Here is a 60948-nt window from a genome sequence, read left to right as displayed (position 1 = left end):
AGTTTGAGCATCGGCCTCATTTTTGCTTTATTATCTTCTCTATGTGCCATTTGTTTTTAAGCCGATATGATGGACGGATTAGATATTACATACATACCGTTAGTGGGACCCACTATATCTTAAAAAATAAAAATAATAATAAAATAATGAAAGTTATATCTTTCCGCACTACTAAACCACTTTCTCCACTTTCCTTCCATTTTGTACGGTAATGGCCGCCGAACCCTCCCACGAAATGAAACTGCCCACATCTCCCACTCTTCCGCCTCTTTCCTCATATCCATTAAAAATAAAGAAAGATATAAACAAAAAGATATAAACAAAGTTTCAATCGTATCATAAAGGGAGAGTAAACCGGGTAGATCAAGAGAGAGGGGAAAAGAGAAAGTTCTGTAGATCAAGAGAGAGGGAGATTAGAGCGGAGGCGGATCGTCAAACTTTATGGTAGGTGATCTTCTCTTGAGATTTAATATTTTCAGTTAATTATTATGTTTATTTTTTGGAATATTATTATCAGTTGATTTTTATGTAGGAAATCCTACTTATTCATGAATTTATATTTTATTTATATTTTTATTATATATATATTCTTGATATTTAATGTTGAAATAATAATTATATATATATTTATATATATATATAATAAAATAAATTTACCGAATAAAATAAACCAATTATCTAAGTTTATATTTTGATTTATATTTGTGTTATCATATGCCTCATTTGTAATTTCAGAGTGTGTGCATGTCAATCGTCGTACTCCACCAGAGTATCAAATAACTCCTCATGAAAAGTCAGGAGATGTACCATGAGAAACTACTTTAATGGAGAATGTTTCAAGTCCATCAAGCTGGACCACAAGTTCGGTCCACCTAGCAATAGATTTATGACATATTAAGTTCATTCAAAATCCAACCCTTTCAATTCGTTTAAAACAACATGAAGAACATTTATATGAAAAATCAATCCTATATACTAGTCAGGATATCCACCAAAAATAGAAAATAACTTATAACTGTTGATAAATAGTATTATCCATTTAATGAGTGAATGTAAGTGTTTTCTTGTAAGTGATCCTAATAGTATAATAAACCTATTGAATGGGTTAGATTTTACTTGTAAATTAAAGGTTAGAAGTTATTTACTTGATGGACCGTAATGTTTCCAACCAGTTGAACTGGAGATCTTCTTATTATAATGGGACTTTGCTAGTGCGGGATAGGCGAGTATGACTACAATCTTACTCGCCTCCATATGCAGAACATAGCACACAACTGTAAGTCTGAGAAATTTACCATGCAATCCACATCTTCAACGTGCCCAGATAAATATAATAAATAAATAAATAAATAAAAGAGCACGGTCTATCCATTTTCTTAGGCACCATGAATGAATGAAAGCTAACAATGTTCCTTATTCAACTTGCAAGTATGGTCCACCTATTTAGTTTAACTGCTAAATTTTTAAGTAATGGGAACATAGAAAACATGACCTCTCAGATGAATGGAATAGATATCACACACGTGTCTTGTGTGGCACATGACCCACGAGTAGGATTCAAATCCTACTCGCGTGAGTAACTTTCCCATTTTCCATGAAAAATTGAATGGTGGGGCATTGGAGTTGCTGCATGTATTCTAAAAATCAACCAACGGCTTTGGATTTGTGCAAGTGGTCATGACTCCTCCGGCTCTGTAGTGTATACATTCATCATATACCTGCATTTTTAATTATTACTTTGGGATACACCATTTACTCGGTTTGTTGTATGGATTTATTTCCACAATCTGCCTCTTTATTAAATAACAATATCATGATAGTTTACTACCATTTTTAATATGGTGGTGACTCCTCAACCGTCCACCATGAAATGTTGGTATGGTAATCAGACCGTCCAAATTGCCGAACCAACTTTTGATGGTGGGCCACAAAAATAAAATAAATAAATAAAAATATTTGAGCTGAGAATGCGAAAGTAACCATGAATTTTAGTAGGCCTAGCCACTCAATGTGAGATTTATTACTCAAGGGTGGAGCTCGTATAGAACTTGATATTTTAACAAATTTATGTACCTCATATAGAACTTGCATTATAGTGTAGAAATTGAATTTATTAAATTATTAATCATTTATTTTTGTTGATATGATATTAGAATTGTTCATGTTATTCATGCTTATACTATTGATTAGTCTAAATTGTAAAAGAAGATGTATATGGATGGTGGTTTATGGCAAGTAGGGCATGATCGCTTGTCCCTTGGGTGAGATGGACCCTGAAAGCCGAGCTAGAGTAGGGCAATCGATGTCCTTTTGAGGATGTTCTCTCTCGGGTAGAAGTATTGTTTGAAATGGAGAGAGGTGAATGCTATTTATAACCTTTTGTGATGACATTTTAGTAATAGTTGTGTATGTAAAGGGTAAAAGTTGACATAACAGCTTGTGATTGGTTGAGGAGAGAGAAATGCCATGTGGCATGCTCCTATAAGCTCTTGGGGTTTTGTAAAAGGGTAAACAAGATGAACTACAGGGGTAATTTCATATGAAAGTTGACTTTTGGACCTAAGTACGGTGTTGTAAGATGTGATGATTATTTAATTTTATTATTGAATTCATGATAGTGTAGCATTTAGTACGTCTTTATGATTTCAGTATCGCATTCATGTCATATTTAATATTCAATATTTTGATTCATGTTTTAAATTTCAAGAAAGTAACTTTATTATTTGTTTAATATAAATCTAGAAATTTCAGATTTGGTTGGATAAGATCCCACGAGCGGTTGTGCTCATACCCAAAATAACAGTGTTTCAGGGCATCAGAGTTTAGTCAAGGACAAAGTGGAGTGAAGATCCAATCATCAATTTACTTATCTTTTATTTGTACCGATGGAAAAAAAAATGTATAATAAGAATTTAGAAGTCAGTTTAGGCTGTAATAGTTAAAGGTTGTATTTGATGAACGTTGTTATTGTAATGAGATTGATTAAGTGTAGTTGTGAATGTTTAATATTAAATCATGACCTGGGATTCGGACCTGGGTCTGGCCAACTCGGGTACCGAATTTCAGGGCGTGACAGATTGGTATCAAAGATCATGTAGGTCCCACCTTTGATGTGGACCGTCCATCATTCAGGGCCCAGCCTTTAATATGAGTCATTAATTATGTAGGCCCACCTTTAATGTCAACCTTCCATCATGTGGTGCCACATTCAATGTCCACCATCCATCGTGTGCGTCCCACCTTTGATGTGGACCGTCCATCATGCAGAGTCATACTTGATGCGGGCTGATGCGGGCTATCCATTATGTGAGGCTCACCCTTGATGTGATCGTGCATTATGCGAGCCCACATTTGATATGGACAATTCATCATGTAGGACCCCACCTTCAATATGATCCGCTCATTATGTGAGCTTACCTTGGAGAGATGGTAAAGAGAATGGAAGAAGGCAAGATGGAATTACTTATAAAGATTAATGATAAATTTATTCAAAATTTAACAAAAAATGTCTATCAATTTAGTCAAATAAATTCTTTTTCGAAAAATAACCTCTCGACTATTTATAAAATCGGAGCTTATTTGTTACTTTATAAACAAATAAGCCCCTTAATTAGACTTTTACCGAATAATTTAAAACTTTGTTTATTAAAAAGAAGTCAATAAACTCTTATTAGTAGAGAAGTCAAATGCGCCCTAATTAATGAGTCTTTCTTATAAGAAGCATATTGCCTATTGACCCAGTATGTTATAGCGTACGGAGTAAACTCATTGGAGCCTACCATAAATTATGTCTTATCCACCTAGTCCATCCGCTTTGCCAACTTATTTTATAGTATGAGTCGTTAACTAAACACCTAACACTGAAATCTTCTTCGAAGGCCACAAATTGAATTACAATTTCGCATTTTATTGCGGATTGTCAGAGACTTGTCCGGGAGTGGTGTATACAACCAAATTCAGCCAAAGCGTTTGGAATGAACGGATGTTGCACGACACATCCTTCCAAATACCGGATCGTGTGTTTGGATTGCATTGTACATGAAGTATCTTATGAGATTTAGGCAACCCACGTTTGGGATCGCGTGATGTACTGAATGAGACGTAGATTTCAGATAATAAAAATGTACGACAAAACGTGTACGGACCAGTTTAGTCCCCTTGCTACAAGCCTGGTGGTGGTGGTTAATGCTCTGTGGACCCCACCACGATGTATTTGTTTCATCCATGCCCTTTTTACATTTTAATTGATCAAAAACCACGTATGAGACCAACAAATGAGATGTATATAACTATCAGGTGGACTACATTACAGAAAAAAAAAAAGAAAGAAAAGATTGGAGATCCACCATTAAAATCATCCAAAGGCCCACTGTCCTGTTTATTTGACATCCAAACCGTTGATTAGGCTTATTGTTCCTGACGAAGGGAAAAAACAAAGAATTTGCGGTATCATGGCCGATTGCAAGAACCACATCATCGAAATATATGTGACTGTCTTAAATACATTCATACAAAATTTTCATTATATTTTTAAGGAAATTGATAATAAATAGGTAGAGAGATTATGAAAGGATAAGGACGAGATGAACAACCATGAACAATCGTTGCTCTTCGGTCTGTACACACACAGAGTACATGTGGCAATAAGATGTAATATATTTGTAGGAGATGATTGTTTGTGTTTGACGGACATGGAGAGTTGGTTTTTCCATTTTCAACGACCATCTAGGCTATAAATGGAGAGTCTATAAATAAATTCCAAACTTTTTACCTGTAAATAAGATAGGGATAAATGCTCTAAATCACTTACATCTTGTAAATGATTTATAGGTAAAAAATGAGATCGATTTCCATTCTAGATTTCCATTCTATTAGTTGTGTTTAGCAGTGTGGATCTTTTATCCTGTGGAATCTAAAAACTGTGTTTGACAACGTGAAATTTTGGAAAAAGGCTATTTCATCAAGAGGATATTTAAATTCTAAAAGTTCACAATCCACCGTTCTCTTCGATTTTAAAAGGAACTCTTTTGAAGGATTTTCAATCCTAATTGGTTTTGAAATCCAGGGTTATCCAGGGTGCCATACATAATTTGGATTTATTCATAATCCTAACTCAAAATACCAAAATGCAAACTTCAAATTTCAGAACAATGCACAGTAGTGTACAGGAATAAAAAAGGATATCAAATTGAAACTGACGAAAATGCCACTAAATCTAGAAATTGTGACGATCGTAAAGGGTTAGAAGAGCTAAATATGCAGAAAAGTTCTAAATAGTCTACTTTACCATACATATATTTTATGAGAGTGAAGTCGTAGTGCATAATAATATATAAAAGTTTTCTCTTTCATTTTTTCCCCCTTCTTAATAAGATTTATTTATTTATTTTTTATTTTTAATTTATCCATCTGTGTCTTTTCTCTACACTACTTTTAATTGTTTTTTTCTTTCTTATTTAATATGGGTGCCACAACTATTCTCTTCATAAGCTTGCTTGTGTAATTTTTGATATGGTATTAGAACTTCATTGATAAGTAGGTTATTTATGTTTTAGGTTTTTAAACTTTTACTGTGTGTCAATTCTCCTCATTTGCATTTTTTTTTTTTACTGATGTTGATGTGCTTGATGATCGTAGTGTTAAGTACTATTGTTTTCCGAAGTTATTGCAACAAAGAGCTATGAAATTTGAAAAGTATTGTTATGAAACTATTTGATGAACTAGGGCATTCGAAATATGGTTACCAGTAATGATCCCAAACCATTAACAAATCAAGCAGGACTTGCAAATTGGAAGAATAGTAACAAGAAGACTTACATGTAATACAAATCTCTTGTGAATCAAATATGATTTATTATATTGAATTCGGCGAAAGAAATATAGGGTTACCATCCATGTGCATGAGAAATACTCACATATTATTATGCATTCATATTAAGTATGCTTTCTTGTTAAAAAATACCATATTATTATGTTATGAATATGCGTTACGCTATATGATATAGATCATAAATTCATACAAGCCAAGTAACTTTAAAGAAGTGCTTGATGATCCTTAATAGTAGCAACCCATTAAGGAAGATGTGTGCATTGAAAAAGAATGGTACGCGGTACCTAGTTGAATTTTAAAATGAAAAGAAAGTTATTGATTACAAGTGGATTATAGTTATCTTAAAACAAATAAATAGATAGGACTAGGTCCAAGGGCTTGTGATCTCAACACTACCTTATGGTAAATTGATGCTACTCCATAACATGATGGTGTTGAATCCCATTAAGTGTCAAACATTTCTAGCTATTGACATGTTTAGAACACACCTAAAAAGGAGTTGCAATTATATGAACGATTTGAATGCCAACAGAGATTGTCTACGAAGAATATGCACAATTACAAAATTAACAATATTAAAAAGAAAGAATTGGAAATCAAGATCCGAAGGACTTGTTACCTGCATAACCTGTTTATTCGTAACAACATGCACCCATATTCCCTACTAATGTAGAAAATGATAGTCGGAGCAAACATCAGTTTTTCAGCTGCTGGATATAACTGTATATGAAATAGATAGCGTAGAAAGCAATAGTACCATACATCCATAGGGCTAACAGTTGGTCAATAATACAAAGAATCGTTAAAAAATAGAAAAAAAATATACATATATACATTTCAAGTAGACTCATTTATGAATAGAGCATGACACAGAAACTACACTCATAATAAAATTTCAACTATCTGATTTGCTTCCACAGTTTATCCAAACCATTAACTTCTTCAACTTTTAACAACCCATTTGGTAGCCATCAACAGGGTGGTTAGGAAATCTTTATTGGCTGTGAGTTCCGAATATCCGTACATTAAAACTATTTTCCCACAAATCTCATCACATGAAATGATGTAGATCGATAGCCTCTGAACATTGGTTAAATCACCACAAAATGCAACAATATTCAAAAATTCTTTTCCTAAGATAAATTCGCATTTGCCAGCAATTAAAAAATTCAATAATATAAATTACATGCTTATTAAGTAATGGTACACCTCTGTTGGAAATGACCCTACTATGCATTGATTATGATTCCAAGGAATATCATTTTGTCATCCGGTGATAACCATCGAATGTATAGCTTCCTGAGGTATGTGGGCTTCAAAACCACCGTCAAGAGAGATGACACTTTAATCATCCGATGCCATCCCACAAAATCTATAGCTTCTTGAAATGTTTCCCGATCAAATTCCAAAATAGTATGGAAGATTGACATTCCTCAGAATAAATGAGATTTTTTGGAGATCCCAACATGACAAATTAGATGCCAAGCTCTACATGTAGAGACGATCAACCTGACAGTTATCATCATCGATGAATCTTCTTAAATAGGGCTATGAAGACGATAACTCCTATTTTGATATCGCAAATAACCTACCCTAATGCTCAAATACGCATGCCGACAAAGTCCCATGAGAACGAAAGGGACTTGGCACGGGGGTATCGTTCACCGTCAAAACTAGATCTACAACTAAACCCTAAATCTCAAAATTTGAAAAAAAAATCACTGAATTAACAGAGAAAATTATATGCGCATACCTTTCCTTGCCAACATCGGAGGAATTTGCAACGACCTTACATTCTCCACTACAAATACACAGCTACAAGAAAGAGATGATGCCGACTCTATATAGGTGATCGTCGCCATTTTTCAGTCCCCATGCACTGATGGAGGGCCTGTAGAAGACGGGACCGGACGTTGGTCGTCTTCATCGGGTACGGATCGTGCCGACAGAGAGATGGGATTTAACGACATTTGCAAATTGCCTCAAATCCCTCGTTGGATGGCAGGGATGAGCTCGAGGAAGAGGGACGGGACGCCGTTCTTATCCTATCCTCTGAAGACGAATCCCTCTTTAACCCATGAGATATGGCGGTTCGTCATAAAATGCCATCCCAAATGCGCGCATGAGATATCTCGGTGGGATCGCGTGATCCCATCCCTCCAAAAACCATCCAATTCGTCCGTCCAAACAGGCCCTTATGGTCGATATATGAGAAGCATAATTTAGCTGTTTAAAATATAAAAAGTGATCGAGGGCAACCAAAATAAAACCTTAGTAGACAAAAGTAAAGCAAGGACTGAGAGGCGTTTGGAAGAGGAACAATTATTAAAGAAAAATGTAACAAGAAAATAATTTAGAAATGAACTTTTCGACTACTGTAATCGTTACAGTAATTGGTGAAGGATGTGGAAGAACAATCTCTCTCTCTCTCTCTCTCTCTCTGTAACTTGAGAAAGAGTATCTAGTTTGAATCATCAATCTCTCTCTCTCTCTCTCTCTCTCTCTCTCTCTCTATATATATATATATATATATATATATATATATATATATATATATATATATAATAGGTGAATTCAACATAACACAATACCAACATACACAATATAATACAACAAACAAACAAACTAGTCTTATTAATTTACTTTATCTCAACTTATCTTAAAGAGGAGCGATGATAATTCTCAGATATAATCTTTTGTTGTAATCTAAGTCTACACTCATACAATATATTTGTTCTTTATCTAATATCTAGCAGTTCTTTCAATGGATGTATTTTTATAGTTGCTTCTAGTGAAAATTTGTGAGTTTTTTTTTTTCTTTCTTTTAATTGATTTGTACTGATATTTTGAAAGTCTCTCTCTCTCTCTCTCTCTCTCTCTCTCTCTCTCTCTTTTAAAAAGGAACAAAATAATGTATCGGAGGAAGAACTCCACCCTCTGATTATTGCCTAGTCATTATCAAATTCTATAACTGACTGAGTAAGCGGCCGATCTCCTCAAGATCTAGTTATATACATTTATATTGGATGTATCTGTTTACTTTGACACTTCGGGTCAAAGTTGATCGGTTTGGATTGAACTGTTGTATCGATTCTGGCACATGTATGTAATTAAAAACAAACTAAGCCATCCAAATCACATATCTAGTGGCATTCGCCATTCGACCATAGTCATGGAATTTAGACCACTCGCTTTTTTCCCCTTATATAGATCCATCCAAGAGCCATCAATTGGATGGCTAAGATTGCTTTATGGGTGTCATATTTAGAAATGGGGCCCATAGTGCACACAATAGTCTAGTGGCGGAGAACAACATCGGACATGAGTTCCACATATGTAGGCCTGAAAGTAAGTCTTGGGTCGGGTTGATGCTCAGCCCTAACCCAACCCAAGGTTCCTATACCTTAACCTTAACCCAATCCAACCCAACCTCAAGTTGAAAATTTTGAACCCAAGATCAACCCAAGCTAGCTTGGTTAGGTTGGTCGGGTCGATATATACTAATATTTTCATTATTACATTAGTCTATTAATTTCAATATACGCCTTTTTTTTTTACTTATAATTTTATCAATTATATATGTAGTTAATTTTTATAAAGAACTTCATATATATATATGTGTGTGTGTGTGTGTGTATGTGTGACAATTACTATTTAGGAGAGAGAAATCCAACATATCTTGTTAGCTTAAGTTATTGAAAATGGTGTGGCCCAATGAGACTCGACGGCACTGGATTTCATCGTGCCTTCAACAAAGATGATCCGCACTCAATTATAATTTAGAAGTTACTTATATACTAATTGGGTTTGGGTTGGGTTAGGCAACCCAAGACCTTAACCCGAGCCCCGACCCAAATTTTATTTGGTTGGTGCTCTTATAGCCCATTGAGACCAAACCCAACACATCCTGCCCAAGCCCAACCCAATGCGGGGTTGGTCATGGGTCAGTCGGGCTCAACCCAACTCTCAGCCCTACACATTTGGTGAAGAGCGTGACTTAGCTGCGACACGGAACTGGGGATATGGTGGGGACCCTACCGTGGGGAACGCGCCTATGTATGCATGACGGTCCATCTACTTTGCAACCTTATTTTATGAAGCGTATTGCCTGTGACCCGGGCACAAAAATATCTCCCTGTCCAGGGCTGTGTGGGGCCCATAGAGATGTCCTTGACAAATCCACACCACCCATCTGTTTTGAAAGACCACAATAAGATATGATTTTTTTAAAAAGGCGGATCCAAAACTAACGTGGGCTATACCACACGAAACAGTGAGGATTGAACGCTTGCCGTTGATAGAAGTATTGTATCAGGATGATGTTTGATCCTACTGTTTATCTGAGTGATAATAATTCTATGAACGGTTTGGATGACATATAAACATCATGGTCAGCTCCATTAAGGTTTCAACGGTGGACATTGCTGTTACCACAGTTCTGACAGCGAGTCGATAAAATCCGAGCCATCCATTGATAAGAATGCAACATTGAAAAGCTAATTTGGTTGGCAAATTTGCCCGTTTGCTACCCCATTATGCACAACAGGGAAGTGAGAAGTGGCAAAATGTACAATAAATCACGACCACCCATTTGTTGTCTCCCTTGGACCGTAGATTGAGAATCTTGATCCACCGATTCAACTGCCACGTGGAAGATACTGTTGATCAAAACACAGTGCTCAGCCAGCTGGCCGAAGTCTAGAGCACGTGAACTGGGAGGCAGCATTGAAAGTAAAAGACCCACCTATTCAAATCATGCCACATCGACGCGCCAAAATAGCCGCGCGGGAAACTCTCCACAACCACAAGTGAAGAGAAAAAAATAAATACTCTGGAAGACGGTGATGGATGATACTCAGGCACCTGGAAACTACATACATGGAATAAAATATATTCAAATTTAACTGCTCAAATTAAGGATCCCAGTTTAGATATATCATGGACCAAAATCTTATTTTGTAAATTTTATATATTGGGCGGTTAAAAATGAGAGGCGTCCAATGTTTCTTCGCTAACCACACAAGTGCGCAGGATTTGGAGGCCCGGATTATTCAAACAAATGTAATTTCTGGAATGTAATCTAACGACAGTGGTTTCTATAATTTAGTGAGATTAATTTAAGTTAATATATGCCACGTGTACAATTTCTAAGTGCTGCGTATCATGCGTCATAGGCAGCCAGAGTATCCAAACTTCCCGCAAAATGTCCCGCATGGCTTTAATTTCATCATGTGGCGGTATATCATAGCGTCCGTTATTTAAGGAGAATAATGCTCTTGCAGACCATGGCTGATGATACGCATGCACTTAAAGATTATTTAAAAAGCTGATATTTGGCTAACAAGGAATTCAAATTAAACGCTCAAAATTATGGTCCCAGTTTAGTCGTACCATTAACCAATAAAAGCTCTAATTTGATTATCTGATTTTCGGATTGATGGACATGTATTGGACGGTTAAAAATATTATTCCATTTCAACAAACTGGAGTCCAAAAATCAGAGGCTAGGATTGCTCGACCAGATTGATTTTGGGAATGTGAGTTAGCTACAGTGGGCTGCGCAATTTAGTACGTGTAATTTGAGTTGATGTATGCGACTTTACAATTTCTAAGTGCCTGCGTATCAAGCGACTGCTAAAGAGTACCAAATTGCTTCCCTATTTAGAAAGCAGATTTACACTCATGGCCTCAAGCGATTGCTCATTTTACAGTGCTGCCACTCAGAAAACCGACGCCTGCCTTGCCGCGCAAGGTAACTACTGGACGCCGATTGTGTGGTGACCCTGTTACCCCGTCCTCCGTAGTGGCTGGACTCTGTGGGGCCCAGATGATGTATGTGTTTTATCCACTCCGTCCATACGTTTTTACAGATTATTTTAGACGTGAATCCAAAATTGGAATATATCCAAATCTCAAGTAGAGTGTGGTGAAACAGTGGCGATTGAACGTCTATCATTGATAACTTCTTCGGTGCCACAGAATTTTTGGATCATGCTGATATTTATGGTTTCCATTCATCCATGTCTTTATGACCTTATGAACAGGTTGGATGACAAATAAACATCACTATGTGCCCTAGTAAGGTTTCAACGGTGGATGACATAATTCATATTTTTTCCCGTGGTGTGGTCCACTTATTTTTTATATATTCTTCAATTTTTGGAAAATAGCCTAAAATAATATGTAAAAACAGATGAACGGAATGGATAAAACAGATAAATCACGGTGGGCCCACGGAGTACTGCTACCACGGAGGTCGGTACGTGGTTGCTTTCTCTAACACGGGTGAAACGACTCAACGTGCATGAAATCCGCGCCGAGCATCACGTACACGACCCTTTGTTTTTCCACTATCCCAAAAATCACGCTGATTCAACATTCTGGTGGGCCACCTAAAAAATTTATACCAAAAACTCTAACTTCACGCGATAGGTCCACCTGATTTTTGGGATGATGCCAATTTCTGGGTTGTTGGATGGCATATAAACACCCTGTAGACCCTGTACAAAACTAACGGCGAGCTTTCCATCCCATCTATTTTCTATATTGTGGCCTAGCTGTAGTTTGAATTATTATGATTCTTTGATTCAATACTTTATGAGGCAGGGTAGCCGATGGACGGGGTGGATCTCGTGAATCTTCCACTCACGTGACTCTCGGTTTTGCCGGAAGTAACCAACCCGGCGGATACCTAGCGTGACGCACGCTAGCTCGGTTCCTCTCAGAAACCACGTACTCGAGAAGGCTACTCGCATCGTCGGTGGCATCAAGATACCTGTGTGAGTGGTCGGATCCGCTTCTCATTAGTTCCCCACCGTTTAGATTACGGGCGCACATCCAATCGGTAGAACCGTGAAACTCGAAAGGAACCTACCAAACGGTGTGGTTTGGTGTTCCGGTTCCAGAGTACACTGGTTTGATTCAAAAAATTAAAAATCCATTTAGTTCGGTCCAGATCCAGTTGGGGGCACGTAGAACTGGACCAAACTGTGATTCGAACTTTGAATCGGAGCCATGGAATCAAACTTGAAACCGACCCGTGGAACCGAACTTGAAATCATGAGTTTATGATATATATTAGTTGTATATTTAACTCATGAATTATGGTTTATATTACACCTTTGCTTGTTTTTATAAATATATTTTTTCACACCATATATAATATTTAAATCTTTCATTAAGTGGATTATACCATAAATGAATATGAGCTAAATTATAAAATAGAACATGCAATTGGATCGGATTATAAAACAATCAGAATTGTAGAGACGAATTGGAACTGAACTGGTTTTCACCGTCGAATTCCGGTTTGGCTCCAGGATGCTAAGGGTCCAGCTCTGGTTCCAAAAATCTTACAACCGTAAGGGATGGTTCAGTTATGGTTTCAACCCAGAACCGGACCGGACTGGAACCATGTGCACCCTAATGGTTTGTCTTCTCATCTTTACGTGCGTGATCATCAGCTGGGACGCGTGTACAAAACAAATTTACCGCTGAGAGAAATTGACCGACCGAGGTTCAACATTCCATGCATGTGTGGCCCACCTGGTGATGAGAGCGTCCTGTTTTCGGAGGAGGCTTCTACAGATGGCCTGAAGAGAAGATCCCATCTTGCACGCTTGTCTCGTTGCACGTGCAAGGCGAGTTATCTTGCAATGTGACTCTGATCACGAGAAAGGTACTAATAACATACAGGCTACGGTACTAGCACTCGTGGCATTGTGCCATCTTGGCCGTCAATATGCCAATTCTGCATCCCCACCGTGAAAATGGTAGGGCCCACCACGGCGATAACCCTTCTCGAAAATCAGGCTGGTCCTCTAGCGAGGTGGCCACGTCTGTATGCTGAATCAGACCATTGGTTGTCCATTGATTTCAATGGTGCGGTCGCCTATTGTGTGATAAGCAGAAAGGACTAGTTTTCTTGTCAGGTGATATTCATGACGGTGCCTACCCTTTTCACGGTGCTGATGTCCTGCCCTGCACAAGTCGTATGTTTGGAGGAGGATGGCATGGTACGATGAATTGTGGTACGTTGCCTGTATTTGATTTCTTCACAAATCTGCCTGTACGAGATGTGGTACAATCCATCCCCGGACGCGGTTTGGCCAGAGACCCAATTCCAGCCAGCTGGCTGGTGTCAAAGCTATGTGGCCCCCAGGATTATGTATCTGTTTTATCCACGCTGTCCATCCATTTTCCATCTCATTTTAGGGCATGATCCCAAAAATGAGGGAGATCTAAACCTCAGGTGGACTACACCAGTGGAAACAATGGGGATTCAATGCTCACCATTGAAAGATTTTTGATAGCCACAGAAGTTCTGGATCAAGCTTATATGTGTGTTTTCCCTTCATCCAGGTTTGTATGACCTTTTCAACAGGTTGGATCACAAATAAACAATACATTGGGCTCTAGAAAGTTTTTAATGGCGGAATTCAATCAACACTATTTTTCTTGTAGTGTGGTCTACATTAGATTTGAACCTGTCTCATTTTTGTACTCATGCCCTTGAATGATCTGGGAAAAGGAATGGACGGCGTGGATAAAATAGAAAAGTCATGGTGGTGCCCAAAGAGCTTTTACACCAACCAGCTGGATGGCGTTGGGTCACTGGCCAAACAGCGTCCCACATCCCTGATGGATATTGTTGCAATGCGTAAGGATGTAATCTAGCAAACCTTCATGGTATAAGGGGCCATCTCAACCCTTGAAAATCGACGTTAAAAAAGAGGAACATTGCAATCCCTACTCTCGCAGCCATAGCTGTCCTGCTATTACAGCACATGCTAGTACGTGAGATCCGAGTTGTTCATCAGGTTGGACCTGCGGAATATCTTTCACGGCCGAGATATTCCCCTCACATGCTGACGTGTTAACTAGACATCCTCCTCTATGCCTCACACGTGCGTTGCATATCGACCACTTGGCGAAGATAACACACATACATCACGCGATCCGAGTCCAGTGGCAGCAGTATAAATAATCAGAGTACTAACTAGAGACGAGAATTGGGTACTACTCTCCCCAGGACGGACGGGATTGCTTGATACCCCACCCAGGACCCAGCTAGAGACTGACGGTCCTGTCAGGGGCTTTGTGGGGCCCACCGAGATGTATGTGTTTTATCCTTGCCGTTTATCCATGCTGTCCATCCATTTTGACAGATCATTTAAAATGGATGGACGGCATGGATAAAACCCGAACATCATGGTGGGCCAGAGCCACTCCAAGGACCGTCTGTCGATCAGTGGGATTCTCTACACGGTTTGTCTACTACTAGACGGTGCTATGCGGGCCCAATACAATGTATGGGTTTTATCCACACCTTGCAATCATTTTTTGAAATCATTTCAGGGCGTGAGCCCAAGAATGAGTCAAATCAAAATCTTAGGTGAACCACATTAAAGGAAACAATGGTGATTCAACGACCACCATTAAAAACTTCCTAAGGCCCTAAAAGTTTTGGATCAAGCTTACATTTGTTTTTTCTCCTTCTTCCATGTATTTGTTACCTAATCAACAAGTTGGATGGTAAATACATATTACAATGGGCCTTAGTAAGTTTTGAATAATGAGGGTACAATCACCATGTTTTCTCGAATTTCGGTCCATCTGATATCTGGATTTGCCTCGGCAAATCGTGTTCGTACCCCTGACCTAAAATGATAACCCAAAATAGATGAATGTCGTGGATAAAACACACATATAATTATAACCGTCCAGTTGTCAGGTCGCCACTGACAGTGTCTGTACGCGATCGGCGTCCAAACCATGTGTGGTAGGAAGAACGCACAACACCCGAGCTCTGTGGCCCACCGTGACATGCATTTGACATCCACGGCTCGGATTGTGTAGGTTGACGTGGCAAAGTAATGCATGTGTTATATCTATACCGTCCATTCATTTTTCCTGATCATTTTAGGGCATAGTCCAAAAACTAGACAGATCTAAAGCTTAAATGGACCACACAATATAAAAAGTGGGGACTAACGACTAACGTTGATACCTTCCTAAGGCCGACGTGATATTTATTTGCCTCCAACCTGTTCATAAGGTCACATTGGCTTCGGAATTCTATTATACTATTCACATGAGGTTTGGATCTGCCTCATTGATCTGGAAAAATGAATGAACGGTGTGGATATAACACATACATCATCATGAGGGCCCCACATAACTTTTCTGCTTCCACAGAGTCCCGACCTTGTTCTACCCGAGGCGTCCACTCCATCAGTTGCAATGCATCATGGTAACAACGTGGATGATGATGCCTACCGTAGAACCTTACTGGGCCACCATGTTGTTTACATTCAGGAAGATATTTGCCCGAAATTCATCTGATCCAAAAATCAATTAGGCCGTGCCACTATGGATTTTCATCGTGACTTTTTGTTCCCCAGAAGTGGCCAACCTGACTTTTGGATCGAGTTAAATTTTTTCCTGTACGGTCAAAATAAAGTTTTTAAACAGATGGACGAAATGGATTTTACACAAATATCAATATAGGCCCCACAGAACTCGAGCGTTGCACGCACCATCTACAACAGGTGTTGTGTAGAGAAATACATTGATACTCCAGCAGATTATGATGGTTGATACACATGCACTTAGAAATTGTGCACATAGTATACAATTAGTCAAATCAAACCGTCAAAACTATAGTAAGAAGACTGATGTGGTCTGTGTTCTAGACTGTGTCAACCTGTCGCTCCAGAAGAGATGAAAAGCTAAAGAACTGAACCACCGTAGATCTATTGTGAAAAAAAGGAAAAAAAAAAGCTTTTTTATCACCTAGATATCGGATTATTGGACATTATTTGGACGGTTAGAAAAAAAATAAAATTCAACGGTCCTATTTCCACAAACAAGTGTCCGTAAGGATTATCCAACCAATTCCAATCTTAAAACATTTGAGTGCCTGCGTATCAAGCGTCATGCACAGCCTGAGTATCGTATAACCCCTCAACGCGTCCGTGGTCCCCTCTCGGCCCACCTTCCCGACGCCCACCGCACCAACCGCGCCCTTCTCATCCTTTTCTTATGGCGGGAACTTTCAAAACCCGCAGCGAGAGAGAGAGAGAGGGAAACGCAAAATCAAAAGCATTTTGAAAGCCACCCGCCTTCTATTTAAAAAACTCCCCAAACACCCCTCTATCGTACTCAACAAGCTTCTTTCTCTCTCTCTATCATATACCTATCTCTTTATAATTCTCCTTCCATTCACCACCTGTTCGACGAAATTCCTCATCATCAAACCCTAGATATTTTCCCAGAGATCTGAAGATGTATGTGGTGAAGCGAGACGGCCGTCAGGAAACCGTCCACTTTGATAAGATCACCGCTCGTCTGAAGAAGCTGAGCTATGGCCTCAGCCTCGATCACTGCGATCCTGTACTTGTGGCTCAGAAGGTATGTGCTGGAGTGTACAAGGGCGTCACCACCAGTCAGCTTGACGAACTTGCTGCTGAGACTGCGGCTGCTATGACTGCAAACCACCCCGATTATGCCTCGGTAGGTTTTCCCTTTTCTTCTTCTTATTGTTTTGTGGATTTGGAAATTCGAGAAAAGCGCTTGGTTTTGTTTGCCTGATTCTTTTTTGAATTTTCATTCAGCTTGCGGCGAGAATTGTTGTTTCAAATCTGCATAAGAGCACGAAGAAATCGTTTTCTGAGACGTGAGTGTTTGTTGATTTAACTTTTCTTTTGTTGTTTTTGCTTGAATTTTTTTTTAAAATTTAATTTAATTTAATTTAATTTATTTATTTTTTTAAAACCGGAATTGGATGATCTGTGCAGAATCAAAGAGATGTATTATCATTTCAATGAAAGATCAGGGCAGAAGGCTCCGTTAGTTGCAGATGATGTTTATGAGATAATCATGAAGGTAATCTCCTCTGTTCTGCATAAAAATGTTGGGATTCTGAATTTTTTCATTGGTGAATATTTACTATGATTCCTTCTACTGGTAGATAGCAATTTTGAACACTTTGATAATAAATTGGGATGACTTGCATGTGCAAGACTGCATGTTGTTAGAATTGGAAATTTAGAGGTTTCACTTTTTAATGATTGTAGCTCCTCATTGTATCAAACTTAGAAGAAGTGCATAGTGCATCATTTGGCAATGGATAGTGGGCCCCACCTCGGAATGTTGTACACTGCTGGGTAGGAGGGACCCACTTTATGTTGAATTAGCCCATTTTTTAGCCTGATTGGTTGATCCTGATCCTATGAGCAAGATCCTGCAAAATGGGCTAGATTGGGTTTGGTCTGGCCATCTGTTTCCATGCTCTTGATTATCTGATGTGGATCATTTGATTGTGGTGAATTTTAGGCTTAATACAATCTAGGTCGCATTTGCCATTGAACAGTCACTGTTCTTCAAGGATGGGCCTGCTTATGTTCTTCAAAGCATTTGAGTTGTGATATAAATTGAGACTATATACATGAAATACTTCACGTTGGGCCATTCCCCCTTTGCACATAATGGTTTAGAGAATCAACAAATAGGTTATGGTGCTCTTTTGAATTCCCCTTTTGAGAGTATATACATGAAAGATTTTATGTTAGGCCATTCCCCTTTTGCACATAATGGTTTAGAGAATCAACAGATAAGTTATACTGCTCTTTTGAATTCTTCCAATGTTGGGGTTTTAACATTCTTTTCTGATTCTATTGGTTCCAGAATGCTGGCCTTCTGGATAGTGAAATAATTTATGACAGAGACTTTGACTATGACTACTTTGGTTTCAAAACTCTTGAGAGATCCTACCTATTGAAGGTTTTGGGTAGGGTTGTAGAAAGGCCACAGCATATGCTGATGAGGGTTGCTGTTGGAATTCATAAGGATGATATTGACTCTGCCCTCAAAACATACCATTTGATGTCACAACGTTGGTTCACACATGCTTCCCCTACTCTTTTTAATGCTGGGACTCCGAGGCCTCAGGTACCATTTGCTGAGTTTTGTTTTTGTTCTAATATATTGGTTTTTGATTTGTTTCTTAATGAGCTGTTTTCTTTTTCTGTTTTTTTTTTTTCCCCAGATGAGTAGCTGTTTCCTTATTTGCATGAAAGATGATAGCATTGAAGGAATATATGATACTTTGAAGGAATGTGCTGTCATTAGCAAATCGGCTGGAGGCATTGGTGTTTCCATTCATAATATTCGTGGGACAAGCAGTTACATTCGTGGTACAAATGGGACCTCCAATGGCATTGTCCCAATGCTACGGGTGTTCAATGATACTGCCCGTTACGTTGATCAAGGGGGTGGCAAGAGGAAGGGTAATTTGCCATGCCCCATTTTAAAAATTATTATTGTTTTTTTTTTCCCTTTTCTATGCATCTAGTTTATGTCATTTCTTGTTTCTTTTGGAGTTAATTAGGTGATTTACTGTGGTTTATGCTCCTTGTAGGTGCATTTGCTGTGTATTTGGAGCCATGGCATGCAGATGTCTTTGAGTTCCTAGATCTTAGAAAGAACCATGGAAAGGTATTGCTGATAGCCTATTAAGATCTTGTGTGATTGGAATAGTTCTGTAGTGCATTATATATATATATATATATATATATATATATATATATATATATATATATAGATATATATATATATATATATATATATATATACTGGTTATGTAATCCATTTACTTTGATGGAAATTTTTTGAGCTGAATGTTTGTATGATTTAGTTAGTCAAATATAATGAATTTATTGTATGTTTGTTGTGAAAACTCAATTTGTAGGTGTCAGGCCCTTGATACTTCAGCACTTAAAATTGCATGTGGACTGGGTTGTTTTTTTTTGACTTTGGATGACACCTGTAATGTGTATGGCACAAGCATGGATATATCACTTCGAAGTGCTTCATTAGAATGCCTGATTTTGTGTTTCAACAAGTAGTACATTTATTCATTTTGAAATACTTATTCTGCATTTTTGTCTGCGTAATTTATGTTGATCTGTATGGCTGCATAGTTGGATAGTCTGTGCTGTGGTAGAGCCCTCTCTTTTACACATGCTGCTCTATGCTTTGATGAATGTTTTTTGGAGTTTTCTTTTTTTAACTGTTGGGAGGGTTATTGTGGTGGTCTGAGCTGCCTTATCAATGTTTGTTTTGCTGCATTCTTGCAGGAAGAACACAGAGCTAGGGATCTATTTTATGCCCTTTGGGTTCCTGACCTTTTCATGAAAAGGGTGAACAGCAATGGGGAGTGGTCATTGTTTTGCCCAAATGAGGCTCCAGGTTTATCTGATTGTTGGGGTGAGGAATTTGAAGAACTGTACACTAGATATGAAAGAGAGGTAAGCTTGATTGGAGCTTGAAGTTTGAAAATTTTGGTACTTTCATTCAATGAAAATGTTACAAATTGTCTTTGTATTTGTTGGACTCAGGGCAAGGCAAAAAAAGTTGTTCAGGCACAGACCCTATGGTTTGAAATTCTGAAATCACAGATAGAAACTGGAACACCGTATATGCTTTTCAAGGTATTTTACTAAGTGAACAAAAGATCCTCCATAATCATTTAAATCCCATGGTTGTGTGGTTTTGATGTTGATTTGTTTATTCAGGACACTTGCAATAGGAAAAGCAATCAACAGAATCTGGGGACCATCAAATCTTCAAATTTGTGTACAGAGATTATTGAGTACACAAGTCCTACAGAAACTGCAGTTTGCAATTTGGCATCAATTGCTTTACCACGATTTGTCAGGGAGAAGGTATTTTGTGTTCATGTTCTGAATTTGTTGCTTTAAAAGGTCCTGCATATGTTTTTTAAAGTCTTAATGAACTGTGGCATGCTTGTTTATTGCATTGCAGGGTGTTCCTATAGAGTCACACCCATCTAAACTGGTTGGAAGCAGAGGAGCGAGAAGCCGATATTTTGATTTTGACAAGCTTGGAGAGGTTTCTTTAATCTCTTGGATTTTTCATCTGAGGATTGGCTTTTCATGTTGAAAAATGAAATTGGGTTTCTAATATGGCTTTTTTATGTGTTGCTCTGACAGGTTGCTGCAATAGTTACCTCAAATCTCAACAAAATAATTGATGTTAATTACTACCCTGTTGAAACTGCAAAGAGGTCAAATATGCGGCACAGACCAATTGGTATAGGAGTACAGGGTCTTGCAGACACTTTCATCTTGCTTGGCATGCCATTTGATTCACCAGAGGTAACTACCAGCTTTCCAAGAAATCCCATTTGATATCTTCTATCAATTTAATGACTGATCTGTGATTGTGTTTGCTGGTTTATTGTGTAGGCTCAGCAGCTGAACAAAGACATATTTGAGACCATATATTACCATGCTCTGAAAGCTTCCTCTGAGATTGCTGCAAAAGAAGGGCCTTATGAGACTTATCATGGGAGTCCTGTGAGCAAGGTTTGTGTAAAGAAGCTTAATTACAAGATACAAATAATTTCTTTTCATGTGTGTGCATTTGTAGAAATGATGTACTTCAAAATAACATGGTATCCAAATTGACATTGACATCCTATTATTATTATTATTTTACATGGAAAACATCTTGCCTAGATGCTTTCCTTTTCTAGAAGGATTTTGTGACCTACCTTGGTTTTGTTTTCTGACTTCTATCTAGCAGAAAAGGATTTATGTAGTTGATCCCAATTAGTTGGGATAAGGCTTTAAGATACATGCATGGAGCCTTAAGATTACATCCATGGGGCTTGAAGGTTACTAAATGAAATGAATGGTCTTTTTTCTATTGTCTTGTTATGTTCCCGGTCCAACATGTATTCTTATGCAAGCCAATATGACAAAGACTGGTTCACTTGCTTGCATACTTTCTTAGGCAGTCATTGCAATGTGCAGGGAATTCTTCAACCTGACATGTGGGATGTGATTCCATCCGATCGTTGGAACTGGGACACCCTAAGAGAAATGATCTCTAAGAATGGAGTGAGGAACTCACTTCTTGTAGCTCCTATGCCCACTGCCTCAACCAGCCAGATTCTTGGCAACAATGAGTGCTTTGAGCCATATACCTCAAATATCTACAGTCGCAGGGTTCTAAGGTTTGTTTCCTTTTCCATCAACAATATCACCTTTGCCTTTCAAAGAGCATTCATGCAAGGTTAGCCATCTAATGTTTCTTCATCTTACAGTGGTGAGTTTGTTGTCGTGAATAAGCACCTACTTCATGACTTGACTGAGATGGGTCTTTGGTCTCCTGCTCTCAAGAACAAGATAATATATGAGAATGGTTCAGTTGTCAGTATCCCTGAAATTCCAGATGACCTGAAAGCTATTTATAAGTAAGGATATAGTACTTCTCTACAGTCTGTGTTGGAAAATGTTGCATTTATTTCATTTGCATGAAAAAATAATATTTCAATATGATAATATCAGGACTGTGTGGGAGATCAAGCAAAAGACATTGGTTGACATGGCTGCTGATCGTGGGTGTTATATTGATCAAAGTCAGAGCCTGAATATCCACATGGACCAGCCCAATTTTGGAAAACTCACTTCCTTGCACTTCCATGCTTGGTCCAAGGTACAACTTACAAGACCTTTCTACCTATAGTATAATTTTTTTTGCAAATTTTGAAATAGGATATTCACCTTCTGGCTTTACTAGCAAATTCTGTAGATGGGATGTGATTTTTCAGATTCTTTCTTGGATATGTAGGGCCTGAAAACTGGGATGTATTATCTGCGAACCCGTGCAGCGGCAGATGCAATCAAATTCACTGTGGATACCTCCATGCTCAAGGTTGAAGCTGTTCACCTTTTATTCTTTTAGGGTGTTTGGGTGTCCAGAGAATGTGTGCTGGCTGTACTGATTTCAAATGTGAAACTAATAGTCTGCTTGTTCCGGATAAAACCTGAAGCAAGCAGATTATTGATTTTGGGCTGAATAGGTTGAAAAGTGGAAGCACCCTTAATGCAATTTTTTGCTTTCTGTGCTGCACCTAGTCTATCTGGAGTATACTTCCACATGCACATTACTGTTTCAGTTACTCTTGTTTTTTTCTTGCTAATATTGATGGGTTTTTGGATACCAAAACAGGAAAAGACTAAGCCAGTAGATGATGACGTTGAAGCCAAAATGGCACAGGTGGTTTGTTCCTTGGAGAACCGAGATGAGTGTATGGCGTGTGGAAGCTAAATATTTCTTCAATATAGGAATTTATGAAGCATTGTTGCTTGTTTGAGGGTGCAATCTGTGTGTTGAGGCTGAAAACAGGAAGTATGCAAAGTCCATCCTCAAGGTGAAAAGTTCACAGGGCCTCTGGATAGGATAGGCATGCCAAACAAAGGATTGTGAGAGGATTGTTGGGAATCTGTGCAAAGAGTTCCCAATTTGTAATGCTAGCTCTTGGATTTTCAATCTAATGTGATGACCAGAGATGGAAGTTATCTCAATTTACCTTCTCTTTCTTGTATATCTTATCCTAATATCATAACATTGGTGTGGGTATTTTGTTCCCCTTTTCTTTTTCTCCACTGAATGCTGGTTGTGCTGTATTCAATCTTCCATATGCATTGTCTTGATACATGTCTTGTGTTTGCTTTCTTCTGTGTACAATTTTGAACTGTGAAAATATGATATATTTTTTTGCTCACCTCACTGTGCTTCTGCCTAGTGTCTAGTGAGCCCCGAGATATGATAATGATCTTGGATCTGATACAACTCACTGTGGTCAAGCTTAGCAAGTTCTGAAATAAGAATAATAAGCTTGCTTCTTGTACAAAGCTTTGTATGTTGAGCTCAATTTTGTATTGGGTCAGGGCTTGACAATAATTGTATGGTGTATCCCATATCTTGGGTAGTATAAATGGGTTTTCAATTCTGGCAAATAGGGTCCATTGCTTGGCTGGACCATTGGTCTATTGCATCCCGCTCTAGATGGATCATGTCCCAAAAATCTTCCAAGATGTGAGAATCCACTGAACAATCTATTTGTAGCTATCTTCAAGTAGATTGAAATGTGGGCTTTTTCCTTTTCTTCTGGATAATACTCAAATGTTAGTGCAAAAAAGTACCAATAAGCTTGACCACTGAACACGCCCAAAATTATGATTGGACTGTCCAAATTGCAGTCTTCTCCCTAGTGATCATAACCATCCATTAGGTGGCCATCAAAATGGATGCTTAAAATGAAAATGGTAAGCACTTCAATTTCAATGTATGAAATCAGATGGTTTGATAAGTGTGATATTTCAAGTAAAAACGTCAACTGGATCTCAAGTGTCCATGCTCTTTATTGACAAAGCGGCTGAACCAACAAAAAAAGAAAAAGAAAAAGAAAAAAAAACATGGTTAATATCATTTGATCAATGTGCATCTCTATCAAGGTGTTATGTACATTGGTTTTTGGAGTTTCCATTTTAGTAAAAACATGTGCCACTGAGGGTGGTTTTGGTGGGCCCATTGTGGCATATGCACAGGTTCAAACTAAAGTAACCAACCATTGCTTCATAATGGCCCCATCACGTCAACGATTATTATCACCAAGAGTTTGCCCCGTTTTCACGACCTTGGGCCACATTTTTCAATCGGTTCACGTGATTGGTTCTGGTTCCAACCTCTTCAAATCCGACCACGATTGTGTCCTGACACTGCCAGTAGCAACGTCGCTACTAGACGGTGCTCTGTGGGGCCTGCAATCATGTATATGTTTTATCCACGACATCAATCCATTTTGGATCATTATTTTAGGGCATGATCTCAAAATAGGCAGGATCCAAACCTTAGGACCACCCCACACAAACAGTGGTGATTGAATGGTCACCATAAAAAAAAAAAAAAAACCTTCCTAGGGCCCATTGTAATATTGATTTGCCATCGAACTTGTTGGTTTGGTCGCAAAGACCTGGATGAAGGGAAAACACAAATATCAGCTTGATTTGCCATCCAACTTCTTGGTTTGGTCACAAAGACCTGGTTGAAGGGAAAACACAAATAACAGCTTGATCCAAAACTTTTGTGGTCCCCAATAAGTTTTTAATGGGTGGGCGTTCAATCACCACTTCTTCCTGTGGTGTCCACCTGAGATTTTGATCTACCTCATTTTTAGGCTCATGCCCTAAAATGAGCTGGCAAAATGGATGGATGGCATGGATAAACACATACATCACGGTGGGGAACACAGCACCGTCCAGAAGCAAGTTGCTAGGCAATCCCTGTCCGTTCAAATCACCATTCCCTGTGGCCTAAACCTTAAGGGCCTGTTTGGCCAGGCGAATCCCATAGGATTAGGAGGGATAGGATGGATTTTAAGGTAATGATGGTGGTGTCAGTGGATTGGTTTAAGATCCATGGGATTGCTATATCCCGGACAAGTTCACTGGGTCTGTTTGGCACGCCCGGCATATCCTGGGAACTTCCAATCCGTCCAACCAAGGGATGGGATCAATTTTAAGGTAATGATGGTGATGTCAGTGGATTGTTTTAAGATCTATGGGATTGTTTATATCCCGGGACAAGTTCACCGGGTCTGTTTGGCTCGTCATGCAGATCTCGGGGTCTGATTCCAATCCCATGGGTATTAAGACAATCCACTGACAACATCATTACCTTAAAATCCCATCCAATCCACCCTAATCCGTTCAAATTTGCTTGGGACTCGTTTGGTTCGAGGGATTGGAAGGGATGGGAAGGTTTAATCCCGGGATTGGCTGGCGTGCCAAACAGACTGGATATAGCAATCCCATGGATCTCAAGACAATCCACTGACAACATCATCATTACCTAGAAATCCATGCCATCCACCCTAATACCATTCAATCCCTTCCAATCCACCTGGCCAAATGGGCCCTTAAGATCCATGGGATTACTTATATACCGGGACAAGTTCACCGGGTCTGTTTGGCTCGTCATGCATATCCCAGGATATCTCGTTCCCATCCCTCCTAATACCGTGGGATCGGTCTGGCCAAACAGGCCCTAAGGCTCTTGTGCAAAGGCAGAGGTTATGCTATAGTAATTGGTTCAGGATACCATCGCTGCATGAAACGGTAGAAGATGAATTTAGGTGGTAGAGGAAAGAATTCAGAGACTCCCTATAATTATCCTCACAGGATGAAAATGGAATGGGTTAGCCAGTGAGATTAAGCCTAACACATTAAAAACAGTGGCCTGGGTCCCACTGAAATCAGTGCTCAAAATTCAGGCGGCTTTTGAGTGACGAACCTATAGTTCAGCCCCTGAATCATGATGGGCCAGCACAAGCACCCAATTGCTCTTCCTTCAACCTTGACTGTAATGTAATATCCTAGGCCTTTCACATGCAGGTGTAGATGGTTCTTTTCTTAACTTGGTAGCCGACAACAGGAAAAAAAAAAATTTTAAATAAAAAATGACATGGACAGTTCAGCAAGTTTGCTGCAATCCGGGATTCAAGCTTCCGCCTCCCCTTTTTTCATGACAAACCAACAAATTACCCCCCACATTTTTCATATTGGAAATATTACAATCAATGGACGCTGCTTTCAACTGTACCTCCACATAAATGATCTGTGTAAAATGGCAGCACAGCCAGTGAAGAGTAGTAGTTATCTACAGACTTCTCTGGCCCCACAAATCCTTGCAATGGAAAACGGATGCATCACTCTCCCCCAAAGAATGCAGCTTTTGGATTGAACCAAGCTCCGACTCTGGTCTTTTGACTCGAAGCAGGAAACAAGAAGAGATCTGCAAATGGGCAAATGGGTAGATGTGGTTCTGCCTGATTTGGCCTTGGATTAGAATGTCAGAATGGGTTCACAATGCTCAAACCGGCCATTTGTGAACAGGGACGATGAGATGAGCCTTGAATTTCCCATAGTGCTCAGCTCTGAAACTTAAGTTAGTGCCAAGATACATGTGAGATCATGATGACGCCACTGATGGAAAAGGCTACTCACTTCCACTACTGTGTCTCGATGCAGCATCTGGATTTAGAATGAGAAGTAAAAGTGAAATCTACAGGTCTGCACATCCCAAGATTGGATAAGATAAGTATACATTATTCTGTTGAGCATTTGCTACACCGCTTTGATGATCCAAATCATGCAAATGGTGGCACCATTGCGGATAGAAACCCTGTTAAAGGTGGACCATTAGTCGTAATTGCCCATTTTAATCTGATGGCTGCAATCATTTGTTAAGGGAGATTGCAGCAGGGACCATTCTATGATGGGGCCCGACAGATGAATATTTTATTAGATTACCAAAGGCTATAAAAAGGTGCCACTGCTTTCAATGGAGCATCATAATGCCCATTTAAATAGGAGAAATAATCAGGCACTGACTCCAATACCGTAAACCTAACGTACCACACATCCCTTCTTGCCAACATGCCACATGCACAGGGCATCCATGCTATGCAAAAGGTTGGCCACATCATGAGTATCACTGACATGAAAATCAGGTCAATCCAATCACAAGGCGGGCCATACCATCAAAATGAATGGACAACTGATGATCTGACCCAACATACAGGGGTTGCCCAACATCATTAATAATCAGCTTTATTTTCATGTTAGATGATCTTCATGATGGAGCTGATCTTTTGCAATGATTGGACGTTCTAAAATATATATTTTTTGAAATGGATTGGATGTTCTAAAATATGGTGTGGCAGGGAAAAAATGTAGTGTGTGGTAAGCTTATGGTTCAGAGCAGTACCCGATCATTTATCTTAAGTAGTCTTGTGTAAGAATGTGATACCTTGTGGCCTTTTCCCTTCCATGGCTTCTTTCTTTGCTTGGCAGCTTAAGCAGAGGAAAGGACCGTCCCAGGGACGCAATCTTCCAGGACGTGATGAACCAGCGTGCACTGAAATGCCTTCTCCGGATTTCATCTCTGCCTGACAAACCGCACATATGAACAGCTTGAACATGTTGGACAATGGATACTCTATTTCTAACCTGCAATACACGACAATAATTCATGTTTATGACAAATAGCCACAAAAGCATTTAGATAAATGGTTCATGATCCAGTGCATGTCCAATACCATTATGTACCAACTCAGCAAGCTGGTGGATGGTGGGCATGGCATGCCAGTGGATCTGGAGTGTTCAAGTAGTGGAACAACTCTTGGACGAGTGACGGCACAGTTGGAAGTTCATATCTCATGACTCACCCAATTTTTTGGAGGGACAAATGAGTTTAGTGCAATGGTCCATCGGAACTCCATAGATCAAATGGTTAGAAGCAGAAAACCACTGATTTTTTTATTTTTTTATTTACCAATGAAACCATCCATGGTAACAGTTCAGATTCGTCGACCCATTTACCAATCTTCTCAGTTGTCAGGTCCATACTGGTACTGAATGGTGTTGGACAACACTGGATCCAGCTAAAAAATGGCCCATAACAGCCACGTAACAGTTTGTTATGGGCCGACACAGGTTCTTTTTCAAAAGAGAAAAGAAAAAGAACAGAAAGAGAGTCTGTAATGGCATGCATTATAATGCCAATGGCAGTGGATGTTAGGACCACTGTTACTGTTATGGAATACCTTGTTGATAACATGAAACCTAGATGCGCTATATCACCTCTAGAACAGATAAGAACCATAAAACAAACAAGCAAACTAAAAAATAGATGATTCTATTGTCAGATTCTCCAAAATCTAAAGGCAAAAGCTTCAATGCAGTTACACAACATGACGTGGAAAGAATCAGATTTGAATGTTTTCCACTAGAAATTACAAACCTTTTGGCAAGCACAGCAGATCCTTCTTCAAATATTTCTTCCACCATGTCTGGGTCACAAAATTCTCTATCTGAACTAGATGAAGATTCGGAACACTTTTTCCGAAACATTGATTTGAACACACCCTTTCCCTGCTTCTTTGGTGCTGGAACGGGAGGGGTTATCTTCTCTGGTGGCAATATATCTACCACAATGCAGGTGGTATCATCTCGAAGTCCCTTGTGCTGCAAAGCTTCCTGAAAATGGATTACAAGGGATGAGACCCAACAGTTATCAGTAACTGCAATGTCGTCAGTACATTTAGGAACTCAGCTCAGATTATATTACTTTGACAATTTGAGCAGCTGCGACATCTGCCGGCAACCCACGGCAACAGTTTACTGCCATTTCAGGAGTCACTGCATCCCAAACCCCATCACTTGAGATGATAAGTCGACCTCCAGCAGTAGACAGCTGTGAAAATAACAGGATTAGCATTTACATGAGAAAAGAAGTGAAAACTATAAAAATCTTCCAAACAACCCACATCAAGAAACAATTTCATGCAACTCCCAAGATTTAAAAAAAACTGACATAATTAGAAAGGAACTGATGACTTGGCACTTGGTGATTTTATTTTATGAACATCATCATCAACTTAGCCTCCTCAAAAAAAATTGGCAATGGCTTTTACATGGGAGATCAGAAAAAGTCAGCACAATAGGCCTGCTACCCACTAAGGGGAATTTATGAATGGTCGATGTCTAGAGCATGCATTGCTAGATGACGCCGCTGAGCATAAATAATCTGCATCACAGTGAAATTTTCAGAGATTACCTGAGCCAATCGACTCAAGCTACATGCTAGATTTTTGTTAGCATGTTTCCTTTTTTTTTTTGGTTGGGCGGTTGCTTTTAACAATAGATCAGTGATAGAATTTGATTCGTTGCCAACATATGTAACAAAATATCTAGCCTGGAGCAATGCCCCAGACTTCATGGAACACAAACGTTATATTCCATGTGATGGAATTTTGTGAGTTAGTACAGGTGATAACATTCGATGAGTCTCCTTCCACCGCCAACTCTCCTCTAAAGTTCCTAACAAAGATTATAAGAGCTTTAAGGGCCTTTACTTCATCTTCAAATGCTTCAGCTCAACCACATGGACCAGAAAAGTATAAATGAATGACAACCTGATCATTTCTCAACACCCCACACATGCCACAACCTTTTGGATTACCTATAGAAGACCCATCAAACTTGAGCTTACACAGATCTATAGCATGGAGCATTTACTCATGATCTTCACTTTGCTTGGGCCACTTTTGGATAAAACATTGAACCCCTTAACCAAGTCTGAAGCTAACGCACTCCAAAATTCTTTTTAACTAGAGATCATTGGATCATATTTCATTCATCATAATTTCATAATAGACCCACTTATTGTTAAACTATCACCTCAATTTTCTAGTTCGAATGATGAGTCAAAAAGTGTTACCAGGGGGTTTGAGAGTCAGTAAAGCAATCAAGATAAGTTCTTTCATTTGTCATTGCATCTTAAAAAAGTGAAGTATGGAAGGAGTAAGTAAATATTTGAACTTTAACGAACTTTATCCATTCATTTGGTTTCCTAAATGAACGAATGGTTATCGACTATGAGTTGTGTTAGCTTTTGGGTATAACTGGTCAACACCGAGAGGGAGGGAGGGAGGGAGGGAGGGAGCGAGAGTTAATCAGGAAAGATATGATGAATGGTGAATAGAATCATGTTAAATGCCTTCAGGAAGAGTCTTCAATAAGGACCTTGTGGTGATGTCAAGAATAAAGCCTTCCTTTATACTGGTAATTTTAGGGGTTTTATACTGATATTTACAATTTTTCTTTGGCCATTGAGAAATTACTTGGATCAAATATTTTTTAAAAATAATCATAGACATAACAATGAGATGGCCGATTCTAAAGCTTCAGTTAGAAATCTAGTAATAATGGCAATACAAAGCATTTTTGATGATTAGGTTTTATGAGTGTGCTTGGAGGGCTAGCGAGAGTATATTGAGCAGCACATTCAACTCAAGTCCCATTTAAGCCTTAATGCTGAAACGAACAATAATATATGCACAAGTTGCACAACATAGAGCATTCATATCCCACCCATGATGAGGCAGCGCACAAATGGAAAGACTAATATGTGTACCGCCAATTTTTCATTTGACATATGACAAAGACTGAATATTAGCACACCTTCACTTGCTTTACATGGGGGATAGGAACAATGAATTCGCCAACATCCATATCTCCGATAGATCTTGAAAGGCACAAGCCTCCTGGCCAACATCTCAGAGGGCCAATCTGAAAAACAAAAGCCAACAATTGATACCAATTCTTAGATCTAGTATTGCCAAATTAAGGACAAATATCATTATAATCCTGATTTAAAAAAAGTACATCTACCCATCATAGGAAACTTCAAAGGAGGAGAATATCAGAAAGTTACTCCTAAAGTAGTTTTTAACAGTAAATGGTCCTAAACCAAAAAATGGCACACACAAGAAAAAAATGTTGCACAAGTACCGTCTTGAAATCCATTTAAGTATATTCTGCGTGACTTTTTTTGGAATTGGAAGAAGGAAATGCACAGAAAATATCTTGCAGAATGGAAGGTGTGCAAACCAGTAAAGTGGGGAGGACTTGAACTTAAAGCTTTAAGAGCCATGAACCTTGTGCTATTGAGCAAGTGGTTGTGAAGATCTGGGAAAACAATGGAGTGCTATTGAAAACAATGATTCTGGTAAAGCATGGGTCTCGGACAATATCAGGGGCACTTCCTCGTTAGTGTCTTATAGAAGTTCTGGGGTTTGGAAATCCATCCTTTCTATGAAACAAGGTTGGTTGGGTTTGGGTCTTCCTGGCTCCAGTCTCATTTTTGAGGACCCGGACCCAAGTCTGATCAGGTTTAAGTAATGGTCGGGTAGCCATTAGGTATTTGCACCTTGGTTTTGAGTAAGGTTTGGAGGTCCAAGTGAAATAAGGGCATTTTACATGGTTGGGTCCAATGGGTGGATGGATGGACCGCGCTTTGACACATGCGTGGTGTAAATAGGCTTGTTTACATGTGCGTGGCATAACAATCCTCATTTTTTTAAATGATGAAATTAATAGCAATCCTCATTCCAATTGCTAGAATATTTAATATATAATAATATTAATATTAAAACTAGGTAGGCCCAACCCAAACCTGATTTTATTAGGGTCCAAGACATTGGACCCAATAGAACTTAACCAGACCCAATTTTTCACCGCGCCCAAAATAGTGGACTTAGACCCAGTTTGTAAATTGACATGAAGAATTGAGACTATACTCATTAAAATCGGGTTGGGTCCATCAAGTACCTACAGTCCAAGATATCTGTTAACAACCCTCTATAATTGTGAATATGATGCGGGCTGAACTGGGCCCACAATCCATGGGCCAGGCCCAGGCACATTAAGCACAAGCCCACAACTGGCTCATCAATAAGGAGCCCAAGGCTCCTATTTACGTAGCTAGCTAGCAAAACCAATAAGCTAGTTATGCAATAATCAATTAGTCGAATCTTCTTAATTGCATTCTTATCCCTTAGGCATCTTTTTATTACTTTTCCATTTTTGTAATAAGTCATTGGTTATCAATGTACACCTGAAAGCTTATTTAAGGGTCTAGCATGGGTAGTATTAAGGCACCTTGAAAATGAATGAAATTTATTACTTATCGTTTTGCTTTACTTGTGATTCTTGTGCTTAGTTGAAGGTACCTACGTTTGGATCCTTCTCATTAGCTGGTTGCGCTAGTTTGTATTAGAGTGGGTTACAAGGGCTGGAATGTTGAAGTCCTGGATAAATAACACTCGATATTGGTGTTTCAGGTTCTTTAATCATAAAATCTGCATCTTTTCCTTTATTATCTTTATTGCATCTATCCCTCCTACCCCAATTCACTTTTTTCTTTTCTTTTACAAAGCCCAAAAGTCCAATTGACAAGGGGGAGACTGCTGAAATTTTGGTAGCCAATCTACCTTCTAAAATCCAGCCCAATAACAACCCAAAAATCAGCATATTCCATCCCCATTAAAACTCCTAAAATTTAGTGCTATTCCAACCCATTAAAATCCAAAAAAAAAAATCAGCCATATTCCAGCCAATTAAAACGCCCAAAATCAGCCCCCCATTCTAACTCATTATAAGCCCCCAAAAAAAGAAGCCCCTTTCCAGCCCATTATAAGTCCAAAAAATCAGCCATATTCCAGTCCGTTAAAAGCCCAAAAAATCAGCCCTATCCCAACCTATTAAACCCCCCCACCCCATTAAAAATCAGCCCTATTCCAGTTGACCTATCCTGAGTTGAAGCGTCAAGTTTATAAGTTACTAAAAAAGAGACACCTCCAAGAGACTCTTAGCCCATGTGTTGTGCCAGCCCTTTTTACCTCCAAGAAGGTTGAGAGTTGGCGTATGTGTGTAGACAGTCGGGCTATTAATAACATCACAATGAAGTATAGCTTCTCATTGCTTGGTTTAATAATTTGCTGGGCTTGATGCCAGGTGTAGCGTCTTCTCCAAGATTGATCTTTGCAATGGATACCACCAGATCAACATCCGACCTGGTAACGAGTGGAAGATGGCATTCAAAACGAAGGACAATCTCTACGAGTGGCTGAATATGCAATTCAATATCATAAACATGCATGAACTTTCATGCACACATAACCCAGTTGTTACACTCTTTTATTGATAAGTTTGTCGTTGTCTACTTTATCAACATTCTTTAATACAGTTAAGTCCATGAAGGAGCACCTCAACCAACAACGTCTTATCTTTGTAATCTTTCGCCGTGAGCGCTTCTACATCAACCTTAAAAAGTACACCTGTATGAGTACTTAAGTGGTTTTCTTAAGGCACGCTATCTTGTCATAAGGATAGAAGTGGACTCTGCCAAGGTAAAAGCCATTGCTGATTGGCTGATACCTACCACTATCTCTGAAGTTTGTAGTTTCTATGACCTCGCCACATTTTACAGTCATTTTGTGCAAAACTTCAGCAGCATCATGGCCTAAATTACCGATTGCATGAAACAGAGACAGTTTCAATGGACAAGTGTAGCAACAAGAGCATTTGATAGGATCTAATGCAAGACGATCAGAGCTTCAGTTTTGCACATTTCAAACTTTGAGAAGATATTTGAGGTGAGTTATGATGCTTCCAATATCGGTATTGGTGGAGTTTTCAGCCAGGAGCGCCATCCAATAGCTTTCTTCAACGAAAAGCTCTCCAATGTGAAGCAGCAATACTCTACTTATAACTTGGAGTTTTATCTTGTTGTTCAGATTCTATAACATTGGCGTCACTACTTGGTGGCAAGGAATTCGTCCTATACTTTGATCATGAAGTACTCAAGTATCTGAACTCTCAACAAAAGATGAGTACTCGCTGTGTCAAGTGGAGCGGTTACCTTCAGAAATTCTCCTTTGTCATCCATCACAAGGTTGGCAAGGACAATCAGGTTGTTAATGCATTGATCCCACACGTGCATTTATTGTCATTGATGCCTATCATTGTTTCGGAATTCGAAGAGATACGATGTGAGTGTGCTGACGAAAAGATTTCAGATGTATTTATACAAGCATTCTTAGTGGAGACCATGCGAGACACCCACATTTCAGCATGCATGATGGTTACTTATTCCGAGGGACGCAACTTTGCTCACCCAATATGTCCATCTGCGAGTATGTTGTGAGGGAGTTATACGCCAGTGGGTGTAATGGTCGCTTAGGCCGTGATAAGACCCAAGTCCTCATTGGAGATAAATACTTTTGGCCTCGCCTAAAATCATATTTCGTGAATTATATTAACCATCGTTGATACCACATGCTCAGTGGTAATATCTCAACATGGACTTCGTCCTGGGTTTGCCAAAGACCGTCTAGAAAGTTGATTCAGTATTTGTGGTGGCAGACTGATTTTCAAAGATGGCTCATTTCATACCATGCTCGAATATAGCAGATGCTCTCAAGATTGCTCAATTATTTTTTCAACAGGTTCGTCTTCATGGGCTTTCGAAGACAATTATTTCAGATTGTGATACCAAGTTCATAAGTTATTTCTGGAAAACTCTTTGGACAACAACAAAAACCAAGCTTTTGTTCTCTAGTGCCTACCACACTCAGACTGATGGTCAAACAAAAGTGGTCAACCGTAGCTTGGGCAAGTTATTACGGTGCCTTGTTCGCAATCATATAGCTACATGGGATCTGGTAATATCCATGGTTGAATCTGCCTATAATAACTCAGTCAACAAGTCCACATGGATGTCACTTTTTAAAGCAATAATTGGTATATGACCGCGTCTTTCAATCGATTCGGTTTCTCTATCCATAGAGTCGAAACTAAGCACCAAAGCTGATGACTTCATCTGCCATATGGAGCAAGTGCATGACGGAGTTCAATGCATTATCACCACAAGTAATGAAAGCTATAAAGAACATGCAAATACAAGACGTCGTTTTATTGAATTTGAGGAATGTGAAATGGTTATGGCTCGTATTCGTCTTGAATGGTTGCCCCCCGGTACCTCGAAGAAACTCCATCCTCACAATACAAAACTATTCAAAATCTTAAAGAAGAATGGTGTTAATGCTTATATTTTAGATCTCCCACTAGATTTAACTATTAGTCCTACTTTCAATGTAGAAGATCTTTTCATCTATCGTGGGCGCTATACTAACAATGGTATTGAAGAACAAGCCATTATGCTTCCGACAATTTTGCTACCTACAGATACAATTGTTGATGTTCTCGAAGACCGGATTGTCTGCATGCACGAAGGTGGTTATCAGAAGCTTATCGTCGATTGACAAGGACCACCTCTCTCCGATGCTATATGGATCATAGCTACAGACTTATAGTGCCTAAATCCTAACCTCTATGAGCAATACTGGGCCATCAACTCACTGGAGTCAAGTTCTTTCAAGCCGAAGAGGACTTATGCAGGTTGAGTTGGGTCCACAATCAATGGGCTAAGCCCCGAATCAAGCCCCACAGCCGGCCCATCAATAAGTAGGCCCAAACTTCCTATTTAGGTAGGTGGTTGTCTAACAAAATGAATCAGCTAGCTATTCAATAATCAATCAGTCAAATCTTCTTAATTGCATTCTTATCCCTTATGCATCTCTTTAATACTTTTTCATTTTTTAACAAGTAATTAGTTGTCAATGACATCATAAATCTTCCTTATTTGTAAGTCTCAAAACTTATTTCAGGGCCCATCATGAGTAGTATTAAGGTACCTTGGAAATGAATGAAATTTTCTAGTTATTGTTTTGCTTTGCTCGTGATTCTTGTGCTTAGGTGAAGGTGTCTACATTTGGGTGGATCCTTCTGATCAGCCGGTTGTGCCATAATGGTTGTAGTATTTGCGCAAGGGATGTAGAAAGCATGGCCACTTACTTCTTCATTGCTTGTCTACTTCAACTATGTGGGGGTGGTCTAGTGCAATCAATTTGGAGTAGCATGGTCAATGTCTAATGCAAGCCAAGATGAAAGGTTTGACTGGCTGGGATAAAGGTGGCAAGGGCTCAGTGGTTTGGAACTCGTCTTTCTTAGCAATTCCTTGGTAGTGGGAGGAAAGAAATAAGTCTTTTTAACATTAGAAGCGAATTAGTCCCTTAAGTTATTAAGAGAGTGAGGAGCTGTGTTCGTGCTTGGATGAGGGCCTCAAAGGACTTCTCAAGTTGCAAGAGAGAAGATTTATAGGTAGCGGCTAGATATCTTAATGAAAACTGCTTAAGCTTGTGGCTCCCCTTAAGGGTTGTAACCATGGCCTATGGGATTTTCTTTTAACAAATTGCTATTGCTGGTCAAAAAAGGATTATTCCATGTGACATCTAATTAAAAAATCTATAGGGCTATCAACGGGTAGGGTCCCTAGAGTTCCTAGGCCTAGGTTGATCAATGTCAGGTTCCTCTCTCTCTCTCTCTCTCTCTCTCTCTCCTTGAACCGGACTTGGATCCAATTGGATTTGGGTACCGTCTTTGGAACTTGGTTTCATGTCGTCAGGTCTACTTGGTCGAGGTCCACGCCAAATACAAGCATTTACATGATTAACCACTTGAATGGAAGGACTCGATACCACATACGTGTGCCACTTAAATGAGAGCTATTACATGCGGGTGACTTAGCAAAACTTATTTTGTTACATGTAGGTGCCACTTAAAGGACGGGTCTAGTTGGGTCCAAGTCCACCATCTTGGGCCTAGTGAAAAGTAGATTGGGTCAGGTATGCTTCAGTTAATTGGATCGAGACCCCAATTAAAGTCAGGTTGGGTCTATTAGGTACCCATTGCTGGCCACGATGTTTTAAATATCGACGATATCAGCCGATATATCCCACAATGTCATGTATCCCACCTGCGTGATATGAAACACATAGGTAGTGCCGATACATCCCACGTGTTCAATCCAGTGAGCATTTTCAATTTCTGATCTTTTTTTTTTTTTAAATTATTATGTTAAATCAGTGTTGAATGGTTACAAATCCATTGGTTCTTTATGTTTTGCATAAAAAATCATGGAGTTGGAGCTTTGATTTCGATATCCATTGGTTCTTCATGTTTTTTTCAAAATTTTCCTTTAACCAACAGTCAAATTGAGGCTAATTTCGAAGTATTTAGGAGTAGTTGTTGAAATTATCATCACATACACTCTAATTTCAAAATTTGAGTGTAGGTGATCCAATTTGGGAAAAATTCAAAAATTCTCAATTTCTCCCAAATTGCTTAAAATGTTGCACTCCAAACATGAAATCAAGCATGTATGAGGGTTGATCTACTGATTAGTTAAGTCCTTGTCAATTTTCAAATAATAAAATAATTATTAATTATTAATTAATAAAATATTATTAATATTTTTTTCTTCAAAATCTCCCTTCCATCCAAATATCAATTAAGACCAATTTCAAAGTATTTAGTAGTGTTTGATGAAATAATCATCACATACACTCTAAATGTTATGCATTCAATTTGAATATAGTTGCATTAGTTTAGTCAGACAGTGCATAACTTAGACCTATACAAAAGAAACCTATTATGTCCACTTCTTTTTGAGAAGTTATGATTTAAAAGTGTGTATTAAGGTGTTTTTTAATAATCCTTGAAGTTTCATTGAAAAATTCAACCATTTTCCCAATGTTTTCCAAAAAGTGCGATTAATTACTCGATGCAAACGATATATCCCGTGTGATAACCGATACGTATCTGTATCTCAAGGGTGTAACACGTAACATAATACCGATATTTCAAACACCGACAATGTCTTAAATATCAACGATATTGGCTGATATATCCCACGATATATCTTGTATCCCACCTATGCGATACGAAACATATAGGTAGTGTTGATATATCCCATATGCTCGATCCGTTGAGCATCTTCAATTTTTGATCCTTTTTTTTTTTTGTTGAAATTATGTTAAATCAGTGTTAAATGGTTATAAATCTATTGGTTCTTCATGTTTTGCATGAAAAATCATAGAGTTGGAGTTTTGATTTCGATATTCATTGGATCTTCATGTTCTACATGTTTTTTTCGTTTTTTTTTTCTTCAACCAGCTATCAATTGAAACTAATTTCGAAGTATGTAGGAGCATTTGATGAAATGAACATTACATACACTCTAATTTCAAAATTTGAGCGTAGGTAGTCCGATTTGGGGAAATTTCAAAAATTTCGCAATTTATCCCAAATTGCTTGCAATGTTGCACTCCAAACATGAAATCAAGCATGTATGATGGCTGATCTACTGATTTGTTAAGTCCTTGTCAATTTTTGAACAATAAAAATCATTTTTTAATTAAAACATAATAAAAATATATATATATTTTTAAAATTTCCCTTCAACCAATTGTCGATTGAGACTAATTTTGAAGTATTTAGCAGTGTTTGGTAAAATGATTATCACATACACTCTAAATGTTATGAATACAATTGCATTAGTTCAGTTAGACAACACATAGCTTAGGACCCTATACAAAGGAAACCTATTATGTGCACTTCTTTCTTGAGATGTTATGATTTAAAAGTATGTATTAAGGTCTTTTTTAACAATACTTGAAGTTTCATTGAAAAATTCAACCATTTTCCCAATGTTCCCCCATGTTTCCCAAGGAGTGTGATAAATTACCCAATAGAAACGATATTATCCCGTACGATAACCAATATGTAACACGACACCAATATTTCAAACACTAGTGTCGGGTATTGGCCAATGCTCTTTTTTTTTTTTTCCTTTTTTTGAGACAGTTTCACTCCGTACCGCATGTTACGAGTGACTAATAGGGATACGATACAACCACAATGACCAGACTGTAGCCATTTTTTAAGACCTTGAACAACATACGAAAGTGTGGGCTCACCCGTATCTCTATAGTTTCCTTACATGTAAAACTCCAAAATGAGGACTCAAATAGTCCACCTCATGCTCATCCCTTTACGTGTTTTATTCACACTGTAAGGACAATGTCGTAGCTATCAGCAATATTTTTAATATATGGGAGCGTTAGCTCCCTCGTGTTCAGATTCAAAATAGATTTCTTGATAACATAAGAACGACTGCATATTCAAAATTAGGGTGGGAATATGCCAATGTTTGAGTGGTATCTACATGTCCCTTTGCCATGGATGGTTCCAACTACCAAGAGGAGCCTGGGTAAAAAAGAAAGGTTCACTCTGGTGGGCAGTCGTTCGTGTAGCATTTTTCCTATAAAGCCGACTCCCAATTGCTGGAGAAAGATTATTATTATGATGATCATGATGGTGACGACAATGACGGTGATGAAAGACAACATAGTAACTAGAGTCGGTTAAATAGTCAAAATCTATAAAAACTCAACTACCCACAGGAAGTTTTCAGGAACATATTAAATGCAACTGCTTAGACGATCCCAATTAAGGCTTTACATGATGACGGTAATGATGATGACATTCAACTGCTTCAATGTCAACAAATACAGCCAACCAAACACGCAGAAGAACATACCTCTGCACCACCGACAATATTTAGTCTACCGACCTCACCCCCACTTGCAGTTATCCGGTCCCTCCTGTGGGGTTACATGGAATAAACACCTCAGAGAGTAAAAAATATTAGGAGTGAAGTACCAGAGTAATAAGAACCAAAACTTACTCTTCTTCATTGGCTTCCAACCTATGATCAGCTGATAAAGAATAAACTGCGCCTTCAGCAGATTCGAGTACGCATAGTGAATCACCAACTGATGCTACGGTTACAACCCATCCATCTATTATCACAAAGGTGACAGTTGTTCCTGAACATTGCGCTGAAAAACAAATAAAGGTAATGAACTATCCGAAAGCACATATAGCTCCCAGTTTAATGACAGCAGACGACCATTACGAATGCATGGAAAATGCAAGAGAACTTTTTTTTTCTAAAGGAGAGTGCAAGAGAAAATTAAGGTAGAATGACTAATAAAATTAACTATAGCATGTGAAACTTTTTATCAGTCCAGACTCCAGAGAGAGGTATCAACAAACAAAAGGACTCATTAATCCAGACTCCAGAGAGAGGTATCAACAAACAAAAGGACTCATTAATCCAGACTCCAGAGAGAGGGATCAACAAACAACAAGGAGGCTCCTAATTGTTATATTTTTGAACTGAAGTTCCCAATAGCCTATCATTTGGAAAAGGAGCGCTGAGAGGTACCAAATGAGATTCAACAGTCCAATGGCATGAGATGGGCAATATCATTCAGAGCTGTATGGCTTGTGCATTTCTAAATAAACCAAGAACCAAGTTGTCAAATGATTGTTATAGGTCTACCAATGTTCAGCTAAATCAGACTCCAACAAGTTGCATCCTTTCCCAACTCACTTGGCTGAGTCCAAAGTTTCAGAATTTTTATAACTGGAAAGTTGCATGGAAGGGGAAGCAGAAAGGACTGGCCATCTGATAAGAGCATTGAAAATCATTGAAATATTTCTCTCCAGCATAATCAAGCAAGATGGAGAAAAATAAACTTCAGTCCATCAACAACAAGCTTAGCAAAAAGATAATAATTTTTAAAAAAAAAAAAAAATTAGTATAGACATTTGAGATAGTTAAATAAACAAAGACACATTTGAATCAGGAGTAGGCAAAATTCCCTGGTGAGAGCTGCTAAATTGACAAATGTAAGGATGATATGATTGGAGAAAATAAAGCACAACACGTGCATAACTGCATATACATGCCTACAACAATGCACTTAATGCTACACTAGTACCTTTGTCTTGAAAATCTTTATCTGTTTTAACGAACCCTGCAACCAAAGCCCTTGGTAATGCTGCAAGCCACTCATCCCTGCTAAGATCTGAAGGAATGGCACCCAAAACATTGTCTAAGAGATTCTCTTTAGTGTATATGGCAGCGGCAGACCCATTGTGTCCATCAAATAGCTGCAGCAGAAAAAGATGTTGCAATTTGAGTAAGTGGACTAAAATACAAAAACATAATGAGTGATGCATTTAGAATAGACAGCTACAAGATGTAGGGTATGCCCCAGAGAGATTGCCACCCACTACCAAAATAGGGACCAATGAGATTAACAGCAGAATGGTTGCCATCGTTTGCATCAACTCATAAAAAAGGATGGTAGAAATAAAGTCTACTAAACAAGTATTAAAATAGATGAAGAATGACAGCGAAACAGCAATTTATAATTTGCATTTCTATTTAAAACAATTGTAGCTATATCATAGGAAACCATTATCAATAGGAAGAACAAAAAAAACATCTTAGGGAACCATTAACAAGTATATCTTCATTTAATTTTAATACAACTGTTTCATAACAAATAAAAAAACAAGGTTATTTAGACTTTCCAAAATGTGCTGACCCCAATTAATTGAGATAAGGCTTAGATGATGACGAGACTTTCCGAAATGCTATAAATTGAATGACTAACCCTCCAAATTCAGAAATTTTCAGTTGAATGTGGGATTGTCAATCAACCAAAGTTTGAGCCATCCACATTCATGAAATTTTAATCGTAATTAAATCAATTAATTACTGTATAACTGGTACACTATTGAAGGAAGAAGAATAGTACGTAAACCAAGAGATCCAACATTGCTTGGGGGAAGGCATGGTGAGGGCCCCTTTAAAATCATTAAGGTAGTTGAGATCTCCAAGAAAATATCCAGAGAGGACTTTTTGATTGCTTACATGGCATTAGGTTTAGAATTGTTAATTGCAAAAAAAATCCTCTTTTGGACAGATACATGGTGTTGCCAGATGCCCCTTCTCGCCATTTAGGAGGGCCATACATCTATGACCCATTGTGAGTAAAATAGTTTAAAATTGGAAGTGTCAGCTCCAAAGTGCAGAGAGGATTTGTTTGGACGGTACCCAGATGCTGTTCCGTCTCTGCAACAGCACCCTAGCCAAAAAATTTCACTTCCCATCAAAGGCATCCGAAGGCACTGTCACAAGCTTTTGCTTGGATAGAGGTGCAAATTGCCATTTCCCTCTATTTAAACGGCAGCATTTTTGAATTTGGAATTTGCTTGTGTTTTGAAAGTGTGGAAACCCATTCCACATATGAAACGGAGAAAGTCTGTGAAACCATCTCAAAATGGAAGTAAGCTCTATCCTGCAATGAACTGAATTGAGCACAGTGGCCATTTCAGCCTATGACCACTACAGCAAATGCAAATATATAACTTCCAAATGCATTTAGCTAGTGTTATAATCAAAGCCCATCAACTGCTCACCCCTTTGACAATACATTTTTTTTCCTGGTCCAGCTCCTCTAGGGAGACCATCATTTCGCCAGCCTTACAAGGATAAAGTTCTACTGAGGGACCAGAGCAGTGGTGGATCATGAACATGGGCATGTTATTTGATGTGCAGTGGCAACAGGAAAACTGCATTCACATCCACTGTACAAAGGCACAATGGGTACAGTTGGATGCACTGTTGAATTTGCAATTACTATAATAAAGTGGAGAAATACCAATTTGCAGTTTCCTTCCTAGCATTCATATTGAGAGTCCAGGCTCCAAATCGCAACCGCGCAGTGCTTACAAGTTCGACCTGAGCAGAATACAACTGTAGTTTAAGGCTACTTCCTCAAGTTATGCTAGGAAAAATCTTACTGTCATTTTGCACTTGAATCAACTGAATGTCACAATTCAATTAACTTGTGCATCCAAACGTGGCAAACAGGCTTTTTTTCTCCTTTTTTGCAATGCATGATTGTGTAAGTGCATGCAAACTACTACCTCCCAAACAAGAAATGACCACCGATAGATTAAAAATTTCCCACTGAAATGCAATCAGAAAAAAGGGCAAAATCCTGCATAAAAATCTATGTACCCCAAAAACCGAGAACGTAGTACTTCCATCTCCAGGCACCCTCTCGCATTCCATCTTCAGTAATGTGAAGTCCTCGCCTTTCTTGCTCTGGTTAGCCTGCCCGTGAAGGATGTCCGGGTTCTCAACCTTCTCACTAGTCAGCTCGCGCTTCAGCAGCACTGCAAGAGGGACCATGCGGTCGCTCTTAGTGGACATCATTTTCCCAAACACCACCAAAGTATTCCTTATCCAGGATCGCGGCCCACCTCTAGAATACCTCCAATTCCAACTCAATCAAAGATAGAAAAAGAATGCTCACGCAGCTCAAGTGCGGCAGAAATCAAAAGACCCCTGTTGCAAGCAAAGAACGGAAACGCAACCAATCACAACTTACTCACAATTTGCAATTAATCAACAGATGCCGCACAAACGAGAATCATGAATATTCATGCTTTTCAACTACAGTTTTCCGTTCTCTCGATTTCCAGATTCAAGAAAAAAGGAAAATTCTACAGATGAAGAAAATTGAATATGCAAATCAAAATCAAATGGCATATTATCTGACACATTAAAAGAAAGAAAGAAAGGAAAAAACAAAGAAAAAAACAGAATTCAGAAGAATCCAGAATCAGGAGAGTCGAGATCAATAGAGATCTGAATTACAGCAAGACGGAGACACGTTTCGACGGCGACTAATTCCTCTGAATTAAGTCAATGCAATTAACAATACATATATAAAAATTCATGGCTGAAGGTATCAAAAAATCAGTAGCCGAAAAAATAGGAAGAAAGAGGGAATTGAAAGAGAGACGGAAAAAAAAAAACTGAAATTTTCAGTTACGAGAGAGAGAGAGAGAGAGAGATGTCGGATTTGGTACCCTAGCTGTGAAAGAGAGGGAGAGAATGGGGTGTGTGCTAGGAGAGGGAGACGAGAATCCCGGCGCAGGTAAAGAGGATTTTCATTTCGTGGGGGGAGAGATAGATAGGAGGGCGGCTTCGCTGCCTGCACCTTTTTCTCTTAGTGTGCGGACGTGTCCACCACGCACCGAATTGCAGCCGGATTTTAGCGGACGCTACGGGCCCGCTCTTTCTTTCCGTATTTAATTTCCACATGGGGCGAGCTAACGTGCGCTTCGGGCAGGAAAGTGGATTGCGTCCTGCGCCGACTGGGCCCACCGTAATGTATGGGTTTTATCCATGCCGTTCATCCATTTTTCCATATCATTTTATAAAGCGGAACCAAAAATAAGGCAGATTTAAGATTCAAGTGGACCACGCAGTTCAGATCGAACTCTTACCATTGGAAATTTCTTGGGGGCTACAGAAGTTTTGGATCAACCTGAGATTTGTATTTTCACTTCATCCATTTTTATGTGACCTTATGAAGAGTTTGGATCGGAAATAAACATCGCCGTCGGCCCTAGGAAGGTTTCAACAGTAGGTGTCATTATCACCGCTGCTTCCTGTGGTGTGGTTCTCCTGATCCTTTGATATAACTCGATTCTGGATCCTAAACTAAAACGATCTGAAAAAATTGATGAACGGCGTGGATAAAACCTATACTTCACTGTGGGTCCCACAGTGCCCCTGCCTGGACCGATTTCTGTCCAGGCGAGCGCAGGACGCAATCCGCTTCCTGGCTGACGATGAATTATATGCTCCTCGAGTCGACTCGCTTCTTTGGACAGTGTCCGCGAGTTTTTAATCCGGGGAATGGGCACATGCGTTCCAACGCACGGTAATCACCGTACGTTCGAGCCGTGTGGGGACCATCCATTATCTGGATGTTGAAACCAAACCGTCAATCGGTTTATAATGGGAAATTTCACCGTACATCCTTAGAATGGTACCCATCAAAAACTCATATTAGACACACCACAGGGAGCAATGTATAGACACGCCTAAAACTTGTATATTACTTTTTTGTGGTCCACATAAAGTTTTAGTGGCTTTAATATCATGCAGCTTACTCCTTGTTGGCTTCACCCATGAATCAGTCAGATGACATTTTAAAAAAAAAAAATGGTGGACCCCACGTTTCACCTGGAAATATCTAGGGTAGGTGCCCTTGCCTTATTATCCTCCATCATTCCCTTTCGTGTAGCCCACTCGAGCTATAGATGAGGTTGGAATTCGGGGCATACAATCAGGGAGCGCATCTAATGGACGGGTCGGATCGAATTTATACAACATGGTGGGCCCCAAACAATTCCAACATATGGTATTTAACATACCTTCCAACGCATGTGATGATTCACCTACAATTCTGACAAATGGGCCATTGGTTCGGTAATCCATGGAAAGGGACCATTCCCAATGCCTTCTCGATGGGAAATTAGTGATATTTTGATTCGTGAGCCACACATAGACGGTTAAGAAGAGAAACTCAAGAAAGGTCTACTTCAACTGGAGAAGATCTTATATTGGTGGCTGGGATCTTCTAGTCAGTACTGGACACGACGCATTAATGGTCCAGATCACAGAAAGACAGGACCACAAGTCAGAAACGATAATGCATCGTATAGTGCGGAAAGTGGAAAGACGTGGGTCGCGTGTTATGTAATTCCTCGCGCGCAAAACCACGGCCAGATCGGCCTGCTGTTTTCGGTTCGGCGCACTGGGAACTGCACGGAAACGGATTGGCTACTCCCCCTGCCACCAGCCCCGTGGCTGATGGTCGGTGCTCTGTGGGCCACACTATGATGTATGTGTTTCATCCATTCCGTTCATCAATTTTTACAGATTATTTTAAAGTTTTATACCAAAAATGAGAGGGATATAAATCTCAATGGACCACACAACATGAAAACAATGGTGATTGGATATCCATCATTAAAATCATCCTAAGGCCCATTTTACTGTTTATTTTACATCCAATCTGTTGATTAGGTCATAAAGGACCAGATTAAGGGAAAAAAAAAGATCAGATTGATACAAAACTTTTATGGCCCCCAAAAGGTTTCTAATGGTCCACGCTTATTCAACACTTTTTCCTGTAATGTGGTCCATTTGAGATTTGGATATATCTCATTTTTTGCCTTGTATAATAAAATTATCTGGAAAAATAGATGAACTGAATGGATGGAACACATAAATCATGGTGGGGACCACAGAGCACTGACCATCAGCCATTGGCTGGTGGCAGGGGGAGTAGCCAATCCGTTTCCGCACTGCACGGCTTGTGTTTTTGGGAGCGAGTTAGGTGTGGCCACGGTGCGTCTCTTGCCGTGGGGCCCATTTTTATGTATTTATTTTATATCTACGCCGCCCATCCGTTTTGAAAAATTATTTTTATATATGATACCAAAAATTAAGCAGTGGACCATACCTTAGAAAAAAGTGGTGATTGACAATTAAAACTACCTGATGGGACCAAAAAGTTTTGTATCAATCTGATATTTGTATTTTCCCTTCATCCAAGTTTCCATGACCTTATCAACAGTTTGGATGGAAATTAAACATTACATAAACATTACGATTAGCCTATGAGGCTTTTAATGGTGAAACGTTCATCCACCACCGTTTCTTATAGTATGCTCCACATAAAAATTTTTGTATTATTATTATTTTTTCTCATGTTATAAAATGATCTAGAAAATGTATGGACGGCGTGGATATACAATACATACATCAATATGGGCCCCACTGTAAGGGCAGGTGCTTCTTTGGTGAGGCCGGGGCCGCACTTAATCCGCTCCGTGTTTTTTTTCGCGAAAGAAACTGCAGGGGTAATTGCATGGTCCGATTCGAGGTTTGCTAATTCCTGTACAGGCGTGTGTGGACCTTCACATCCACACGCACCTGTATGGGCCAAAATTTGTTTGCGTGTGTGAAATCTGGGCTCTGCATCAGGTGAGATAAAATTCTTAGGTCGTCCTGCCGAAAAATCAGGCTTTTTCACAACTGATGTGGGACACAGCGTATCAAAATGAATGAATGGCTAGAAAGATTTTAACCGTCAATTTATTCTATATGTGGTGGCCTACTGCAATGAAGCTATCTGAATTTTTAATAAAGAATATATAAGAATTATTTACCACCTTATGGAAAGCTCAGATCTTACACATGTTTCATTTTTACACGTGTGAGTAGTGTGTACGGATTCACATGCGTATGGAATTCGTCAACCTCGATATGGTCGTCGCTGGGAGGATATGCTTATGATCCTCGGCTTTAAGTTTGTTGGAGTGGATCGGTTTTACGAAATCCATATTGTTGATCTTTTGGGAAAATCCTAGCCGTCCAATCATTACATTTTCAATTGAACGGCCGTTGCATTTTTTCCTTATTAATCTGATATACGCGGGGAAGCACGTAAGGGTTAGGATTGGTCCATTGACGAGATCCTTTTGGTAGGTGAAGGGGGAGGGCAACAGATTAACGGCCTGGATCTACAATAAACGGGTCACGCTTATACAAGATGAGCGCCTGCGACGAGACGACCATATGGTAGTACTCGGGGCCGGCCATTTACGTGGCGCCCACGCATCCATGTCTCGTTCGAATTGGCGCAGCAGTTCGTCTTACCAGTGAGGGACCAGCTAATTCGGTGGTCCGGACTGCTGGTGTCTCCTTTCGCTTTGTAGTGCGATGTCACGTTTTTTCAGTAGTACCGCTCTATTAAGTGCCTTGCCCTGCAATGTCTTCCAGCAAAAGAAAAAATAACATTGGCTTAGAAAATAAGTGGACCACATCTCTACTAACTACTGTGCATGGGGATATATCCATGGAAATCCAGACCGTCCAAATCCTGATCAGCACCGTGAAAAGGACATAATCCAAAAATTATATTGATTGAACGATCTTGATCGTCCGATCCAGAGCCTATAAATAGCTGTTCAGAATGAGAATGCTGATTGATTACACATGATCTGTCCAAATAGGGAAATTTTTAGGTGTGGCTCATTCATGCATCTGACGGATACGATTGATTGGCACTGGTCATTTGCGAGCCATGATCCAAAGGCTCAGGAGATTTTGAATAGGGAATAGGTATCTACACTCTCCTTCGATTTGCATACAAACTCATTTTTCATGTTTGGAATCAGGTAATACAGTTAGGTTGCATTTCAATTCAGAACATGAAAAATGCCTGCTAGGGCTCCCTACAGTGTTAGGAACAAAGCTTTGCAGGATAAGCTTAGCATGCAAAACTATGTTCAGCGTTTCCAGTGATGTTTTCATGGCATCCAATCTGTCCACCCTTTGTGCCCTGTAATGTTATCCATGGCTTCCAAAAATCAGGCCAAATTGTAACTCAAGTGAACCACACCCAATAAAATAGTTAGAATTTGGACTGACCCATACTAGATACTTTTCTTGGCACGGTATAATAAGATTTAACTGAATGGCAGATTATTGTCAAAACAAGCTTCATACTTCATAACTTTCAAACATGCTTCGCGCTACCTATCTTTGACAACATCCGGCGGTAGTGTCCATGTAACTAAAGACAATGCTCAATCTGCAGGTTTAGCACATGCCTTCCAATCTAAAGATAAGCCTGATAAGGATAGGTGGACAACCCATAGGCTATTCCAAAGCTTAGGTGGGCCATAACACATCATTTTAGTGGTTTTAGATATGATTATATCTGCTTTGGACTACTGATATATGTATCTACCTGATTCGGGGATTCAAGGAGAATTTGAAGGGACACAAATGATGGAGGGATTAGATATCATGAAAATCACCGTGGGCCCCACACCGTTTTGTAGGCCGGGCTTATCATGCAAAGGTTTGCAGTGAATCCGGCTGCACCATACCACCTATGCCATTTCCAGAAGCCCCGCCCATCTCCAAGCGCGGAACAGAAACGCGCCACATGTGGCCAACTTACCACAGTGTATAGCAACAAGATGATCAAAGCTTACTACGGACGGTACACATGCCACACGATCATAAGCATGATCAACGAACATACGATCAACGAACAGAAATTAACGAACAGAAATTAAGGAACATTCACCATACAGACCGAACCATGATCGGTTCAGATCTCCAAAAAAGTGCCACGTTGGCACATACAGTTCGTCTGAGTTTGGCGCTTGAAGATGGTGCAACTACCATTCCTCTTTATCGGAAAGGCAATAGACCGAGTCAACTCGTTTGGCTTGCGAGCCGGGCGACACGAAGAAAAAACGTATCGCCGGTTCAAAACTGGAGTACAATAATAGCAATAATGAAACAGTTATTGGTGTCATTTGGAAGCTTTCGTTTGGCGTGTGGGGCCCACTTTCCCTCCTTTCACATCCTGCCACCTAAGTGCCTTTGACTTCCACTTGGAAGACGCGGACAGTCTCACGAAACAGAAAGCCCTTTATACTCTGGCAGTGTGGTGGATTATACGCAGGCTTTTATAAATTACTCAGAAATTTTGTTAGTAGAACATAAACAATTCAAATCTAACCGTCGAAATTGAGGATTTCAGATTAGATGTAAAACATACAAAAGGATTACTCTTATTTTGGTTAACTGAGTTTTCTATTGGTGAATATTTATTGGACGGTTAATAATCAAAATATCTAACGGCCGTATTTCAACAAGAAAGTGTCCACTAATCAAGGGTCATGGTTATTGTTAAAAATATGATTTTAGACACGGATTTCATCAACCGAAATTCTTACACTTTAGTCTGTTCGCATGAGCCAAGCATGTCTGGTTTGCAATTTCTGAGTGCCTGTGTATCAAGCGTCACACGCGGCAAGAGTACCAGATAACCAACCCTTCCGAAATCCACGGCGCCAGTTAATCCGTCCTGCGCTTGGACTTGGGAGAAGCGAAGAACAACGATACGGTGGGCTATAGTTCATCCATGTGCGTGCACACGGTAACCGTACACGTGGCATGATTTACCTCCATCTGAACTGTTAAAATGGTGACCCAAACTTCAGATGATTTGTAACCCAAAATATAGATTTAAGTGAATAATTCTAATGTGATATAAATGCATATTTATTTGTGGAAAATGGACCGTTGGTTTTTTTGGACTTATCAAACCAATCGATGGATATTATTCAGAAAGTTAGGACCTTTGTTTAGATCTTTAGATTGATTTTTGGATAATGATCCATCAAAAGCTGCAGCTACAATCTTATGTCGGCCTTAAATATAGGGTGCACCTTCAAATTTCTGTTTGATTATAGAAATATGAATCCAATGACTTAGATTTTCTGGCGAGGCTGGCTCATGGTGGGACAAGTTCGTGGTGGGACCCACTTGGTTAGTGGCCTGGGTCCACGCGTAATTTAGCTGGGTTCTAGTCACGTGAATTACTTTTAGAGGTTGTTTGGATTTATAGAAAGAAAAGGAAAGGATATTTTGGTTATTAAAAAAGGGTGGATAGGAAAAGAAATTTAAACCATATGATAAAATATTTCATAAAAAATGGTTTCATTTTCAAACTAGGAAGAGAAAAATTACATGAAATTTGCACTCATGGATGCTGGCATGCATCATGTGCCACACATGGGATGCGGCCGCCTGTCTCCAGCTTGACACAGGCTGGGACTCTGAGGACTTCACCACGATGGATGGGTTTTATCCGCACCGTTCATTCATTTTGCGATATCTTTTTAGGGCATTTATAGAAAAATGAGGTAGATCCAAGGTTTAAGTGGACCACACCATAGGAAGTAGCAGTGATAATGATGCCCACCTTTGTAACCTTGCTAAGGCCCACTTTGATGTTTATTTGCTATCCAACTTGTAGATAAGGTTATATAGACCTGGATCAAGGGAAAACACAAATATCATCTTGATCCAAAACTTCTATGGCCCCTATGATGTTTTCAATGGTAGTTACATTTAATCCCTATCATGTGGTTCACTTGAGCCTTGGATTTGCCTCATTTCTGAGCATCTATCCTAAGATGATATGAAAAATTTGATGAACGGTGGGATACAACCCATACATCAGGTTGGCCCCTCAAAGCCCCAATTTATGCGGAGCTCGCAACAAGCAAGGGTTGCACCCAATCCACATCCCCACACATGATAGTTGTTTAGAAAATGAATGGTAGTACACGTGGAACATTAGCATGTGGCACATGTGAGCCATGGATAGGTGTAGTGCATGGTGCGCTTGGAGATAGCTGGTGGACATGGCGCATGTGTGATATGGTAGCACATTAGCACATGTGGAGCATTAAAGATCTTATTTCCCACGAGCATTAGTAACTTCATTCCTTACTGCAATAGGAAACTTTTCTAGACACCTAACCCATTATGCTATGACTTGACCCGACTTGCTTAAAATCGTCAAGCCCAAGCCCGACTCGGCCTGACTTTTTTAATTGTAAGTGGGTCAGGCACATCAACTAACACAAGTTGGCATAGATAGATTGAGATGTAATCTGATACATCTCATGGAGGTGGTTTCTATTAATAACTTGAGAGGAGACCAATCAGCTACTGATTTAGAGGGCTGTTACAAGATATACATGGTAACTGAATATTGTGAGGTTAATTATAACTATGTACAATTGGAGTAAGATTATCTAAGGACACTAGAATATCTCATGGATCACGAGTTGCCTTACGGGGTGGATCCATGAGATATTTTCCAGGCATGCCATCTACTCTAACACCCCCCCGCAAGTGTAACGGTTCTGAAAGAACCGAGAGCTTGGACTTGAGAAGAGAGAAACGGGCAGAACTTAACGGTTTAGTGAGTACATCAGCAAGTTGGTCTTCAGTGGAGACGAACCGCACATTAAAGGCTCCATTGGCCACATGATCACGGACAAAATGAACGTCGATCTCAACATGTTTCGACCGAGTGTGACATACCGGATTGCCCGATAGATAAGTTGCTCCAAGGTTATCACAAAGCACTGTAGGAGTGGATAGGCGAAGTCCTAACTCACGAAGGAGAGACTGAAGCCAGAGAACTTCGGCGGCTACATTGGCAACTCCCCTGTATTCAGCCTCGGTGCTGGATCGTGCCACCGTAGACTGTTTCTTTGAACTCCAGGAGATAAGATTTTTGCCAAGAAAAACACAATACCCATTAGTGGATTTTTGATCATCAATAGATCCAGCCCAGTCTGCATCAGTATAGGCTGTAAGACCTAATGTGGTGTAACACCCTGAAAATTGGGGGTCGTGTATATACTCGACTCCCAAGTTCTTAGGTATCACTTATAGCTCTTTTTTTTTTCTAATTTGCATTTAATCAGGTTTAGATGCGCAGTATGAAATTTCTTGAAACATGAAGCACAACCACAACTAGTATACTGAAATGAAAGAGGCTAAACATATACAAGTCCAAAATAATATCAATGGGTCGCACAAGGCGTTGCCCAACAAAAATCACAAAAAGAATGATATGTCCAAAAGAATAGCGCTGAGTCCACTACTCAGCGATCCAAATCCGCCTACTAGGCCGACGGAGAACCATCCATCAGCTGGAAATGGGACAGCTCGTCCTCCTCCTCGAGACTCGTGCCGCCAGGCTCCTCATACTCTGCATCACTTGCATCTACGGAAGAGTCTGGTTGGTGTTTTAAAACACCATCCCAGAATGAGAGTGAGTGATCAACTTAGTGGGTGCTATTAGTCTTAAGTCATAATAAACATCAATTATATTATGAATTTAATGAAAGACAATCATTCAGAAACACCTAACTAATCTTGTTAATGCATATGCATGATAGATGATAGGATGCATACCCTCGCCACAACACTCCCTCGAGCGACTCCGTCTAACGATCGCGTATGACCAACATTCCCTCAGAGTGACCTCGACTGTCGAGTCGCCAACCTAGTTAATGCGATGCAATGATAATGTTAATCAAGTTCTTAATTAATTCCATTCATCCAGCAGGTTAGGAAAACTGATACACCCCACGTATCAATGCCCTGAACTCGTTGCGAGGCCAAGGCCCCCCAATGTATGAGGCTGAGGTCCCGCGGTCCTTGACCCCGTCAGGTTCCCCATCCCCGACTTCAAGCACATGGGGAGTGCTGAGAACTCAGATCGCTCGCGGACACTACGGGGAGGAGCGTCACCCTAGCGTAGGCCGACAACTCGGACATAGTGTCCCATTCCACCATGCCCGGCTCACGAGGCAGTGGACCAGTTTTCAATTTGATTATCGATGGGCTACAACGGTTGTAAGGTGTTCCATGTTTCATACATATGTGAGCATACAGGGTTAACGAACAAGGTTGGTCAGCCAGTAGACGAAACGGCATGAGTTCAGGCAAGTACGTGGTGGAACGGCATCGGGTACAAGTGATCTATGTAGTCTAACTACTGTCGCTCACACGCACTCGCCCAAATCCATGGGTTTAGTCTCAAGACGGTCCTACCAACGGGGCCGCCTTCGCTCTCCTCATATTCCTGACCAACCCAAGGGTTTAGGTGGTGATGCATAACATGCCAACTAACAAGGTTATCAACTAGCATAAACATCGTCACGTTCTCATACTTTTCAACATACAATTCATAGTCTCCTAGCAAGCGAAACTAACAATATCATGAATAAAAGTGCATGTGTGTTGTGTGGGTTAATGAGGAAGTTAAGCACTTCTTATACCTCATAGAACCAAAATACACAAGAATCAATAAATCATACATGCTATAAGGCAACTTCATATGAGAAATCAAGCAAGACATAAACATGTAATCATGCATTTTGTACCAAACCATGTAAGGGGCAAGAACAACATCATGTGGGAAAATCAAATAAGATATACAATTCCATGTAATTCCAAACAAACCAAACAATTCTTAGGTTTTCCTTAGATTCTCCATATGCATCATCCAAACAATCAAAATCATTAGACTCATTCTACAATTGGTGCTAGGCCACCTAAGGATAACAGTCCGCACCTTAAGAAGAGATTTCCATTCTTTGAGATCTTAGGGTTTGGGGATTTGGGTAAAACCGCCAATTCCTAAATCAAATCAAGAAAGACAACATTAATGCCTAGAAATCTATACTAGGTTGTTCTATTGAAGGGAAAATATAATATTCTTACCTCTGCTTCTTGGCATGGGTGAGTATGGTGGAGGTTTTGTAGTAGCCACCGGTTTGGTTGAGGAAATACCAACCCTACAAGCATCAAGATTTTCCTCACTCTCACAAACACTCTCTCCCTTCTTCACTGTCCCTTCCTCTCTTCGTCCTTTTTTCTTTCTCCCTTTTCTCTCTTCTCTCTTTCTCTCTTTCTTTTCTCTAGGGCAAAATCGTATAGGGAGAGGGGGTGCCTAAATGAGCCCTTTTATAATGTTAGATTTGGTGTAAATGGCCCCAAGGGCTAAGTTTTTATTATACTGGACCTATGGGAGGGTCTTTCTAAGCTCTAGGGCCCACTATGGGGCATAGGAGTTGACACCCACCATTGGATAATTGGCCCTAATGATGATCTATATATGTATATGATCGGCCCGCCATTTGGATGCGACGATCGACATATATGATTAGAAGTCTGTTCAATGGTCACTGATAGTCGATCGGGGCCGCGGCTATACGGATATGAGCAGAAAAATATCCTTACTCCACGGGTAAAGTTTAGTCGTAAACCGACGGTCCGAAATCCTCAACTTTACATAAGAGTGAATGACCCAATTCACTTAAGTTTCAATTCATTCTCTTAGGGTATTTGCACTTCTAATGCACTCGTCCTTTAACTGAAGTTAAGCGGTTCTGGACAGCACCCAGGTCCGACTCCTACGATGGACGTTAAGCCTAGTAAGACGGACATTATTCTATAGTTTTGGTACTAGTGACCCACTAACGAGCGGTGTAGAGCTTGTTCGGAAAATCGGGGCATTTCTCGAATGAATTTGGTAGTGAGATTTCTCATGGGCAATGATTAGGGTTTGGATTAACTATGTTCGTAGTGTGGCCTATTTATAACTAGTGAAAGTGGAGATTTGGTCATGATTACTCTAAATCGTCAGTTTTAGGCTAAAAGAGTAATGGGGTTGACTTGGTCTATTAGTCAAGATTTGTGTGGATTCGTTGGCTTCCTACAGTTGATTAATCGGACTTGTGCGGTTCTTTACTGGTTCCACTTGTGCGTAAACTAATATTGAGTGCTAGTGGTAAGTAAGTGACAATATAAGTTAATTACAAAAAAAAAATTTCAAGGATTTTTGGAAATCCAAAATAGTGAAAATCCAGGATGTTACATGTGGACTGAGTGGAGAACTAGAGACCATGTGTAGTAGTAGATTTGAGATAACGGAGAATCCTCTTGACCGAGCACCAGTGATCCTCTGTAGGAGATTGCATGAACTGGGCAATCTTATTGACGGAGAAGGCAATGTCTGGTCGAGTGAAACTGAGGTATTGGAGGGCCCCAACAGTACTTCGAAAGAGGAAAGGATCAAACAAGGGAGTACTTCCAAACTTTGATAGCTTGCAGGACGTGGCCATGGGAGAGTTGACATGCTTCACACCATCCATCTTGAGTTTGAGTAAGAGATCGCGAATATACTTTTGCTGAGATAAAAATATACCATCCGGAGTACGGTGACACTCGACTCCCAAGAAATAGTGAAGTGGGCCCAAGTCTTTTAGGGAAGACTCCAGGCCAAGATCCCTAATAAGATGATCGACCGCGTCGGAGTTATCCCCTGTGATGATGATGTCGTCCACATAGATGAGAACCGATTGGAGATTGGACTCAGACTGTCAGATAAATAGAGAAGTATCGGACTTGGATCCCACGAAGCCCATGCGAACCAAGTAGCTACTGAGACGAGAGAACCAGGCCCGCGGGGCTTGTTTGAGGCCATAGATGCTGCGATGGAGTCGGCAGACATGGTTGGGCTGAGCCGGGTTAACAAACCCTGAAGGTTGTGCCATATTGACGGTCTCTGCAAGAAAGCCATATAGAAAAGCATTATTAACATCGAGTTGGCGCAAGGTCCATCCTTTGGACACGACAAGGCTACAAACAGTTCGGACGGTGGTTGGTTTGATGACAGGGTTGAACATTTCTCCATAGTCAAGTCCCAATTTTTGGTGAAACCCCTTGGCCACAAGACGTGCCTTGTACCTGTCCACCGAACCATCTGGGTTGTATTTCAACTTAAAGACCCACTTGCAACCAACGAGGTTCATATTATGATGGTAGGGAACAAGAGACCAGGTACCATTCTGGAGTAGAGCATTAATCTCGGTGTCCATGGCCTAACACCACCGATGATCACAGTTTGCTTGTGTGAAACAGGTGGGTTCAACGGGAGAGGTGTGCAGATCAGTCATGAGACAAGTGGGTACCGGGTGGTAAGCCAGACTTTAGGTGTTCTTGTGTTATCCTGAGTCCTGGTGACCATTGGATGATTTCGGATGAGAGGTGGATTAGTAGGAACCACAGGGGAGGGAGATACTGAGGAGGGAGTAGTATCGGAAGGGGGATCAGGAGATGGAGTGGATGAACTAGTGATAGAAGGATTAGGGAGGGACTGGTGCAAAGGTGGAGGAGAGACACAGGGATCTACTGGACCGATAGAGGGCGCCGATGTAGTAAATAGAAAGGAGTCTGGGACAGGCAGGGAACCAATGGAAATTGGAATTGGTGATTGGGACAGGGACAGTGGAGAAGAGAGGTTAAGCATGAGGCCGAGGAATGGGAAGGTGTATTCATCAAAGACAACATCCCGGGAGATGTACACACGCCCAGTGGGGATATGTAAGCACTGGTAACCTTTGTGGGATGCGGAGTACCCTAAGAAGACACATTGCACAGAGCGGAAGTCAAATTTATGTGGATTGTAAGGGCGAAGATGAGGGTAGCAAGCACAGTCAAACACCCTCAAGGAGAGGTAATCAGGCGATTTCTGAAATAATTTTTGGAAAGGGGAAATGTTGTGTAGGACCATGGTTGGCATTCGGTTGATAAGAAAAGATGCAGTCTGAAAAGCATATGGCCAATAAGAGAAAGGTATATGGGACTGAGCGAGGAGGTTCAAGCCAGTCTCAACAAGATGGCGATGCTTCCGTTCCACAGTTTCATTTTGGGCACTAGTGTGTGGGCAGGAAACACGATGAACAATACCATGAGAAAAAAGAAATGATTTAAATTTTAGGAATTCACCACCATTATCGATCTGCAGGACCTTTATTGAATGACCTAAGAATTTTTCAATATAATTTTTGAAAGTGACAAAAACTGAAAAAGTCTCGCTTTTATTCATTAATGGGTAAAGCCAAACATATTTGCTGTAGTGATCAACAAAGCTAACGTAGTAGCGATGACCACTTACAGAATGTACATGAGACGGACCCCGGAGATCTAAATGAATAAGTTCTAAAGGAGCACTAACAACCGAATATGAAGAGGAAAAAGGTAGACAATGGCTCTTCCCTTGCTGACAGGCAGCACAAATCGAAGGACCCCCACGATCAGGAAGAGAGGGAAGCTTATGCTGAGAGAGTAGACTGGATACAATGCGACTAGTGGGATAACCAAGGCGCTCGTGCCACACCGAGGAAGAGACACGTTCACCAAGAAGAGCTTGAGAAGAAGCAGCAAGACTCTTGTCCCCCAGAGAGAAGGCATACAGACCATTTTTAAGGTGTCCTCACAGCAGAGTTTTCCGGGTGGAGAGATCTTTGACAAGACAAAAGTCAGGATGAAATTCAAGTAAGACTTTATTATCAGCAGTGACATGACTAACAGAGAGAAGATTCTTAGTGATATTGGGAACGAACAAGAGGTTATGTAATGTAAAGGAGGAAGATGGAGAACTCAAAATAGAATAACCAATAGAATGGATAGGCAGACCTGTCCCGTTACTCATGCGAATCTTGTCAGGGCCATCATACTCAGTCAGAATTGCCAGGTTCGCCATATCAGTTGTCAGGTGATGTGTAGCACCAGAGTCAACATACCAGTTAGGATCGGAGGAGCTACTGCTACCGACCGAGTGCATGAGAGCAGTCAGGTTGGAAGGCGGGATGGCTTCATCATAGCGATTGTAGCAGTGGTTGGCGTAATGGCCGAACCGGTTGCAGATCTATCACTACGGGCGACCACCAGCTGTTTGATGTTGGGGGCCACCCAAGGTCGGATGTAGATAGGAGTAACGACCACGCACACGACTGTGTTCCCGACCCCGTCCTCGACCATGCCCACGAAAGGAAGACAAAGGTGGGGCGGAGAAGAACCTCGAAGTCCGTGAAGCAGTGTGAACTGCAGGTGCAGGAGAGATGAGGCTGGTGGACTCAGGGTTGGGGAGGGTGCGCCCACGATGTATCTCCTGACTGAGCATGAGGCCGATCAGTTCTTTAGAGGAAATAGGGTCGACTCGTGTGTTGACAGAGGTGACGAACGAGTCATATTCAGGATACAGGCCACTGAGGAGGGTGGACACGAGGTCAGAGTCGGTGACGGGATTTGCGACGGTAGCGAGGTTGTCCACAATAGACTTGACAGACTGGATGTATTCAGATATAGGTGTAGCACCCATTTTGATAGTGTGTAATTGATACTTGAGTTGCTGTACGCGAGCTCGAGAGGACGATGTAAAGATCCTCTCCAGAGCACACCACACATCACGAGATGTGGTGAGGCCGACAACATGGGCCATGACCGGTTCAGTGAGGGAGGAGATGAGCCAACAGAGGAGCATTTGGTCCATTTTGATCCATCTGATATAGTTAGGATTGAGGATATGCAAGGTATCCTTCTCTGTTGGAGGGAGGAAATGGTCTGGACATGGAGAGGTGCCATCGATAAGGCCTTCAAGATCATGGAGTCTTAGTATGAGAAGGAACTGGGAACGCCATACCAAAAAATTACCTTTGTCAAGTTTGATGTTGAGGAAGTGAGTGATATTAGAAACAGATGGCGACAAGGAGGAAGATAAAGTGCTTGACATGGTGGATGCACTCGTAATAGCTCTGATACCAAGATAGATTGAGATGTAATCCGATACATCTCATGGAGGTGTACGGTTTCTATTAATAACTTGAGAGGAGAACAATCAGCCACTGATTTGGAGGGCTGTTACAAGATATATATGGTAACTGAATATTGTAAGGCTAATTATAACTGTGTACAATTGGAGCAAGATTATCTAAGGACACCAGGATATCTCATGGATCACGAGTTACCTTACAGGGTGGATCCATGAGATATTTTCCAGGCATGCCATCTACTCTAACAGGCATGACTCATCTCATGTTTAAGAAGGAAAATGGGGCAAAAGGAATAGCTGAAATTAGTGAATATAAACACTACATAATACATTATGTATGTGTGTCTACACTAATCTTCTATTTGTTTGTTTTGGATTTTGGGATGGGTTAGGTTAGGTCATCTAGCTTGCCCCATTGATAGCATATATGGTATGGTTCAAACCAGGTCCATCTTTATATTATGTTATTGTTGGGCCCATGGCCAATAAGCATATTAAGGTTTTTTTCTTTAAAAAAAAATTGCCTCTTTGTTTTCTCTATAAATAAGGTAGTGTATAAAGAGATCTACACCTAATTCTCTTCCTCGAACAACATGGTATCAGAGCGGGAGAAATCCTAAGCTCTCTGCCATCCATCTCAATCTCCCGCTCTATCTTCAATGTCCCTTTCTTTCTCTCTCCATATTTCTCTTTCCTTTCCTTTGTTTTCTCCATAAATGAGGTGGCGTCACACCTACTTCTCTCTCAAACATCAATCACAGCTCATGAGCATTTACTCTTTCTAGACTTGGATGTAAGAGACAGGCTGATGGTTTTTCACGTATGAGTGCAATAAAATCAAACATATATATTTTTATTAAAACCATCTCATGATGTCTTGAAAGATATCCTAAATTGATTATACCATATTTCTAATTAATCTAGATAAAAGGACAATTTAGATATTATTTCATTTGACTGGACACGATATAGAATGATTCAATAGTTGATAATGATCCTCCAAGTTAGAAGGTTTCTTCCCCCATCTATTTCAAGTGGAAAAGGTCATAAAGCCGCCATCTACGCTTCTGTTAGATTTTGACGAAGACATACACTGTTCACATAAGTAGACCACACACAATCACTTACATGTGTAGAGAGATGGAGATTGGAATAAATACCCTAAGTAAACACTTTCTCTCACCAGGTGACAACTAAGGGGGGATGTCAACAGCTCCCTGATTCTACCCTACTCCTTGAGATAGAATCATATATACAAGGAATTAGGTTTAAGGGAGTGCACACAAATATGGCACTCTATCACCTTAAAAACTTTAGTGTACTTTACCATGAAAGAAATTTGTTTAATATAGTATCTATGCATCTACTCAAGATTTAATTATTCAACTATCATGGTCATCCACCTGATATCTTTATCACATATTATTAAGAGCAACTGAAAATACTGTAATAGCTAAAATAAGACATCAACGGTTAAAACCTTCAAAAGCCTGACCCAACCAATTAAGCCAAGCTAAAATAAAACATCAACGGTTTAAAACCTTCAAAAGCCCGACCCAACCAATTAAGCCAGGTTGGGAATAATCAAATATATTTCAAAGTTAGATCAGGTGGAGTCAATTACAAATGACTTGGATCGAGAACCTTAGATTGGAATTCAATGCGAGTTGAATCCCCTTGAGGTTAGGTTGGGCTAAGGTTGATCGTCAACCTAACCCAACTAGCCCAAGTTGCACCTTAAACATGGATTTGTTGGATCACTTAAGCTAGTTCCACTAAGAGGTCATTTGGATGTGTGGAGGTTCGGGTCTTCAGTTAAAGTTGATTTTAAGGAAAAAGATTATCTAGGGACTATTTGGATGGTGAGAAAGAAAAATAAAAAATAAAAAAAAAATACTATAATGATTATTTAATAATGATTTCTCATGAGTTTTCATGAGCACGAATTATGTGAATTACACTTTGGGAGTATTGTTTGAATAACAATTGGATATCCAAATAAATCTCTTATAAAAATCACACTGTATTTCAAGCATAAGGATTTGGCTATAGTGTTTGGGTGATGATTGTATTTTTTCTCTACTAATATTTCATTTATTAACCAAACATGGTAAAACATTCCATCATGAGAGAAGCCATTCATTTATTTTCTCTATAACTTTTCGGCCATCTAAGTAGGCACATGAAGTTAGCTCAA

The 60948-nt window shown here is 39.9% G+C and overlaps 2 protein-coding genes across 7 annotated transcripts; one reads left to right on the top strand and one right to left on the bottom strand.

Moving 5' to 3' along the window:
- Window positions 1-16843: 16843 nt before the first annotated feature.
- On the top strand, window positions 16844-23359 carry LOC131242469 (ribonucleoside-diphosphate reductase large subunit). Of its 2 annotated transcripts, none has more exons than XM_058241119.1 (17): window positions 16844-17344; window positions 17446-17507; window positions 17629-17716; window positions 18518-18781; window positions 18879-19119; window positions 19251-19327; window positions 19969-20139; window positions 20230-20322; window positions 20407-20556; window positions 20657-20743; window positions 20845-21009; window positions 21100-21219; window positions 21670-21872; window positions 21963-22112; window positions 22207-22354; window positions 22490-22573; window positions 22871-23359. In XM_058241119.1, the coding sequence occupies exons 1-17, from the start codon at window positions 17117-17119 to the stop codon at window positions 22967-22969; spliced, it is 2430 nt and encodes an 809-aa protein (XP_058097102.1). In that variant the 5' UTR covers window positions 16844-17116; the 3' UTR covers window positions 22970-23359. The 2 variants fall into 2 exon arrangements, with proteins under 2 accessions (XP_058097102.1, XP_058097103.1); XM_058241120.1 differs by having other exon boundaries at window positions 17213-17348.
- A 2779-nt stretch (window positions 23360-26138) lies between these two features.
- On the bottom strand, window positions 26139-43913 carry LOC131242467 (probable protein phosphatase 2C 12). Of its 5 annotated transcripts, none has more exons than XM_058241115.1 (10): window positions 43750-43912; window positions 42893-43222; window positions 40800-40971; window positions 39698-39851; window positions 39551-39614; window positions 30730-30837; window positions 28835-28960; window positions 28508-28743; window positions 27515-27714; window positions 26139-26887 (listed from the first exon to the last, which is right to left on the bottom strand). In XM_058241115.1, exons 2-10 carry the CDS (start codon window positions 43088-43090, stop codon window positions 26853-26855), a joined length of 1293 nt encoding a protein of 430 aa, XP_058097098.1. In that variant the 5' UTR covers window positions 43091-43222; window positions 43750-43912; the 3' UTR covers window positions 26139-26852. The 5 variants fall into 5 exon arrangements, with proteins under 5 accessions (XP_058097098.1, XP_058097099.1, XP_058097097.1 ...); XM_058241116.1 differs by having other exon boundaries at window positions 26139-26775; XM_058241114.1 differs by having other exon boundaries at window positions 26139-26736; window positions 43750-43910.
- Window positions 43914-60948: the final 17035 nt, after the last annotated feature.

This window comes from Magnolia sinica, chromosome 4 (genome assembly GCF_029962835.1).
Source record: "Magnolia sinica isolate HGM2019 chromosome 4, MsV1, whole genome shotgun sequence".
NCBI lineage: Eukaryota > Viridiplantae > Streptophyta > Magnoliopsida > Magnoliales > Magnoliaceae > Magnolia > Magnolia sinica.
This window is presented reverse-complemented; position numbering and strand designations above follow the sequence as displayed.

Excerpts from the sequence above, each read along its gene's own strand:
- LOC131242467 (XM_058241115.1), bottom strand. The coding sequence starts at position 43,090 with ATGATGTCCACTAAGAGCGACCGCATGGTCCCTCTTGCAGTGCTGCTG. Across the intron at positions 28,744-28,834 it reads CAGCTGCTCAAATTGTCAAA|GAAGCTTTGCAGCACAAGGG; the intron begins GTAATATAATCT and ends ATCCATTTTCAG. Across the intron at positions 27,715-28,507 it reads TCTGCTGTGCTTGCCAAAAG|GTTAGAAATAGAGTATCCAT; the intron begins GTTTGTAATTTC and ends CGTGTATTGCAG.
- LOC131242469 (XM_058241119.1), top strand. The coding sequence starts at position 17,117 with ATGTATGTGGTGAAGCGAGACGGCCGTCAGGAAACCGTCCACTTTGAT. Across the intron at positions 20,744-20,844 it reads ATTTTGACAAGCTTGGAGAG|GTTGCTGCAATAGTTACCTC; the intron begins GTTTCTTTAATC and ends TTGCTCTGACAG. Across the intron at positions 22,355-22,489 it reads ACTTCCATGCTTGGTCCAAG|GGCCTGAAAACTGGGATGTA; the intron begins GTACAACTTACA and ends TTGGATATGTAG.